This window comes from Myxocyprinus asiaticus, chromosome 43 (genome assembly GCF_019703515.2).
Source record: "Myxocyprinus asiaticus isolate MX2 ecotype Aquarium Trade chromosome 43, UBuf_Myxa_2, whole genome shotgun sequence".
Lineage (NCBI taxonomy): Eukaryota > Metazoa > Chordata > Actinopteri > Cypriniformes > Catostomidae > Myxocyprinus > Myxocyprinus asiaticus.
Genome location: NC_059386.1, coordinates 12,112,377 through 12,184,439, shown reverse-complemented (window position 1 = coordinate 12,184,439; position 72,063 = coordinate 12,112,377). Strand labels below are relative to the sequence as shown.

The following is a 72,063-nucleotide window of genomic DNA, read 5'->3' as shown; positions in this document are numbered from 1 at the left end:
ACTGGCGCTGACACCCTGACGCAAATCATGAACCCAGCTTCACGACCAAGGAGTTGTCTACCAGCCACAGTCTACCAGCAGATTAATATTGTGTAGGATGAGAGTTTAAGAGATTTTATGCCCATTGCAATGAAATTGCAACCTATAAGGAGACAAATTCTTTCAATTAGTCAAACTCCCACTTAGACTTTGGGAAACGTTTAATGTTACTTGAATTGGTGCTATTTTATTGCATTTCTATCTTTATACTGTGGAAGGCTTTGTTTGGAAAATGTTAATAAGCATTAGATTGTTACATATTGTTTTGTTTCTTTCCTAAGAAGGAAATACATGAATTTTGACAAGAAAAGAAGTATATTTAGAGTCAAATTTCAGCACTTTCAAAATCTGCTATTAATCACGATTAACTACGGAAAAGTATGCGATTAATTGCGATTACAAATTTTAATCGACTGACAGCTACTCTTGAGGAACTTTTGTTGACTTTTGTTTGACAAATTGCTTGTTATGTTCCTCATTTGTAAGTCGCTTTGGATAAAAGTGTCTGCTAAATGACTAAATATAAATGTATGTGGATTGCTCCACTATTCTATCTTGCTCAGCTTCTGGAACGTACGGGGAGGCAGGATGTTGTCTCGTTCCAGCATATGGGCAGATGCCAGGTCATTGATGATGTACTGCAGATGGATGTGTCTGAAAACAGGGATGAAGGGCACCCCATCATCTGTGTTTGGAAATGGTTCCTCCTCTCCAGACTCTGCAGTAAGTGGATGAGCGTAAGACATAGGGTAGGGTTTTGTATACATGTATTTTTGTGTATGCGTGTAACTTACCACTTCTTCTTTTACAAAGCCAGGCCAGGATGGATTAAGCTGCAGGAACATCCACTAAAAGAGAGAGAAAGATGCAGCTGTGATTTTGCAGTCTACGGCCTACACAGGCAGCTACCTTCTAAGGCACAATTGATTTCAATCAAGTTTGAATTTAGCATGTTACTTTAATAACCCCAAAAATACACAGCATACATAAATAATGGATAAAAAGTGTATATACTTTTCAGTATTGAAAGAAGTTTTTCTTTTTCAGTGCAGTGTAAAAGTCCATCTCCACTTGCATTACAAAGAGATCAGAGGACTGATTGAGCAGTTCCATCATTTCCACCTTAATCACACATTATGATATTAGACTAAACATACACGTCAACACTCAACACTTCATATAAAGCAATAGATAGATGTATATTAGATAGGTACCAGAGCTCCTTCATTAGGTCCACGTTCTGATGAGTCATGAGGTTATTACTCTAAACACCTGAAACACACACAGAACATGTAACACATTTATTACAACACAAAAGAGTATTACAGAATCTGTAATTCACTGGACGAGCTATACAACCAAACTACTGACTTCTTCATGACGGAGTCCAAGCCGTACGTGGTGGCAGCATTATAATATCTGCATACGGTCTTCACATTCACTTTATCCTTCATTGTCTCTCCACACTGATGGATCAGTCCATCCTGACAAAGACAAAGAGTTATATAAATAATCTTATTCAATTCAGCTAATGAAAATCTGCTTTACCTGTGCTAGACATGGCTCAGGTCTCTCCCTCAATGTAAATCTATAAGAGTTTTCACCAGTTTATCGTCTAAAAAACACACTTCACCTCAACAACCTGCACAACTTGAGGTTTTATTCATATCAATAGCAAAGACTTACATGAGTTTGCCCCGAAGATTAAATAACAAGCTCACTCAAAAATGAACATTTTCTCATCATTTACTCACCCTCATGCCATCCCAGATGTGTGACTTTCTTTCTTCTGCTGAACACAAAGATACAGTGTATTTTTATTGTATACAGTCTTATTCTGTGTATACTGTATACTGTATATTATTAGGTGTATATTGTGTTGTGTAACAGATGTGTAAACTGTGTTATGTGTAAATCAGATGTAGTAATTGTCATACTGCTATGTGGCTTGGAACCGCACCCAAGACTTTCACCCACTGTTGCACTTGTGTATATGGTTGAGTGACAATAAAGGGATTTGATTTGATTTTGATTTGAAAAGAAGAACTCTTAAGAGAGAAGAGTGCTTAGGAGGGCTTAGGAAAGTGGAGATTTATAGTAAAAAAAAAAAGGTCTTAAATATTGATCTGTGTCTTACCCACACCCATCATATCACTTCTGATGACATGGATTTAAGCACAGGAGTCATTTGGATTACTTTTATGCTGCCTTTATGTGCTTTTTTGAGCTTCAAAGTTTTGAACCCTGTTGACTTGCATTGTATGGACCTACAGAGCTGAAATATTCTTCTAAAAATCAGTTCATCAGCATTAATTCATTCAGTGTTCAGCAGAAGAAAATCATACACATCTGGGATGGTATGAGAGTGAGTAAATAATAGGCTTGGGATCGATGCCTTTTTTACGCATCGATAATCGGAAGATTTTTCCAATGATTATCGATTTAAATCAGGATTTTTTTCAGATATTAATAAGGCTGCTCGTTGCACAATAGCCTTTGTCTCTTAAGACATATTTCTCAACACAACTTTGGTAATGTGTGAGCGGCAGGGTTAATTAAAGGGGGTCGCACACCGGATTTGTCTGGCGATGACATGGCGTGTTCTAAAATTCAAAATAATTATTTATTTTATACAAAGGTACGAACACACCACCAATGCTCAGCGTCAACATTCTGAAGTATCAAAGCTTTTCCATGTTAATCTTTTAGTTTTTGTCCAAACCAGCCCCAACTGCAACAATCAATTACACATTTTGTCATTTACTTTTTTGTATTTATGTCGCATCTTGGTGCCCGCAGTGAAATTTCATTGGTTTTACATTCTTGCTCCACTTACTGTAGCTGTATATCGATGAAAACATTGGACATACTAACTAGCTGAAGCATACAAGCCGCAGCGAGAATGTTAACGACTTGGCTTGGTTTGATCAATACATCATCCCTGTAGAGTGACCCAAAAACCACCTGCAGAGCTAACAAATCAAAAGGAAAAGAAGGTCAGGACATGAATGTTTGGTGTCCACTAATACAAAAACAAGAACGTATTAGTTACTTAAAACAAAAAGGCTTGTATATTTAAATATATAGGGCAAAAGCATTTAAATGACAAAAATAATTTTTCTTTCTAAGCAATCTGTTATTAACATATCACTAAAGAACTGACCAGCTGCACCAACCTGACACAGGTCAATTTTGTGCAGGTTCCACTCTTGCCCCAGTGCGTGGATCTGGATGTCACTGTTTTCTCCATTCAGGAAAAGCATCTGGTAGATGTACTTAGAGGTACTTTTCAACTTCTTCCTGTTTGAGACCCAGAGAGAAGGATGCATGCAACAGAAAAACAAAACATTAGATGCAAATATATAAAATCAAATCAAACAACACTAATTAATGCTTAAAATTAGTAGTAGAGGTCGACCAATAGTGGATTTTGCCGATACGATAACTAAGGCTGATAACCGGTTAATTTGCCAATAGTTTTTAAAATCGATTAATAGAATATTTAAAAAATATATATATTCTTCCCTTACTGTAAATGGCAGATATACTGTAGAGGCTACAAGAGTCCAAAATGAATAAAATCCCAGATTTAGTTTATTGTTCAACCAAAATCCCAATAATTACCAGAAAAACAAAATCAGCTTTGGTTCATATTGTGGGACTTTTAATTATAAACACGGCCAAAACAAACAAACAAAAACATTTTGTTGGCTTTTTTTATAGCCTATATATTCACCAGATGATGGGTTGTGAGTATATATATATATATATATATATATATATATATATATATATATATATATATATATATATATATAAGAAATGAGGAAAAAGTTTATTATTATACAAAAGACGTGAAGTTGGAGACACGATGTATGTGCTGATGGGGTACGTATCCATATACTTACATTTTCCTTTGCATGCCCTTGCTTAAATTTAGAATACTTGATTTTCTAATCAAAATAACAAAATATGCATTGAAGTGAAGATAAAAATATGGATGAATATTGACAATAATTAAAGATTTAGATACAACAAATCCCCACAAGGTGTCAGTCCTTAATTTTATTTCACCTCTGCTGCTGTTACACGTAGAATCCTCCAGCGTCAGTCAAAGAGAAACAAAAAATTAAAAAAGTTAAAAAAAAAAAAAAAAAAAAACTATAACTGTCGGTAACTGTCGGCATAGATTTTTGCAGACAACCGATAGTTCCAAAAAGCAACTATCGGCACCGATTAATCAGTAAAACCGATATATCGGTCTACCTCTAATTAGTGGTGCATTCCAAAGCAAGAATCATTATCAATATCGCAAATACATAGGGTTAGGCATTTAAACAATGTCCAAATGGGCCATTTGGGATGATTTAAAAAAAATCACCCAATATTAGTTATTAAAGAAAAACAACATTGATTCTGGACTTTATTAACTCCAGAAGAGCATGTGTCACCAAGTGGCAAATGAAAAATCGTGCAACAACAAAAATCAATGTATGAGGGCATAAAATAAGTTTGAGAATCCAAATAAAGTCTTGCTTGTGGCGTGCAACCATCCAGAACACCGTAGCAACCATATAACACCCTAAAAAAAACAACACCTTAGCAACCATATAACACCCTAAAAAACAACACCTTAGCAACCATGTAACACCCTAAAAACAACACCGTAGCAACCATATAACACCCTAAAAAAAACAACACCTTAGCAACCATATAACACCCTAAAAAACAACACCTTAGCAACCATGTAACACCCTAAAAACAACACCTTAGCAACCATATAACACCCTAAAAAACAACACATTAGCAACCATATAACACCCTAAAAACAACACCTTAGCAACCATATAACACCCTAAAAACAACACCATAGCAACCATATAACACCCTAAAAAACAACACCTTAGCAACCATATAACACCCTAAAAACAACACCCTAAAAAAACAACACCTTAGCAACAATATAACACCCTAAAAAACAACAACTTAGCAACCATATAACACCCTAAAAACAACAACTTAGCAACCATATAACACCCTAAAAACAACAATATAACACCCTAAAAAACAACAACTTAGCAACCATATAACACCCTAAAAAACAACACATTAGCAACCATATAACACCCTAAAAACAACACCCTAAAAAAACAACACCTTAGCAACAATATAACACCCTAAAAAACAACACCTTAGCAACCATATAACACCCTAAAAAACAACACATTAGCAACCATATAACACCCTAAAAAACAACATCATAGCAACCATATAACACCCTAAAAAACAACACCATAGCAACCATATAACACCCTAAAAAACAACACATTAGCAACCATATAACACCCTAAAAAACAACACCATAGCAACCATATAACACCCTAAAAAACAACACATTAGCAACCATTTAACACCCTAAAAAAACAACACCTTAGCAACCATATAACACCCTAAAAAACAACACATTAGCAACCATATAACACCCTAAAAAACAACATCATAGCAACCATATAACACCCTAAAAAACAACACCTTAGCAACCATATAACACCCTAAAAAACAACACATTAGCAACCATATAACACCCTAAAAAACAACATCATAGCAACCATATAACACCCTAAAAAACAACACCATAGCAACCATATAACACCCTAAAAAACAACACCTTAGCAACCATATAACACCCTAAAAACAACACCTTATCATCGTGAAGGTGAGTTTTGCCCGTGCAAGCACCATTCTTAAGGTAAAAATCCAGTTATTATTTTCATCAATGCACGTGTCACTTTTCACATTTATATTCAGATACATGTTTTGTCGCCTGCGTGGTGTGTCCAGCTGACTGTCCTCTTCCTCTGGCTCGCTTTCACACTCATAATGAGAGTTGCGTTTCCTCTTCCTGCACTTACAGCCGTGTCTGTTTCCAGCACACTGCCTCTGCACAGCTTCCTCCGGACCCCAAGTTGATGACTGGAACTGGCTCCCAAGTGAAACCATGATTATTGCTACCTAAAAAAAATAATAATAATAATAATAATAATAATAATAAAAAATAAATAAAAATTTTTTTTTTTTTTTAAACATACACAAAAGCTTTAGTCATGTTACTAAACTAGTAAACCCCCAATAAAAACACTGACATGGCATGACCAATATATTTGTAATCAAAATGTGGGTGCCACCTGCAGAAAATCTAAAAATACAACAACCTGTGCTTTTAAACAATGTATACTGTATATCAGAGAGTGCAGTAGGGTGACAGGTGCAGTGATAGAGACCCACTACCACTGCTCATGGGAACAACTTGAACTCACTTTGTTCATTTTCATTAAATGATGTTAATAGACATGTTATGGCTGTAAATCAGGTCATGCGTCTTCTACACAGTAATTACTGTAAGCTTCAGTTTTAAGGTGTAGTAATGAAACAGAAGGTATGTTTGTTCTTCACGTCATGGCTCTGTGATGTTTCCCGGATGCTGCTGCCACCTATTCACTAACATCCAGCGAACTTAAAACAGCTAAATGTGTTGGGCTTCGTTATTTTTTCTTGAAAAATAAAAGTATGGCACTCTCTGTTGAAGTTCAGTTTCAAAGGTCTTCTTGACAAATGTACAACACAGCAGTGTAGTAGGCTACTTGTTTACAATTTTCTCAATCTGAAAGTTTATGCCTTAAACTAAGACAAATATAAGTTATATAAAAAGTATTATATGCATAAAATATGATATATTATTACATAAAGTAATATAAGGAAATAGTAGTACTAGGGTTATTCTTGCAATATCTTTTAAACTCTTGCTGTTTCCGAATATCCATACTTTTGTACTATAAAGTATGCCAAAAACAGTATGCAAATGAAAAAGTATGTCCGCAGTATAGGGTACCTTAAGGAAAATTAGCTTTTTTTCTGATCACAAAGTGTCTCAAGATTTAAGAAATCCATTTATTTTTATCGAAAATTGAGCAACATCATTTGAGTGACAAGAAATAATAACAGAAATTTTTTTGAATACAATTCAGTTTTTTTTTAAAGGTGGCGAAGGAGGCCTTTACCCCACATCTGGGGTAAAAGGCCCTAGGGGAGGTTATAGTGAATAGTGTACATACCGGGGCAAAAGATATGGTGCACAATTTGCCAACTTATGCAAATACTTTTGAGATAACAAGACGCTATTTTTTGTAACAAATTAGGATAATGCTTACTCAAAATAACCACTTTGGAAAAGGGTGCATCATTTCTTTCTTTTTTAATTTTTTTTAATTTTCCCCCCTTTTTCTTCCCAATTTTGAAAGCCCAATTCCCAATGCATTCTAAATCCTCATGGTGGCATAGTGACTCGCCTCAAGCCGGGTGGCGGAGGCCTCTGCGTCTGAGACCGTCAATCCGTGCATCTTATCACGTGGCTTGTTGAGCGCATTACCGTGGGGACATAGCACGTGTGGAGGCTTCACACTATTCTCATCAACGCACAACTCACCACACCCCCCACCGAGAGCGAACCACATTATAGCAACCATGAGGAGGTTACCCCATGTGACACTACCCTCCCTAGCAACTGGGCCAATTTGGTTGCTTAGGAGACCTGGCTGGAGTCACTCAGCATGCCCTGGGATTCGAACTTGTGACTCCAGGGGTGGTTGTCAGCGTTAATTCTCGCTGAGCTACCCAGGCCCCTCCTTCCTCATTACTAATCACACTTTAAGGCATGTATTGATGGGTAGTCAGCGTCTTTACTCTTGTTCATTTCAATCAAATTTGAAATTACATTACAATTTAAGTATTCTGTAAACAAATTAATCTCTATTGTGATTGGATCAGTCAATGTGAGCCCACATTGAACATTTTTCAAATCAAATCTATTCCCCCCACTTAAGAAAATCAGTGTGTTTACTAGGGCCTTTAGCCCCTGCAACACGGGGGCTTTTTACCCTAAATGCTATCCTTTCACTTGTTGGACAGTTATTGAAATTGTTTTGATATAATCACCTTGGACGCCATGCGAAGGGCAGACATGTGAGAGACAGCTCTGCACACTTTGCTAATTTTCTAAAATATTTTCATGATATAATCCGGTGAAATTCGATACACCCAGTTACACATTTGCTGTTTGAGGTAAACATGGCAAAGAAGTCAAAATCCTCGGGCTCTGGAGACATTAAAAGACACTTACGGGTTCAAGATGAAAGCCCAGACAGGCCTGTGGACCAGGGACTCGTTTTGGATGGCGCGGCAGGAGAAGGAATCCAGCATCAACTGTCCAACATGTTGGTGATGTTGACGAAGGTACTTGTGGACTTGGAGGATCTCGCTGTAATACGTCGATCGATTACAGCGATGGAAAAAAATTCTCTGAGTTAGTCACAAGAGTGACAGATGTTGAAAAACGAATCGATTATTTGGAGTCATCAGAGAGGGAATTAGCCGCTAATCCGCCTGCGACCAAAGTTGATTTGGAACGTGTTCTCAAAAAGCTTGAAGATCTTGAGAATAGAAGCCGCAGGAATAACATTTGAATTGTTGGAATTCCTGAGCAGGGATGTGGTGAAATTCCTAGACGAGCTTTTCCCGAGTCTGCTGGACATAACAGGCCACAAGCTGGAAATGACATCTCTTATACATATAGATCAGGTGGGGTTTATTCGGGGCCGTAGCTCTTCTGATAACATCAGGCGTCTCATCAATATCATGTGGTCAGTAGCGAATGATCAATCTTCGGTCACTGCTATCTCACTTTAAAAGGCATTTGATATGGTAGAATGGGATTATCTTTTTACAATTTTGGAAATGTATGGGTAGAGTACATTTATTGGTTGGATTAAGTTACTTTATAGATACCCTGTAGCGGCGATACCAACAAATGGATTAATTTCAGATTATTTTACTCTGGATATGGGCACTCAGCAGGGTTGCCCTCTTTCCCCATTATTGTTCTGTCTTGCCCTGGAACCATTAGCAGCCGCGATAAGAAAGGAGGATGATTTTCCAGGGGTGAATACGGGAGGTGTGGCGCATAAGCTTCTGTTTTATGCAGATGATATTTTATTATTCATCTCTGACCCCACTAGATCTATGCCTTGCCTCCACAGAATTATTAATTCCTTTTTCAAGTTCTCAGGATACAAAGTCAATTGGTCTAAATCTGAAGCTTTGGCTCTGACAGCACACTGTCCAGTAACGGCTTTCCAGCCGGGCGCCTTCCAGTGGCCCAAATAGGGCATTAAGTATTTGGGGATTTTATTCCCAGCAAATTTGTCTGATTAAGTTAGTGTTAATTTTGACCCTTTAATAAAAAGGTTTTCGAGCGATGTGAGTAGATGGGCTTCATTACATTTATCGATGATTGGGAAGGTTAATGTTATTAAAATGAATTGTATCCCAAAATGTTATTACCTGCTACAATCTCTCCCTGTAGATGTCCCCCTCTCTTACTTCAAGCAATTTGACAGCATAGCGAAGTCCTTCATTTGGAATGGTAAACGTCCCAGATTGCATTTTAATAAGTTACATAGGCCGATAGACAAAGGTGGGCTAGGCCTACCCAAGATTTTGTTTTATTACTATGCGTTCAGTCTCAGACATTTGGCTCATTGGACACTTCCACCCCTCCCTGGTTTGCTATTGAACAGGCAGTTCTTGCCCCTATTTCGCCATTACAAAGCATCTCTATCAAACTAATCGGAAAAGTTAAGTTACACCCCGTTATTTCGCATTTACACTCGGTATGGACTAAAGTGTCCAGATTGTTTAAATTTGACACTTATTTAAATGTTGCCTCGAGCATATGGCAGAACCCAAGATTGTGTATTGGCAAGTCCCCTTTCTGCTGGCCAGAGTGGATTGTGAGGGGGTTGCTACACTCGGTTACCTATATGAAAGTGGAGTGTTGAGATCGTTTGAAAACTTGGTCCAACATTTTTGGATCCCCAGACCTCAGTTTTATAGGTATTTACAACTGTGTCACCTGCTTTGTTATATTTCTGGGAGTAGCACACACCCCCCTAAGGAGGCAGATGCTTTGGGAGAGGTGATTGCGGCTTTTGGAAAAGGTCATGAGGCATCAGTGTACTACTCCCAGTTAATTCAGAGTCTGGGGGACGGAGCCTTAACTTCTCTCAAGAGAGAATGGGAGAAAGATTTCAACTTGGCATTGGAGGAAGGAGTGTGGGCTAAGATTCTTGAAAATGTTAAGTCTGCATCTAGAGATGCAAGGGTGTGTCTTATATAATTCAAAATTTTGCATAGATTTTATTGGACCCCCTCTAGACTGTATAGGCTTGGTCTTAAAGACACACCCACCTGCTGGAGATGTCAATCGGAGGATGGAGACATGGCCCATGTTTTTTGGTGGTGTGTCGAGATCCAGAAATTCTGGTCGAAGGTTCAGAATTTTGTGTGCGACATGGTGGGCACTCGGGTTTCGCTTTGCACCAGACTTTGTATTCTGGGCGATGGGGCGGTCATCGATGTGGTGGATGACCATATAGAGAACTGGGTTCTGACCTGTGTGATGATCGCCAGGCTGGTTATTTTGAGGGGTTGGAGGTCAGCTGGTGCGCCCCTATATCCGGAGTGGTGCACGGAGGTAGGGAGGGTTGCAGCTTATGAGGAGATGTCATCGGGAAGACGGGGTGGCTTGGATATGTTTATATGGAAATGGGGCAGGTATTTGGAGTTTTTGGAGGGTTCTCGGGTGGGGTGTGGAGAGAATAGTGTAATATAGTTAGTATGATTATTATGTGTGTGTATGCATGTACATATATGTATATATATATATATATATATATATATATATATATATATATATATATATATATATATATATATATATATGTATTTTTTATATATATATGTGTCTGTTTGATTTTTATTTCTATATATTTATTTATGTTTGACCACAGAGTTGTTTTTTTGGGGGGGGGGGGGGGTTAAATGTTGATTTGATATATATATATATATGTTTTGCATTTCATTGTTATTGTATTATTTAATAAAAAAATGTTAATTAAAAAAAACAATATGTGTATATATATATATATATATATATATATATATATATATATATATATATAAAATTTATATATATATAAAATCACCTTGAACAAAATTGAAAATGACAAATAAGTATTTTGTCTCAAAATAAATGTGATAATTTCCAGGATATTCATTAGCTACATAAATTTAAAACATTTAAAAAATATATTAAATATTAGATGATCAAATTGCCTCAAAATCACCCTTCAGACATGACACACAGTGATCTCATGGAAGAGTACAAATGTGCAGTTCATAGTAACAAACAGGTGTTTAGGAAAGTACAGTGGTAGTTTTTAATGCTATTTAGAGTTTTGGGAGAAAATCAAATCAAAGGAGCCTTTTATCCCGTTGTACCCTAAACATAAAACAGTTCCTTATTCATGATTGAAAGTGTCCAATAACAGGGCAGTAACTGAGATTAAGTGAGTAGTATTCAACTGGTCATGTGATCCAAACATGGCCGCCCCCATCAGGAGACCCTCTCTATGTAGAATAAAAGAGCTTTTATAAGGTTACTGATATGTCTGGAGTCTTCATCTCTCGATAATGGTCATGATTTTATACACATGTTTCAAAATTACTGTTCATTTCTTTAGGAGTACAACTTCTTAAGTGAGGAAAAAATTACTGAGTGCACCTTTAAGGAAGTATTTTTATAAAAGGGTATGTCAGACTTTCATAAATGTGCTCTGGTCAAGCTCAAGTACTTTATTAACATTATATTAAACAATATTAATTAGGCCTATATCTTGTTTATTTACACAATAACAATAAAACAGGATGACTAACAAGATGGGGGGAAAAGCTCAGTGAGGGATTGAAAGTTAGCTTTCACAAGGGTGTGAACTTAAATAATAATAATAATAACTCCTTACATTTATATAGCGCTTTTCTAGGCACTCAAAGCACTTTACATAGTATAGGGGGACACTCCTCAACCACCACCAGTGTGCAGCATCCACCTGGATGATGCAACAGCTGCCATAGTGCACCAGTACACTCACCGCACACCAGCTATTGGTGGAGAGGAGAGAGTAGAGTGATACAGCCAATTCATGGATGGGGATTATTAGGAGGCCATGCTTGAGAAGGGCCTACAGGGGAAATTTGGCCAGGACACCAGGGTCACACCCCTACTCTTTACGAGAAGTGTCCTGGGATTTTTTTTTTTAATGACCACAGACAGTCAGGACCTAAGTTTAACATCTCATCCGAAAGACGATGCCTTTTTACAGTACAGGGTCCCCATCACCATACTGGGGCATTAGGACCCACACAGACCACAGGGTGAGCGCCCCCTGCTGGCCTCCCTAATACCTCTTCCAGCAGCAACCTTCGTTTTCCCCAGGAGGTGTCCCATCCAGGTACTGACAAGGCTCAACCCTGCTTAGCTATAGTGGACAACCAGGCAAGAGCTGCAGGGTGATATGGCTGCTGAATCACTGAATTAAAGTTAATTTAGATATTTTTAACCATCTTTTGAAGTATAATAATGATTTCTATTACTTATTGCTGTGATAAAAGAAAGCTAACTAGTGATTTTCTTCTATAAAAATTCAGTTTAATATGACTACTTTATCCAATAGGCTACATTAAGACATATACAATGTGTACATTAAAATGTACTGCACAGTAAGAATGACCCTGGTATTCTTCTGTCTGGTTTTGAGATATTTTTATTCACTCTAAAATGGGAAAGAAAAATGTCCAAACTGTGGCTTGTGAAATGTGACCACTAGAGGCGCTGCTCGTCTCCAGTTCGCCTCAGATGGGCGGGGTTTTAGACGGAGCCAGCCAATGAGCGTCCAGAAATCTGTCAAGTCCTCTAGCTCTCCGCGCATCTGCGGTGATTCAACCTTTCAGGGTGCTGCTTATTTGTTTGGCACGTACCCCAGTCTGATGAGCGTTTAAGTCAACCTATGTATCGGACGTGAAACGATCTGTTTAGGACTGACAAATCTTTTTTAACGTTTACTGACTGGTTTCATAACCTGGAATCATGGAGCCAGGGGCGAGTGACGCGGCAGCAGGTAAATAGTGTAATAATACTGTAGGAGTTGACAAGAGGGTTGTGTACTAGCTGTAAAGTACTATAAAGTTAACATTATTGTAGATAAACAGTGATTTAAGTGCATTTATAGTGAAAATGTAGAGTTGATTTCTTTAGTTTAAACTGAAAAACAAGGGAAGTAGATAAAGTTGCCTAATGAAATTGAACATTTTGCAGTATACTATATATTATACACGTATACTTTTAAGAGGTTGGCCAAGACAAATGCGTAAAAAGTGAGCTCAGTTCATTCCTAGGGAGAAATTATATTGCTCAGAGGTTGCTCTTTTATAGTTCTATTCAGAATGTCAACTTTGTCTCAGATGTTTTTTCCTGAAAACAGAAGCAAATAAGGCAATTGTTAACTTTCATTAAGAATATAGAGCTCTGAAATGAATAGCTTTATATTGAAATCTTTTGAGTGTAGACTTGGTATATCTGAGCACAATGTTGAGATCTCTTCTGAAACTTTTTTCCCTGTAGAAAAATCTGAGAAGCAGGAGACTTCAGCAAAAATCTCTATACAGTGGCAAGAAAAAGTATGTGAACCCTTTGGAACTAACTGCATTAATTGCTTATAAAATGTGATCTCATCTTCATTAAAGTCACAAGTAAAGACATAGCACAATGTGCTTAAGCTAACAATACACAAACAATTATAATCTTTTATGTCTTTATTGAACACATCCCATTAAACATAAACAGTGCTGTGGAAAAAGTAAGTGAATTCCTAGACTAAAGGCGACAAAACAAAAAAACCTGTTTGAAAACCTGGCATCCATTAATGCCGTTAATAAAACAAGATTGAAGGTGTGGGTTAGAGCTACTTTGACTTATAAAAAGCACTCAAACATTTTGAGTTTGCTATTCACAAGAAGCATCTGCTGATGTGACCCATGCCGTGCAAAAAAGAGATCTCAGAAGACCTACAATCAAGAATTGTTGCTTTATATAAAGCTGGAGAGGGTTACAAAGTTATCTTGAAGAACTTAGATATTCTTCTGTCCACAGTTAGACAAATTTTCTATAAATGGAGACTATTTAGTACTGTGGCTACTCTCCCTAGAAGTGGCCGTCCAGCCAAGGTGACTCAAAGGACACACAGCAGAATGGGGGCCTGGGTAGCTCAGTGGTAAAGATGTTGGCTACCACCCCTGGAGTTCGCTAGTTCGAATCCCAGGGCGTGCTGAGTGACTCCAGCCAGGTCTCCTAAGCAACCAAATTGGCCCGTTTGCAAGGGAGGGTAGAGTCACATGGGGTAACCTCCTCGTGATCGCTATAATGTGGTTTGTTCTTGGTGGGGCGCGTGGTGAGTTGAGCGTGGATGCCGCAGTGGGTGGCGTGAAGCCTCCACACGCGCTATGTCTCCGTGGCAACGCGTTCAACAAGCCACGTGATAAGATGTGCAGGTTGACAATCTCAGACGCGGAGGCAACTTGGATTCGTCCTCCGCCACCCGGACTGAGGCGAATCACAACATGACCACGAGGACTTAAAAGCACATTGGGAATTGGCCATTCCAAATTGGGAGAAAAAAATAAATAAAAAAGGACACAGAGCAGAATGCATAATGAGGTAAAAAAATAACCCTAGAGTGACAGATAATTACTTGAAGGAATCATTGAAACTGTTTGACATCTCTGTTCATGAGTCTATATGGAAAAAAGGCATGTGTCCATGTCAGGACACCATGAAGGAAGCTGCTGCTTTCCAACAAAAACGTTGCTGCATGCCTGAAATTTGCCAAAGACCACCTTGACACTCCACAACTCTACTGGGAAAATGTTTTGTGGACTGATGAAATTAAGGTTGAATTGTTTGGGAAGAACAAGCAGCACTACGTTTGGTGTAAATAGGGCACTGCATACCAACATGAAAACATCATCCCAACAGATGGTGGAGGGAGCATCATCATTTTGGGCTGCTTTGCTGCTTCGGGGCCTGGACCGGTTGCCATCATTGAGGGAAAAATGAATTCCCAAGTTAATCAAGATATCCTAAAGGATAATGTCAAGGTGGCTGTGCACCAGCTGAAGCTCATTAGAAGTTGAGTGATGCAGAAGGACAATGACCCAAAACATCAAAATAAATCCACTACAGAATGGCAAAAATAAAAAAAAACATCCACTTTTTTGAGTGGCCCAGTCAGAGCCCAGACCTTAACCCAATAGAGATGCTGTGGAATGACCTCGAGAGCCGTTCACAGCAGACATCCTAAGAATATGGCTGAGCTGAAGCAGTTCTGTAAGGAAGAATGGTCCAAAATTTCTTGTGAATGTTGTGCAGGTCAAATATGCAGCTACCGGAAACGCTTGGTTGAGGTTATTGCTGCCAAAAGAGGATCGGCCAGTAATGAAATCCAAGAGTTCACTTTCTTTTTGCACAACACTGTGAATGTTTAATGGGATACGTTCGGTAAAGACATGAAATATTATAATTGTTTGTGTGTTGTTAGCTTAAGCGCACTGTGTTCGTCTATACTTGTGACTTGGATGAGGATGAGGTCACATTTTTTGACCAATTAATGCAGAAAACCAGCTAATTCCAAAAGGTTCACATCCTTTTTTCTCGCCACTGTATATGCTCTCCATTTGATCTCCTTGCTGTCTAACAGATGTTAAAGTGATCTCATTTGTGAATTTTCTTTCTACTGCTTTGTTTTTCCCTTAATTCCACAGGTGCTTCATATGTTGAACCATCCAAAGAGAAGGCAAAGACCAGTAATCAGGCATCCCCGGCCCCACTGGAGCAAACCAGCACAATGATGTGTCTTTTTGGCTTTGAGAAGGAAGACATCTCCTCATGGCATCGGCTGGTGTGTCTCCTGAATCGCCCCACTGACCCGGCCTCACTGGGCATTTTCCGTTTCTTATTTGGTTAGTTCTTATTTATGCATAAGTGCCATAATTCCTCTGTAATTCCTCTGATTATGTTTTATCACCGTTTACAGTTATTAACATATGTTTTGGGAGATCCGATCACAAGTAGTTAGTACATAATACAAGTGTAAACAGGATCCAAAATGTTATGGTCTGATCACTTAAACCACATGTAGAGGTTGTTGAAAATGCATAATGCAGTAAAAATGCTTATCCGTACTCATGCTTCACAGGCAACCAAGTAGTTATAGCTGCAGCCCGGAGATCCCCAAATGGGGGCAGAATCTCCCAAAAGAGGGTGGGGTAACTCCAGAATGGGGTTGGGCCAAATCCAAAACTGTTAGTGTTAGGAAAAGGGTTAGGTTAGGAGCTCTGTATATCTTTGCTGACAGTTTGGAGCTCCTGCCCCTTTTTGGAGCTTGGCCTGCAGTTAATCCCTCTCCAGGCAGCAGCGAAGCACCTTCCACTAACCTGTTAATCAGCCTTTGCGCTAAAGCAGGGGTTTAAACCTTTGCTGGTTATGTGGGGCTTAAATAGAAAATATCCATCCGATCTAAAAAAAAATCAGAAAAGCTCATAAATATACATGTTATATACTTCTAGACTTAGAATATCTTCTTTATGCCATAAACAGGGCATTTGATTGTGCTTTGCATGTTCATGTGCACTGTGTTTTTACAGGTATGTTGATGGCACTTGATATCACCCAGAAACGGGGCCTCAGTCATCTGGACTTCAAGTATTTAGATGGGGCACCCGTGTGCCGATTTCCACTTTTCAACTTCCTCAAGCCACTTCCCATGGACTGGATGTACTTAGTTTACTTTGTGATGTTCCTTGGTGAGTCAGTTACATTTACATTTATGCATTTGGCAGACACTTTTATCCAAAGCGACTTACAGGGCACTTATTACAGAGGCAACCTGGAGTTTAGTGGACACAATGGTGGTGGCTGTTGGGATCGAACCGGCAACCTTCTGCTTACCAGTTCTGTGCTTTAGACCTCTGACATCTTATCTGCATAAGACTAATCACCCAGTTTTGTGTGTGTTTTGCAGGCGCTGTTGGTATCATGCTCGGCTGTTTTTATTGCCTTGCCTGTCTGATGTTTATATCCACCTACTGGTACGTTTTCTTCCTGGACAAAACTCTTATCTGTATGGACTCGTTGGCTTCCAGCTCACACTCATGGATGCCAACAGATACTGGTAAGATACAGTATATGTAAGCATCGTGTAAACATGATAACGTGATTGTTCTTACCCAATTTAGCCAATATTTCTGTTTGAAGTCAGCTGGCATATTTCTGTATTAATCAGAATTTTGGCTCCTGTAAATGCTTTATTCAGAATATCCAGTGTAACTGAATATTCTTTTATAGCTTGACATAGGTGTTACGGATATGGATGCCTTAGTTTATTCTGAATATGGTCATGCAAACATCTGAAAATCTGTTTTTGTTTTCTAAATAAAAGCTTAACCAGAATATATAAGTAGATAATCGAAAAATTATCTCCTATATAAAGAAACATATTTCGATATGTTCTTAAATGTGTTTCAATTTAGGTCATTAGATGGACTCCGAAACCCCAAGAAGAGGAACGTTCATGTACCTCTGTGGAACTACACTGTGCTCAGAGCTCACGTTAGCTCATTTAAACTTATTTGACCTGAAATATCAAGTCTACATAGAATTAATGTCAATATGTTGCATATAATGAGTCGCACTGATTGTATATTTTCTCTGACAGATTTTCATAGTGTACTTCATCGCTGGGGTGAAGAAACTTGATGCTGATTGGGTGGAGGGCTACTCGATGAAATACCTGGCGCACCATTGGTTATTTGACCCTTTCAAGTGAGCATATTTGTCTCATATAAAATATGTCCTATTCCTAGCATAGTACATTTTTATTCTAACATTGCTGTTATATGTCCAATAATTTATATTATGGATCTCTTTTCTCTTCTTGACTGTTTCAGACTAATCTTGCCTGTTGAATTGATCAGTCTGATGGTGATCCATGGTGGGGGTCTGATCTTGGACCTCACAGCTGGTTATCTGCTGTTCTTTGATGCCACTCGCCCTGTCGCCATTTTCTTCATCAGCTACTTCCACTGCATGAATTCCCAACTCTTTAGCATAGGTAAAAAAATTGCTGTAAAGGGATAGTTTGACCCGACATGACAATTCTGTCATCATTTACTCATCCTCATGTCATTCCAAAATCATATGATTTTTTTTCTTCTGTGGGCTACGAAAAGAGAAATTTTGAAGAATATTCATGCTGCACTTAAAAAAAAAAAACATCTCCATTGTGTTCCGTGGAAGAAAGAAAGTCTGATAGGTTTGGAACAACATGAGGAAATAACAACTGAATTTTTATTTTTAGGAGAACTAGCCTGCCGAGAAAAAAATAATTAGCAAACTATTAGTAACTGCAGTATTGACCAACACAATGCATGTTGGCATTTTGACTAAAACTGAACAAGTGCTTTGAAATTTGCAGACAAATTAGAAGTGTTCTGTTTTGATAATTTATGACAAATTTTACACTGCACATATTATTGTAATTGGTAAAAACTCATCAAATAGCCATGTGTCTTATGTTGTTGGAAAGCTCTCAAAGAGTAAAATACAACCAGTCTTTTTGTTTTACTCACAGCAAGGCTCGAAATTAAGCACTGTCATGTGCTTGTCCTTTGGACAAGAAAATTGGCCATTCACTTTCTATAAAAAAAAAAGGACATTTAAGTAATATTTATACTATGCTTTAGCATTAACACTATGCATAATATATACATTGTCACAATACCAAAATTTCAGTAGTCAGTAGTGAAATTTGATGAAACCAGCTTCCATACCAGAACAAATTATAACAGTAACTGATATGTTAATTATTTAAGAATTGTTTCAAGTTCTCAAGTAATTATTCAAGACTATTAAACAGTCAGTAATAAAATAACAATAAAAAACAGCAATGAATAGAAATAAGTTCAACATAAAATTAAGAAAACAGTGCTTTAACAGCTTTAAAAGTTTTTAACAGCTGTATCAATTATTCAAGTAAACATTCAGAATATAAATGCGACATAAAACTACCACGACTCTATACTGTATGATTATAATACATTAATACTTTTTAAAGCTACTAAAGTTATCCAGCCAAGAGCAGTGAGTGGTTTTCTCGTTTTCTTGTTATGGTTGATTGATTAAATTACGGACACACTAGACAGCAGCAGGTCTATTACGTAGGTTACATTTACACTTACAAGTCCAACATTTTGATACAAATATGATTTTTCTCCACTGTTTATGTTCACTTTAGACATAACTTACTGTGTTTACACGAGCTTTCTCGGAGCGCACGCGCATGTTCAGTGCACACACACAGACACCTGTCAGTCAAACAGCGCACAGCTATTGCTAGATCTGTAGCGAATTATAAAAATATGCGCTCTGGATTATTATAACAGAAAATTAACTTAAAGTGAACTTGAAGTGAAGAAAATGAAGTGCCACAGGCCTAGGCTATATTACAAATATAGCCGGTTAATTTTTCATTATTGATGTTTTAATCAGTCTACTCGTCCAGTCGGACAAGTAAAATTCTCTTTCACTTGCCCCTTCAAAAATCCACTTTACCTGGACAATCGGACAGGCGTTAATGTTGAGCCCTGCACAGACAAAAATAAAGCGAATAATAGCTAAGTATATGTCTATGACATACATGTTTCATGTGGACAGGTGTTACTTATATACCGCATTTTTGCTTATAACTTCACGAAAAATAAACAGAACATAAAATATCACATACCATTACTGAAAGGAGGGGATTTCCATTAAAACGAGCCCACACACGTAATCGGATGCATCGATCATTTGATATTCCACGCAAAGCACAATGTGCACACAGCACATTGTGCTATCTGGCTAAAAACACGTTAGCTTTCCAGGACAAGATGACATCATCGGAAATGATGTAGTACGTTGTCCAGCGTCATGGAACGCTAAACCAATCGTATTAGGATTCCGATCGCTGCAACCAGAGGAGGAAGTCATCCAAATATGGGTAGAGAGGAACATTCACTCTAATTACATACATACCAAGAGATGAAGCCAAGTACATGACACACATTCGATGGCTCAAATGACACAGAATGGAACTGAATGAGATCTCGTTACTCATGCCTGCATGCTTTAGAGTATTATACCTAGAGAGATTTAGAGCGCATACCTTTAGTCATTGTTGTATTTGCATGTGTAGTAGTTCTTCTGTTCAATTATTATGTTTTATTTGTTTGGAGAGGCTTTTGGACACTTGGAGACGTTTTTAGAAAATTGGATAAATTCTGTTTGTAATGCTATAACTTTTGATTGCTTTGTCGTATCAACACAAAATTTTACAAATGACAGTTTTCGGAGCAACCTTATTTATACCCAGAGATATATAATGTAAAATCAGAAAAATAATTAAAAAAAAAAAAGGTAAATTTTTGGATTGATTTTGTATTTTTTTTTTTTTTTTTTTTTTTTTTTTTCAGCAGTTTCTTAGGCAGAGAGTCTCAGCATTTATCATATCTATATCATTAAAACATTTGAAAAGTTTACTTTAAAATGATACCAAACACTTCACACCTTTTGTCAAGTAATTTTGGGTATGCCACTGAAACAGGAAATCTTTAAAATACCCTCATCGCTTAAAGGGTTAACTTGATTTAAATAACATCAGAGCAATAATATTTGATTTAAAGACGAAGCTTTTATTGCTCATTTTTATCCTTAGGAATGTTTTCTTACACCATGTTGGCCACAAGCCCTCTCTTCTGCTACCCTGACTGGCCTAGGCGCTTTTTTGGACGTTTCCCAGAGTTCCTCCAGCCCATACTGCCCCTCATCTCTCCTTGCTTGAGCCCCAGCTCCTCGTGTGGTCTGGAGAACAAGATGAGGGCCACTCTGCTCCCAAAACCTCCACACCAGGCTTCAAACACAAGCTTGGAGCCATCTTCACCATTCTGTACATTGCAGAGCAGCTCTTCTTGCCTTACTCTCACTTCATCACACAGGTGATTTTAAACTGTTGTTAAAGAGAGTTTGTATTTCTTTAAGTTCCCTTTATAATGCCTTGTTTAAGTGCAGTTTGATGCAGAACATTCTCTCGTTCTGAGAATACAGTGCTTTCACAATCAATGTAAACAAAGCAATCAATTATTAAGTATTAAGTATTAGCACATACCTTTGGAAGAGGAATTATAAGTCACATCTGTTTTATTGCATCGCTATGATTATTATTGATCATATTTAACATTAGGAAGTTGTACAAACCACTAATTTGAAGTAATTAACTTGTGTATAACTCATCCCGCAACATTTATGCTACAAACATGAAGCTGGTTGAGGAGAGGTGTGGTATTGCTTTTCTAAGAGATCTGACTTGCAATTTTGCCTAGTAGACAATGAAACTGGTAAAAAAAAAAAATAATACAAATCTTATACATTTACATTGAAGCAGGGACCCAAGCCAAATCTAGAAACCAAATTATCAAACTTGGACGTGAGCGCTTTTGACATGGGCCAGTAAACAACCACCTATTAACCATACAGAACACCCTAGCAACCGCATTCATCACCTTAGCAAAGTGGCTGCAAGTTTGCTCACAAAAAAAAAAAAAAAAAAATGTATATATATATACACATACACAGTATATATATCAGTTGAAGTCAGCAGTTTACATACACAGCCAAATACATTTAAACTCAGTTTTTCACAATTCCTGACATTTAATCGTAGAAAACATTCCCTGTCTTAGGTCAGTTAGGATCACTACTTTATTTTAAGAATGTGAAATGTCAGAATAATAGTAGAGAGAATGATTTATTTCAGCTTTTATTTCTTTCATCACATTCCCAGTGGGTCAGAAGTTTACATACACTTTGTTAGTATTTGGTAGCATTGCCTTTAAATTGTTTAACTTGGGTCAAACATTTTGGGTAGCCTTCCACAAGCTTCTCACAATAAGTTGCTGGAATGTTGGCCCATTCCTCCAGACAGAACTGGTGTAACTGTAGGCCTCCTTGCTCGCACACACTTTTTTTAGTTCTGCCCACAAATTTTCTATCGGATTGAAGTCAGAGCTTTGTGATGGCCACTCCAATACCTTGACTTTGTTGTCCTTAAGCCATTTTGCCACAACTTTGGAGGTATGCTTGGGGTCATTGTCCATTTGGAAGACCCATTTGTGACCGAGCTTTAACTTCCTGGCTGATGTCTTGAGATTTTGCTTCAATATATCCACATAATTTTCCTTCCTCATGATGCCATCTATTTTGTGAAGTGCACCAGTCCCTCCTGCAGCAAAGCACCCCCACAACATGATACTGCCACCCCCAAGCTTCACGGTTGGGATGGTGTTCTTCGGCTTGTAAGCCTCACCCTTTTTCCTCCAAACATGGTCATTATGGCCAAACAGTTCAATTGTTGTTTCATTAGACCAGAGGACATTTCTCCAAAAAGTAAGATCTTTGTCACCATGTGCACTTGCAAACTGTAGTCTGGCTTTTTTATGGCGGTTTTGGAGCAGTGGCTTCTTCGTTGCTGAGCAGCCTTTCAGGTTATGTCAATATAGGACTCGTTTTACTGTGGATATAGATACTTGTCTACCTGTTTCCTCCAGCATCTTCACGAGGTCCTTTGCTGTTGTTCTGGGATTGATTTGCACTTTTCACACCAAACTACATTCATCTTTAGGAGACAGAATGCGTCTCCTTCCTGAGCGGTATGATGGTTGCGTGGTCCTGTGGTGTTTATACTTGTGTACTATTTTTTGTACAGATGAACGTGATGCCCCATTTCGTTTCATCAGACCAGAGAATTTTGTTTCTCATGGTCTGAGAGTCCTTCAGGTACCTTTTGGCAAATTCCAGGCGGGGCTGTCATGTGCCTTTTACTGAGGAGTGGCTTCCGACTGGCCACTCTACCATACAGGCCTGATTGGTGGAGTGCTGCAGAGATGGTTGTTCTTCTGGAAGGTTCTCCTCTCTCCACAGAGAAATGCCGGAGCTCTATCAAGAGTGACCATCGGGTTCTTGGTCACCTCCCTGACTAAGGCCCTTCTCCCCCGATCGCTCAGTTTGGCCGGGCGGCCAGCTCTAGGAAGAGTCCTGGTGGTTCCAAACTTCTTCCCTTTACGGATGATGGAGGCCACTGTGCTCATTGGGACCTTCAATGCTGCAGACATTTTTCTGTACCCTTCCCCAGATCTGTGCCTCGATACAATCCTGTTTCGGAGGTCTACAGACAATTCCGTGGACTTCAAGGCTTGGTTTGTGCTCTGACATGCACTGTTAACTGTGGGACCTTATATAGACAGGTGTGTGCCTTTCCAAATCATGTCCAATCAACTGAATTTACCACAGGTGGACTCCAAGTTGTAGAAACATCTCAAGGATGATCAGTGGAAACAGGATGCACCTGAGCTCAATTTTGAGTGTCATGGCAAAGGCTGTGAATACTTATGTACATGTGATTTTTATTTTATTTATTTATTTTATTTTTTTTTATACATTTGCAAAGATTTCAAACAAACTTTTCACGTTGTCATTATGGGGTATTGTTTGTAGAATTTTGAGGAAAATAATGAATTTAATCCATTTTGGAATAAGGCTGTAACATAACAAAATGTGGAAAAAGTGAAGCGCTGTGAATACTTTCCGGATGCACTGTATACACACACACACAGTATATATATAATATATAAGTCTATTTGTCTTTAGTGTACGAAGCAGCTTTTTGGACAGATTTTAAAAATAAAAGTGAATAGTTAACATTTTAATCATATTTCTCTTTGAAATTCAGGGCTATAATAACTGGACAAATGGACTGTATGGCTACTCATGGGACATGATGGTTCACTCTCGCTCACATCAGCATGTGAAAATCACCTACAGAGACACTGTAACTGGAGAGGTTGGATACCTGAACCCTGGAGTGAGTCCAGGTTAATCAACAGCATTCGTGGAATATTGTTGTTTACCACAGAAAATACTTTTCATTCTGTAAAACAAACAAAAAACGTTAAAATTAATTTTTCAGTTTTTTTTTTCAATAAATTACATTTGAAGTCTGAAAGCGTCTTCATACAGTCAAATTAAACCTGCTCTATGCCTGCTCAAAATTAGTGTAAAGACGCAATGCTGCATAAAAGCCAGACTAAAATATGCCTGCTTTGACCCCATCGTTCCATGTTTATCATTTATTACAATAGCAGTATTTGGGGCATTTGTTCCTGTATATCATTACATTTCAATAGAAATCTATGAGCCAATAGCTCTGTGTTTATCATCAAATTACAATAGAAGTCTATGGGGCATTTGTTCCATGTTTATTATTAAATTTCAATAGAAGTCTATGTGGCATTTGTTCCATGTTTATCATTACATTTCAATAGAAGTCTATGGGGCAATAGTTCCATGTTTATCATTAAATTACAATAGAAGTATATGGGGCATTTGTTCCCTGTATATCATTAAATTTCAATAGAAATCTATGGGGCATCCGTTCCATGTTTATTGCTAAATTACTATAGAAGTCTATGGGACAATTGTTCCGTGTTTATCATTCAATTACGATGAAAGTCTCTGTGGCAACCGCTCCATGTTTATCATTAAATTTCAATAGAAGCCTATGGGGCAATTGTTCCATGTTTATCATTAAAATTCAATAGAAGCCTATGGGACAATTGTTTCATGTTTATCAACTTTCGGGCATCCATTCCATGTTTATTGTTAAATTACTATAGAAGTCTATGGGGCATTTGTTCCATGTTTATCATTTAATTACAATAGAAGTCTATGGGGCAATTTTTCCATGTTTATCATTAAATTACAATAGAAGTCTATGGGGCAATTTTTCCATGTTTATCATTCAGTTACAGTAGAAGTCTATGGGGCATTTTTTCCCTGTGTATCATTACATTTCAATAGAAATCTATGGGGGCAACCATTCCATGTTCATAATTTAATTAAACGAAAGTCTATAGGGCAATTGTTCCATGTTTATTATTAAATAAATGGAGCAACCGTTCCATGTTTTCCATTAAAATTATAATGAAATGATAATACAATAAAACAAATCAAAATAGGCATGTACTGTTTTACTATATATCTGAGTATTTGAGATCCCAAACCTCAGTAATATAACATTAGTTACAGAGCACAGTGTGTTATCAGGTTGAAATTTTGTTAAAAATCTGTTCTGATAAGATAAGGAAACGCCATGAAGTATTAACCTTATATTTCAATGTTAAGTATGTTTAGTGAGGGGATAAAAGGACCTTGGGGTTTCTCAAACCCTAAACAGAATACGATTGTTAATCTGCATTTAACCTGGAATAATATTGCTAACAAAATTTAACATTATACCAGTTGGAAGTAATGAATGTATTTGACTACATTGATTGTGATCTTTTATGTATGTTATCTCTTATATCGTCTGTTGTTTCATGGTTGTGCAGGTTTTTACTCGGAGCCGGAGATGGAAAGACCATGGAGACATGTTGAAACAGTACACTACATGCCTTAGCCGAAGTCTGCCCCACTTCAATATCTCAGACCCAGAGATCTACTTTGACATTTGGGTGTCAATCAATGACCGATTTCAACAAAGGTCAGTATACAGTAGTTTACTGTGTATTCAGTTCACACTGGCATACATCTATGCCATTCAGATATGCCATGTACTTCCGATGTATGATTTCTGATCAAATGTTTTTGCCCTATAGGATATTTGACCCACGTGTTGACATCGTGAAAGCCGATTGGTCACCATTCTGCCCTAATTCATGGCTCATGCCGCTGCTGGTCGACCTCTCGCAGTGGAGGAGTAAATTGGAGGAGATCGAGGGGTCTTTAGACAACCAGACTGAGGTGGTCTTCATTGCTGACTTCCCAGGTATGTGTCTGCATTTTTATTTTTATTTTTTTTAACTTATTCACTGGAATATGTTTGCTTAATCTAACCAAGCTGATGCTACACATTATTATTATTATTATTATTGCGGTATATGTATACGTACAATGTAGATGTTGTGTTGATATTCACAGGCCTTCATCTTCAAAATTATGTGAGTGAGGATCTGGGGAACACCAGCATTCAGGTACTAGAAGGTTTAGTGAAGGTTGAGTTAGTGAATGAGAAAGAACTACAGTTTACAACCAAGAGAAAAGATGCAGGTACATTTCTTCCCTCCTCTGTTATCAGAATCTGACGTTTCATTCTACTTTGAAATAATGTAATTGTTACAGTTATTAATATCTATGCAGTTGACTCTCTAATTATCATTTATGTATTAAGCTTCCAGCTGGTGCATACCATAAGGTGTACACAGTGTCTGAAGGCCCATCGTGTTACATGTACATCTATGTAAATACTACTGAGGCTGAACTTCAGAAGAACTTCACCAAGCTTTTTGAACTTCAGGAGAAAGTACGGAATGGAACAGGTAGGCCGGTTTAGCATGGAGAGCTTTGATTTCGCAACTAATATAAATTCCTACAGATTAAAAAAAATATTTTATGGGGCTTTGAAATAATTTTTGTTAACTGATTTTCAGAAAATAGGATACAATATGATAAATCAGATTTTAATATATATGTCCCTTTATGTATAGTAATAAATTCAAAATACTAAGTCACTTTTCTTTTTCTCTTAATTGATCTTCTAATCACTTTTTTGATTACAGATTCTGATCAGTAATGTTCACTACGATGGATAGCATGTGTAAAAAGAGTTTTGAGCACTCCCTACAAATTGGAATCTCACTTAAGATGGTAGAATACTCTGTAAAGTCCACTTCATAAAGGAGTTCCTTTTACTCGTATTGATGTTACAAACATTTGTTTTTCTAGAGACAGAGCCTCCTGAGCTGCAGCCGCTCATCATTGGCCTGGATGACCAGTACTTAAATGACAGCGTGATCGACCCTGTAGTGCGACTCTTCCTAAAACGACAGAAGCGAATGCAGGAAGTGAAGAAGCGGCGAGAAGCTTCTGTGGTCGAGAGGTTTGAGAGATTTGCTTCGAAGAAATACTACTCAATTAGACGAGGGTAAGTTGATTTGAAGCAGCCCTCTAAAATAATGTCAATATTTCACCTCAAGTCAAAGGGTCTAATTCACTAATAAAAGTGTTGTTACCTATGTGCACTGAAAAGGTTCTCACAGAAAATACATTTGCACATAAATTAGTTCTTACCCTCACTCTTATAAATGAGTTAGTAATCAGCATAATACACGCCCAAACCATCTCCATATAACAGGGTAACCACGGGTCCTTAAAATGTCTTAAAAAGTCTTAAATAAATGACAAGAAGTCTTACATTTCATTTGCTGAGGTCTTAAATTTTGGGGCGTGAATAGAGGACACACAGCAGAATCTGCTCTAGTCATAATCATCTCTCTCTCTCTCTCGTGCATTTAGCAGCTGACGCTTGAGTTTAGTGTGAGCGCGCACAGGGAAGCGCATTTTTACTGAATAATGTATAAACCTTCAGAAATCCGTTAGTCAGAAATGCAAATGCCGTTATTATGCATCTCTGTTAGCTAGCGATACGCTAACACTGTCACTCCTGCTTATAATCGACAAAGCTGTCAACATTGCAATTTGCAAGCGCTCAAGGTTGGAGCGTCTTTTGACGCCTTTCAAATTATGGCGCTTCCTTATTTCACATTACCTTTGACAAGAATTGTAAAGCTAACAGAACGACTCAGCTGTTATATCTCTCTAGATCTGACATATAGAGGTATTTTCTCTGCCATCTTAATCAGTCAATTTAAAAAAAATTGTAATAATATACAAAACAATAATAATATAATTATATAAATATTATAATATTAATAATATACATAATATGAAAATATATTAATTTAATATTTAGTATATAATCTGTTTTCAGTATACATCATAACTAATTATGCAGCACAATTCTCTTTCATAATTGAATCTGTTAACATTTTCAATACATCGTCAACTTTAAACAGCCATTTTTAAGGTAACTGATGAGCTTTGACTTTTACTTGATATTTCACACAAAAATGAAAATTGTCATCACTTACCTTCATGCTGTTGCAAACCTGTATGACTTTCTTATTTCAGTGGATATCAAAAGGAGATATTAGGGAGTTTCAATCACCATTCACTTTCATTGAATGAAAGTGACAGTGACAGTGAATGAGACTAAACGTTTTGCTTAACATCTCCTTTTTTGTTCCACGGCAGAGAAAAAGTCATACAGACTTAAGGGTGAGCAGTGATGACAGATTTTTAAATGAACTGCACTTTAACTACCTGTTAAAATATTTGTTGAAGGTATCTGCCAAGAAAGAAATATATAAATGTTCTTCAGCACATGCTAAGCCTTATTCACAACAGCACCATATTTAATTTTTGAAGAGAAAGACAACGAGGCTGTGAGGGACAGACGTACAGTCTCTTCAATGGGCTGTACTGTGTTTTTGGATCGTTCTGCTGACAAAACTTCAGATAAATATCTTTTCAAGGACACTCAGTAGACAAAAAACTCCAGACAACATGAGTTGTGGAAAATTAGATGGGATCTATGAGCTTTTTACAACTTTATACCGTTCGTGCCATTCAGCTTCATTTCCATTCCCGTTAAAAATCGAACATGGCGCTGCTGTGAATAAGGTCTATAGACCAATCCTCTTGTTTACAAAAATGTAATCGCGTGCGCAGTAAGTGGTGGCAGAAAGCCCACTGACTGTTGCGTTAGGTTTGATAGATTAGATGATTAAACGAAAGTATGACACAAAACCATCATAAATACAAACATATTCTTAGCGATAAAAGTACTATAATGAAATTAGTTAATAACAAACATGTAATCATGTTCGCTATACATTTTTGCTGCAAAGTTGTGAGTTGAAATGATCTCCTCAGTCCAGTCAGCTCTGTTGATGATCTTGAAGCCACAGCAGTCAACAAGAGCCCTTGGAATCATTTTTCAACAACGTAATCCGATGAAAGTTTACTTTTTACGCATGGTTTTTGCCACCACTTCTGTGTTTTACATAAGCGGTGACATTGCCAAAGCATTGGTCTATTGCGTCACGTCTTGCTGGAAAGCATGTTACTAAAGAGAATGGGGTCACAATATAGGCAACATACTTTAGGTTACATGCATTCTTAATGATTTCATTGAGTTTGAATGTTGTATTTACTTATTTTAAAAAAGAAAACACAAATGCACAATAAAATATAAAAAACATGTCCAGAGTCATCCAAGTAGCATCAGTGGTTTTGTATTTACCAGCTAATGAATGAATGTTTTTTTTTTTTTTATTATTGCGAAAGTGGTCTAAAATTTTGTTTATTTGGTCTTAAAAAGTCTTAAATTTCATGCCTTCGAACCTGCAGAAACCCTGATATAAGGGCTTTCCACACACGTTCCATGTACAACCATTTGTCATCTTCTGCAAACTTGCGTTATTTTTGCATACATGTGGTTTAAATTCTAAATTTGATCCTAAATGCAGAGAAAATGTAATATGATTTCCGTGTTTTACACACAAATACGCACGTAAATGTGGTTAGTATGGCGCCGTTTTAGTGCCTTGTTACAAAGAAAAATTACGATTCCAAGAATAATGTTTTGCTAAAAGTCTTAACATGACAAGATTAAAGTAGTAATATTTTGAAAAGTCACAATTACAAGAATAAAGTCATAGCATTACGAGAATTTTACGAGAATAAAATTGTAAGGAAAGTTACATCAAAGTGACTTAAATCCTCCATATCCATTTCTTGCATTGATGAAGCTTCTGCTTCAGCATCCTATTCTTATTGTAATAATCATGCATTTTCTCTTAATACTGTGATTTTCTTTCTCAACTTAAAGTAAATAAAGGGATAGTTCACCCAAAAATAAAAAAATAAACTCATAATTTACTCACCCTGATGCCATCCCAGATGTGTATGACTTTCTTTCTTCAGTAGAACACAAATAAAGATAGAGCTCTGTGAGGTCCTTATAATAGGTAGAAGCACATGGGTGCCAGCACTTTGATGGTCCAAAATTCATATTTAGGCAGCAATGAAGTTAATAACGTTTTAATTATCGATTTATTTTTTACACAAACTTATCGATTTGCTTCAGAAGACATTCATTGATCGACTGGAGTCACATGGATTACTTTAATGCTGCCTAAATGTGACTTGGACCATCAAAGTGCTGGCACCCGTGTACATCCATTATAAGAACCTGACAGAGCTCTGTCTTCTTCTAAAAATCTTCATTTGTGTTCTGCTGAAGAATGACGGTCATACACATCTGGGAGGGCATCAGGGTAAGTGAATAATGAGATCATTTTCATTTTTGGGTGAACTATTCCTTTACATAGAATAATAAGTAAATCAAAAATAAAATATGTATACTCTATTTGTGCAAAATGTTACTCCTTTAAACTGTTAATTTTACAACCTTATTCGAAACAATTACAACTGTTTTCTTATAATGTTGCCACTTTATTTTTTTTATCTCTTATTTTTTTTACATAACACTTAAACAACCCAAAGTTATCAGAATTACAGTTTGAAATATTAAATGTTTACAATGGTCATGCCAGGATGTGAATTTTGTTATTGTGGTTCATCGCCTCAGGTTCATGATGACAGCCATCGCTTTGCGTAATCTGGCGGTGGGTTTGCCACTGCTAGAGCAACTGACACGAGAAGTGGCCTACGCCAACATGAAGGAGCTAGAGGCCGAGGCCAATCAGGACGAGCATCTGAAAGATGAGGTCGGTCATGGAGAGCTGTGAGAGAATATCACAGGGAGGGATGGACAGTTACTGAGCTACAGGGCGATCCCACCCATATCACAGCAAATTAACAAATGCTTTATTAGGTCGGTACATTTTGAAGCATTCCATAAATGTCTGTGAATAAGGTCAGTTTATATTGTTTACAGTATGCTCAGAGTTTTTTCTCTTTTGGAGAATAATCATTCCACGTCTCAGTATCGTACACTTAATGGAATAGTTCACACAAAAATGAAAATTCTGTAATTTACTCACCCTCATGTAGAAAGTGTCTAAAATATTACAGAATTTAAATATTTGGGCTAACTATTCCTTTAACTCTTACATTTTATTTCCTAAAACTGCTTTTACTGGTTACTGAAAATTAAGTAAAAACACTATGATTTACTTGTTCTTGTCAAATGTTAAACAAGAGTTTTATTTTATCGTCTTGAGAGTTAAAAGGCCATACTGTTTTTAGTATTAAATCAAAATCTGTGAAAGACGCTAAATGAAACCTGGGCTTTTAAGGCTTTTGAAAAGGTGGTCAGTTGAATCTTTAAACCAAATTTGCACCTTATTGTGCTTGAGGTGCCATGCCATGAATCGTGTCATCATAAGATTTTATACATTACATCAAATGCAGACAAAAACAACTTTCAAATTAATTAGATAAATCTTGCTGGAAAATTGTGCCAAACTTGGACTGGATCGGTAATGAATTGTCATTAATGCATAAGTTTCATTATGCAAAATACAGTGTTCTTATTAAATGCCTGGGAGGCATAAAATATTTTATGCAACATATGAAGAAACACAACTTGTTACAGCTTTTACATGCAAATAATGATTGCAGGAGTAAGAATGCAAGTCTGCTGTTCAAAATAGAATTTGTCAATAAACAAAATGCATAATTGGCCCCATGTGTTATTTAAAAATGCATCATAACAGAGAGATAGTGAGAGAATATTCAGCTAATGAATAAATGTGTTGTTTTATTGCTGTCAGTTTTCAAAATGATATTCAGTTAGAACTGATCTTTTCACACAATTTAAAGTGCATGAGACAACAATTCAAAGTGTCAATAACATTAAATGGAATGGCACATAGTCCAAACACACATTTAAGACGTACTTGAAAACAAACACTTTAAAAAGAACTGCTTGGTATGTATCTGGATATATAACCTAATAAATTCTGTGTCAGTTTTACTGTCAGCATATTAATTAGCTAAACAACAGACAGCCTTAACAAAAGTTGTAAATCATATTACCTCTCAAATTACGTTAACTCATCCATTACTTTTCCCATCAGTAGTGCTTAAGGGAAAGTTCACCCAAAAATGAAAATTCTCTCTTCATACACCCTCATGCCATCCCAGATGTTGACTTTTTCTTCTGCTGAACACAAACGAAGATTTTTAGAAGAATATTTCAGCTCTGTAGGTTCATACAATGCAAATGAATGGTGACCAAAACTTTGAAGCTCCAAAAAGTACATAAAGTCAGCATAAAAGTAATCCATATGACTCCGGTGGTTAAATCCGTATCTTCAGAAGCAATCCAGCTGGTTTTGGGTGAGTACAAACTCCTTTTTGACTATACATCTTGCCATTGCAGTCTCTAGAAGGCACGATCATGATTTCAAGCTCAATTACACTTCCTAGCACCTGACGCATGTATAGAGCGCTAGATGGCACTATAGGAAGTGTAATTGAACTTCAAATGATCGTGCCTAGAGACTGCTATGGCAAGATGTACAGTGATACAGAAGTTATATTTTGGTCTGTTCTCACCCAAAACCAACTGGATCGCTTCAGAAGTCATTGAGTAAGCCACTGGAGTCTTATGGATTATGTTTATGCTGAATTTATCTCCTTTTTGGAGGTTCAAAGTTTTGGTCAACATTCACTTGCATTGTATGAACCAACAGAGCTGAAATATTCTTCTAAAAATCTTCATTTGCGTTCAGCAGAAGAAAGAAAGTCATACACATCTGGGATGGCACGAGGGTGAGTAAATGATGAGAGAATTTTCATTTTTGGGTGAACTAACCACATAAAAGCTTTTAAGCTAGCGTTTACATGCTCACACATATATTAAACTAAACAATTAGTTCCCTTTTTTGCTCATGGTAAGACAAGGCTGGCAATCAATAACTGTCAAATCAACAGAGTAATTCAGTAACATAATGGAAAGGTGCAAGGCTCTTCAATAATTTCTTTCAAGCACTCATGATTCCTAAAAATTCACCCCATTTGGAGTAATATAAGGTCAATGAAAAAGACATCCTTCTGTACTGACCTCATATGACATGTAAACTTGGTTCAAATTGCGACATGTCATTTTGTTCTTTCTTACAGATGTGCAAATATATGCTGAGGTCACACTTTCAGTCTTGAGATGAAATGAGACACATCATGTGAACTAATAAATCTCAATCCATGCATATAAAGGAAACCAAAAAACTAGGCAAAAACGTCACAGAGTGTAGACACAAAAATATAAAATTAAAACTGTGATGAGTGAGTCTGATAAACTGGTACTGTGTGATTTAGTGTTTCTTATATAAATCCCTTTAGATCCATGAAGCGGACATGATGTTGTCTGTAGTGCTGAGATCTACCTCAGCTGGAAGTCTGGATAGAATATTCCACGTAGCACACCTTCAATTACCATGTTGGAAAATGTATCTGCAAACAATTTAAGGAAAAAAAATATTTTGAGTGAATTCCTTACATGATATGCTGATTAATTAATCACATATTAATATTTGGTAAGAAAGATCCCCAATAAAGAATTCAATATCCACTCACTGAGCACTTTATTAGGAACACCTGTACACCTACTTATCTAATCAGCCAATTGTGTTGCAGCAGTGCAATGCATAAAATAATTCAGATACGGGTCAGGAGCTACAGTTAATGTTCACATCAGGGTATGTGAGCAGAGTGGTGATAATTCCACCTGAGAGGAGAGCGCCTTTTTGAAGATTCCGCTCCGCTCTCTCAGGCCACTTAGTGCCGCTCTCTCAACCCAGAATGCGCTTCGTGATATGCTGATTTGGGAATCTGCGAAATAAGCAATATGCCTGAGGTTATGGAGCTCAAACATTGTTTTAGTGAAGTTGCAAACCTTATAACCTAAATAAATGCAAAGTATAAATCAAAATTAAGAACGAGGAAATCGAAAGGGAGTGTGGAGAGACCGTGAGAATTAGCAAATATTCCTTTTGGAATGCGTCACATTGCCAGAGAACACTAGGATGTGCTACGTGAACATGGTAGTGCATCCAAAGGTGAGCTAGTAGGCTACACTACTATTCGATAATAAATTAATAGATAAGTAATGTATCTTGTTGTTTTGCCATCATGTCAGTGCAGCTGCCAGCTAGATGCAGGCCCGGTTCTGTGGGGTTGCGAACGTTTGAGCACCCTCAATTGAGTTTAATAATACTGTATATTGGCAAAGCATTTTTCCTTGAATCCCGGTGAACACACACAAAAAAACCCTGCATCAAAACCAATAAACATGTATGATCTTGCAGATCAGTGTGTCCTAATTTGCAGGCACAGCATTCTGCTTTCATGCCACAATTGTACAACTGAGCATTTGATTAGTAAAGATTTCTGCTCTCGCATAGAGAATTTCATAGCGGAATTATCTCACTTAATCGACCGCCTGTTGCTTTCGATTTCTGTTTCGGGATAAAGTGCACATAACTGCTGGTCTGTTTCCCAAAGCCAAATCCACATCTTTACGATAAGTGAAACATAAACAAATGACTCTAGATTAGTGGTTGCGGATAACATCTTACGACATAGCTTGCTGCATTCATGTGCAGAGAAAAAATCCATTAATGATTGTACATTAGAAGGAAAAAAACTTCTCTTAAATGAAGGCAGAGTAATTTGTGAATTAAATCATTTGTATTTGATTTGGGATCATTAAACATGATTTCATCTAATATATATTGGACAAAATCTCATTTTATGCAGGACAAATATTTTTTATTTGTTAAATCCATTGTTAAACCTCGCTGTACATATAAAAAGTGCATGCACAAGAAATGATCGTTTGACGCATATAAAGTCCAGATTGACTTTATGCTGCTTTAAAAATATCAAGGAAAAACAAAGGGGGCACATGGTATTTACTTATAGAATAATTATTATATAAATAACCACAGTCCTTTAGACTGCATTTGATTCGTACATATAAAATTGTAGGGAATATTAATAAAGCAACAACACTGAAAAAGAGAAAAAACATTCACTGCTCTTTTCTGGATAACTTAATACACCCTTTAAATCTGAACACAAAATTAGGATGAGAAATTGCTCATTTTAATTTACAGACCCAAAGTCTGATAGCATTAAATCAGAAACCTATTAATGTATCAAATCTACAGTATAATCATTCCGTGGAGACAACTGAAAAACAATTATGAATTTCACTTTTACCTGCAATATTTTTCCTGGTACCAGTCCATGTTTTCATTATTGCCATAAACGACTCGAACAAACTTTAAAGTTGAAAAGATTGTGGTTTTCTGGGTTGGTTGAATCACTTGAGTCCAGTTTAAACTGAAAAGCGCAAATTAGCGCATATGCGAGTTTCCGTGCCAACGCACATATGTTTTATCACTTGTAGAGGCATGTTTGATGACTTGTTTAAAGTAAATAAAGGTAATTAGAACTGAAAACAAATGTTATGGCATTATTTGAAGATGTTCAGTGACATATGTGCTAACAAAGAAATATCTGACTGATTATAAATAAGGAAGGTCTGGTAGACCCGATTATCTAACAGCCGTTGTAAACCAATCCAAAATAAACAGCAAGATTTTATATACAATACAATCAATACAATCACATTACTGATCATTTGATAATTTAATAAATGTTGGCCTATAGTCTATATTTCACCCAGAGGGGCACCTCAGCCCATGTGGGCAAAGGGGCAGTTGCTTGGGCCACTGTAGCGACCCCCTGTGTATGTGCTTGGAACCAAGTATACTACAGAGAAATTTAATGTCGGAGTGTGATTTGAGCGATCACTTTTTTACCGGTAAGTGTAAGTGCTACTTGAGGGGAGCGTCTGCTTGGGCCGTGAGCAGTTGAGTAGAGCGCACACGCATGGAGCGGGTTATTGAGCGGAGTGTCACACTGCCAAAAACAATCTTTAACTGTCCAGTTTTGGTGAGCCAAGCTTTCTGTTCTTGGCTGACAGAAGTGGAACAAAAAACCACGTGGACTTCTGCTGTTGTAGCCCATTCGCCTCAAGGTTCGACATATTGTGCATTCTGAGATGCTATTCTGCTCACTACAATTGTACAGAGTGGTTATCTGAGTTACCGTAGCCTTTCTGTCAGCTCGAACCATTTTGGCCATTCTCCTTTGACCTCTCTCATCAACAAGGTGTTTCCATCCGCAGAACTGCCACTCACTGGATGTTTTTTGTTTTTGGCACCATTCTGAGTAAACTCTAGAGACTGTTGTGAGTGAAAATCCCAGAAGATCAGCAGTTACAGAAACACTCAAAGCAGCCCGTCTGGCACCAACAATCATGCCACAGTCGAAATCAATGAGATAAAAAAATGTCCCCATTCTGATGGTTGATGTGAACATTAACTGAAGCGCCTGACCTGTATCTGCATGATTTTATGCTTGCACTGCTGCCACAAGATTGGATGATTAGATAATCGCATGAATAAGTAGGTGTACAGGTGTTCCTAATAAAGTGGTCGGTGAGTGTATAATAAACAGAATAATTATAAATTGAATTTATATAATGATTCAAATGCATAACATTATTGTGAATTGATTAGACAATACAAAAAGTGACTTAAAAAAAAGTCCCCTTTGAGTGTCCCGCAGCTAAAATACAGGACAATAGGCATTCCGTACAGGATTTTGTCATTTCGGCCGAAATATGGGACAGTTGACAACCCTACCTTCAAGGGATGTTTTGGTTCAATACAAGTAAAGCTCTGTCAACAGCATCTGTGGCGTGCTCTCGATTACATCAGAAAGCATTTTTGACTTGTCCCTCAGTTTGTAAAAACAAACAAAAATCATATATACAGTAAGCCACTTACAACGAGAGTCTATGGGGCATGCGTACTGGAGGTTTTTTAAAGCACTTATGGATGTTAAAATGTGTGTTGTTTGAGCTGTAAAGTTGTCTAAATGATCCTTTTAGAAGCAAGACTACTATTCTGAGCTGATTAACATCTTGTGCATTACCAGCTTAATTCCTGTGAGTGGATTTATCATTATGTCATGACAGGAGTTGAAATATACAATATGACTTGGCAGAAATGTGGTTCACACACATTACTGTAAACTTGATTTAAATCATTTTCGGTGATCATCTGCTAGAGGTAGACCGCTACAGTTGAAGTCAGAAGTTTACATACACCTTAGCCAAATACTTTTAAACTCAGTTTTTCACAATTCCTGACATTTAATCGTAGAAAACATTCCCTGTCTTAGGTCTGTTAGGATCAAAACTTTATTTTAAGAATGTGAAACATCAGGATAATAGTAGAGAGAATGATTTATTTCAGCTTTTATTTCTTTCATCACATTCCCAGTGGGTCAGAAGTTTACATACAATTTGTTAGTATTTGGTAGCATTGCCTTTAAATTGTTTAACTTGGGTCAATTGTTTTGGGTAGCCTTCCACAAGCTTCTCACATGCTTTTTCAGTTCTGCCCACAAATGTTCTATCTGATTAAGGTCAGGGCGTTGTGATGGTCACTCCAATTCCTTGATTTTGTTGTCCTTAAGCCATTTTGCCACAACTTTGGAGGTATGCTTGGGGTCATTGTCCATTTGGAAGACCCATTTGCGGCCAAGCTTTAAATTCATGGCTGATGTCTTGAGATGTTGCTTCAATATATCCACATAATTTTCCTTCCTCATGATGCCATCTATTTTGTGAAGTGCACCAGTCCCTCCTGCAGCAAAGCACCCCCACAACATGATGCTGCCACCCCCATGCTTCACGGTTGGGATGGAGTTTTTCGGCTTGCAAGCCTAACCCTTTTTCCTCAAAACATAACGATGGTCATTATGTACAAAATGTTAAATTTTTGTTTCATCAGACCAGAGGAAATTTCTCCAAAAAGTAAGATCTTTGTCTGGCTTTTTTATGGCAATTTTGGAGCAGTGGTTTCTTCCTTGCTGAGCAGACTTTCAGGTTATGTTGATATAGGACTCGTTTTACTGTGGATATAGATACTTGTCTACCTGTTTCCTCCAGCATCTTCACAAGGTCATTTGCTGTTGTTCTGGGATTGGTTTGCACTTTTATCACCAAACTACGTTCATCTCTAGGAGACAGAATGCATTTCCTTCCCAAGCGGTATGATGGCTGTGTGGTCCCATGGTGTTTATACTAGCGTATTATTGTTTGTACAGATGAACGTGGTACCTTAAGGCATTTGGAAATTGCTCCCAAGGACTTGTGTAGGTCCACAATGTTTTTTCTGAGGTCTTGGCTGATTTCTTTTGATTTCCCATGATGTCAAGCAAAGAGGCACTGAGTTTGAAGGTAGGCCTTAAAATGCATCCACAGATACACCTCCAACTGACGCCAATTAGCCATCAGAAGCTAATTGCCTAAAGGCATGACATAATTCCAGAAAATTTTCCAAGCTGCTTAAAGTCACAGTTAACTTAGTGAATGTAAACCCACTGGAATTGTGATATAGTCAATTAAAAGTGAAACAATCTATCTGTAAACAATTGTTGGAAAACTTACTTGTGTCATGCACAAAGTAGATGTCCTAAACGACTTGCCAAAACTATAGTTTGTAAAAGTTTATAAAGTTTGTAACTATAATATTAAATCTGTGGAGTGGTTAAAAAATTATTTTTAATGACTTCAACCTAAGTGTATGTAAACTTCTGACTTCAACTGTATATCGGATTTACCAATTAATTGTGCCGATAGTTGCTGTTTGGAACTAACGGTTATATGCAAAAATCTATGCCGATAGTTGCCAGTAGTTTTTATTATTATTATTCCTCCGTGTTCTCTGTGGCCGGTGTTGGAGGATTCTACAATTACGACTTGGTCCTACAGTATAAAAGTGGCCTCTAGAGGTGAAATTAAAATAATCATTGACACCTCATAGGGATTTGTTGTATCTAAATCTTTCATTATTGACAATATTCATCCATATTTCTATCCTCGCGTCAATGCATATTTTATTTTGATTAGATAAATTAAGTGTTCTAAATTGAAGCGAGGGCATGCAAAGAAAAATGTGACTATACAGTAACGTGCCCAGCAGCACATACTCCTTTCTTGTGAATAATTATTTAAAAAACACTCATCTGGTGATTGTATAAAATCCATAATCTGGTGAATATAGCCTACAAAAGCTAAATTTGGTTAATAAAATATAGAGCATTGTAACGGATCCAAGTCTCTGGCATTTCAAAATAAGAGTCCCGAAATAAGTATGTATTCCGGGCTTGTTTACAGTTAAAAGTCAGGCATTATACAGCAAATCTTCATTTATTCTGGTTATTACAGGGATTCTGAACCTAAAACGTTCACTTCAAATAATGGAGGACAGGGATTACGCCATAGAGTTTTACCATTTGTGGTGGGTAGCAGATATGGATCCCTCTGGAAGAGCAGTGCTGGCTGGTGTGTCAGTTTACTGCAATGTTTGGAGAGGAAAGGTCAGAGAACAGAATGACTCAAACTAGTTCTCTCTTTTTGATGAAAGCTTCAAAACAAAAACGCTGACTATTAAATGTATCACATGGGTGGAGGTGTCATTTCCCAGGGCCAGCGAAATTACTTCTCTAATGCAGTTTTGCAAAAGAGCTCTTAGCAGCTCAATATGCTACTCTCAATAGATTGTATATTACACATTTATACAGAAAACTGTCAATGATCTAAATTTTAAAACCAGTTTAAAACAATGTTCTGTGCTTCCTTCAGGTTAATATTTTAATAACATAACCCACATACCTTGATTCCTCTGATTCAGTTTCAAATGATCTAAACATGAAAAACACCACAACTTTAACACAATGTATATGCAATGCATAGATTTTTTTAAGTTGACTAGATTGAAAAGCCTTTGTTTGTACAGAAGTCTGCTTTCTAAGGCTCCTTCGTGAAGACAAAATTGCACACTATAAAAACTTACCCGCAACTCTCAGTTTTTGGCAGTGATGGGAAATGCCGGATATTGAGGAAATCCAAGAATATCTTTGGAAGAACCTCATTTTCCATGATTATAGTCTATACCTCACAAAAAAATCAAATGGTTATTTCAGAGTTTTGGAAAGGGGCTGTTTTCTACACTGCGTGCACAATTATTAGGCAAGTGAGTATTCTGATCTTATCAGTATTTCCATGCACATTTTCCAACTCCAAACCATATAAACTTGAATGCTTATTGGATTCAATCATTTTCAGGTGGTATGTATTTGTGTAATGAGGGAGGGCGTGGCGAAAGTGACTAACACCTTTTATCAAGGTGTGCATAATTATTAGGCAGCTTCATTACCTCAGGTCAAATGGGCCAAAAAAAGAGATTTAACTGACACTGAAAATGGCTTTCAGACGGATGCAACACTCTTGAAATAGTTAAACTATTGAGGCATGACCACCGGACAATCAAATGTTTTGTTGCGAATAGTCAATTGGGGTGCAAAAAAACGCATGGAGAAGAAAAGGCGCAAATGAACTGCAGAAGATGTGAGAAGAATTAAATGTGAAGCTACCAGGAACACTTTATGCTCCAGTGCCACCATATTCCAGAACTGCAACCTACCTGGAGTGTCCGGAAATACAAGGTGTCAAGTGCTCAGAGACATGGCCAAGGTCAAGAAGGCTGAAACACGACCACCACTGAATAAGATTCACAAGTTGAAGCGTCAAGATTGGGCAAAGAAATCTCTGAAAACAGATTTATTTTTTAAAGTATTATGGACAGATGAAATGTGAGCTTGATGGACCAGATGGATGGCCCATGGCTCGATCACTAATGGACACAGGGCACCACTTCGAGTCAAATGCCAGCAAGGTGGAGGAGGGGTACTGGTATGGGCTGCTATCATTAAGGATGAGGTAGTTGGATCATTTCGAGTTGAAGAAGGACTGAAACTCAACTCCCAAACCTACTGCCAGTTTCTGGAAAGTACTTTCTTCAACCAGTGGTACTGGAAGTAGTCCTCAACATTCAAGAAGGCTGTGATCTTTATGCAGGACAATGCTCCATCACATGCATCCAAGTACTCCACTGCTTGGCTAGCCAGCAAGGGCCTCAAAGATGCCCAAATAATGACTTGGGCCCCCTTCCTCACCTGACTTAAATCCTATTGAGAACTTGTGGGCCCTTCTCAAATGTGAGATTTACAGTGAGGGAAGACAATACATCTCTTTGAACAGCATTTGGGAGGCTGTGGTTGCTGTGGTTGCTGCTTCAGCGAAAGTTGATCATGAACAGATCAGGAAACTGACAGACTCCATGGATGGAAGGCTCATGGCAGTTATTGAAAAGAAGGGTGGCTATATTGGTCACTGAATATTTTTGAAAGGCCAAAAATGTTATTTGTCATTTTGTGTTACTTATTTGTTGCACTTACTCTGTTTATTCTTCATTTTTAATTAAGTTGGGAGAATTTTTTTTTGTAATTTAGCTGCCTAATAATTGTGCACACATATATATTCCCCTGAGAAAGACAAAACTCACTTTTCCTTTAAACATTCAGGTTTGAGGTTCAATAACATTTTGGATTGACTGAGAGCATTGTGTTTGTTCAACAATAAAATGAATCCCGAGGAATACAATTTGCCTAACAATTGTGCACGCACTGTATTGTGTAATTTCAACTGTTCAGCATATAGGTGGGTAAAATGATCAATACCTGAAGATAGAGTTCTAGTCCTTGTCTTCTCTGCTCAAGAACCTTAGGCACCCAGTTCCTCACATGTTTTGAAGGGATTTCAAGAGGTTTAATAATCTTTTTTAGCTGTAAAAAAAACAAACATGTTTTAACATGTTACTGGCCAGAAGGTGTCTCAAGAGGTGGTCTGTCTGTTTGGAGTGTTAAAGGAATAGTTCACCCAAAAATGAAAATTCTTTCATCGTTTACAGTGGAATTTCTTTATTTTGCCAAAATTGTGAAATTGCGAAAACTTCCACTGCATTTTATGACGTTTAACAACAGAAAAACATTCTCTCGTCAATGTGCATAGACTGTAAACCCTAATGTTGTCATTACTGGAAAAATCAAGTTGTCGGCTTATAACTCTATTATTTAACTAAAAATCCATAGACTTAAGATTTTAAGTATTAATAACTCAAACTATTGAGTACAAAATTTTGGCTATGGGGAATACCCATAATGCCTTGCGCTTTAATTATGTTTCCATAGTCAAAGAAAACTTATGGGGGCATTTAAATAGTTATTAAAAGTGCAAAGGTGTAATATTCGCCTTTTTATTTGCCAATGTGTGAACTTGTAACGCAACTTAAAAAATGAGTCCTTCCTGGACTTCCTAGGTCGCCTATTAAAGCCTGTAGACTGATTTTCATATGAAGGGAGCGGGTCGCTTTTGCTGGGAAAATCCAAAGTATGTGACCTTTATGCGTGCTCCCGAGAGCCTTGCCTCAGTGCTTCTCTTCCACTATTCAACAGCGACATCAAACTGCAACACTAGGTAACGTTATCTTAGAGATGGAATCCAGCAAACAGCCGGCTCCCAGCACAACACCGACTCCTACACAAACTCAGAGTAAGCCAAAAAAAATAAAATAAAAAAAAACATTTATCTACTGAATCCCGTCTGGCTAAGCGGGAACGTGATCGTGGTCGAGCGGAAACTAGAGTGAACATCGGCAGGGCATTTGATTCCTGGAGGGACCTTTGTTCGGTTTTGGGGATCAAAACCGACCCTGAATTGGCGTTCTTCTTATTGGACAGGTAAGCTTACATAACTGCAAAGCATGTGAAATATAGTGCCATAAGGATTGATCTGAGTAATTTTACCTAAACTACAATAACACATGAAATGAATGCTAGACAATGTTCAAGATGATGCAAAAATACCCATTCATTAGTGTAACAACTTGGTTATACAGAAAATATATACAATCTATTATTATAAAACAATAGCGCATCGATATATCAAAATGACAGGTGTGATGAAATCACATCAATACTGAATTGTGTCAACATATTTATAATGTACAGTCTATTTTATAAACAGCTACTGTCATCATCCACCAAATTTAGCTAACAGCTATTGATAAAGCTGGCTAGCTAGCTAATGCCGACATAGGTTATCGTATAAATGCAGTCAATGTATCATGCAAAGAAAAGTGATTACTTCAAACTACAGTCTTGCATAGTCAGACCTATATCCACACTTTGTTTTAGCCGTGTTCCAGCACTGGAGAGTCAAATATAATATGCATTCTCAAAGTTTGTAGTAAAACAATCATAACTGTGTAATTTTAATTATGCTACCTCATCTGTCAGCATGATGTCAGTGAATCATGCTGTCTCTTTGTACGTTACGTCATTGTTTTGGCCGATGCGCGCGTCCCTATGGAGTGTGAGCACGAGCAACAGGTAGCTGGCTGCAGTTCACTTAACGGCCACAGGTGTCATTAATAACAAGGGTTTCTGAATCTTACATACTGCACCTTTATGAGTTCATAGAGGTTTTAGCTCTTTTGTAGTATTACTTATGTTTGTTTTTTTTGTGCAAATAGTTGTTTCTTTTGATGCCACCATTCGAGTGATCTTTGTCCCCTTTGGTCAAGTTGGACCCTGTTAACATGATTTCAGTTCTCCTTGTGCATGTGCAACTGAAGTACAGGCAGAGGCGCAAAAACCATATATGCAATATCTGCAATGCATAGGGGCGCCATATTAAAGTCCCTGTGAAGTGGCTTGAAAAGCACAGCTTACTTTACACTTGACGTTTTTCCTACTGAAACATGAAGTTGGGACGGGACTTGTTGAACAGCTTGTGCCATTTTTTTAAATAGCCAATAAGCGCAGTCATACAGACACACACACACACACTGTCCACCGTGCTACTGTTAGAGCGTGAAAATTTACAGAAGCTGATCTCAACCTAGTTCAGCCGCTTTTCCACTGACTTCAGATCTGAACAGTGAACAACCTGACTCCGTTACAAACAAAAACAGTGCATTGCGGACTTCACTAATGATGAGGCAGGAGCTGTTGGGCGAGTCATGATGATGAATCAGAAACAAGCGAATAAAACACTACAACATATCAATGACTTCAGGGGGCTGAAAGCTGATAACGGTCAGTCACAACTCATTCTACAATGATTATTATTGGAAAATCTGTTTGGAAAGACCTCACAACATGGATTGTGCTCACTTTGCTCCCTTTTTAAAAATCTTATATATGGATTTATGCCTTTGCAGTTTGCACTTTTTGATGTTATTAAATACTGCTTCTAAGCTGTCAGACATCATGGTTTTTCCATTTAAGTGATAATCGCCTCTGACTTTGACTTTCGACTATTAACTTTACATCTTAGTGATAGTTCACCTAAAAATGAAAATTCTCTCATCATTTACTCACCCTCATGCCATCCCCGATGTGTATGGTTTTCTTCCTTCTGCTGAACACAAAATTTTTTAGAAGAATATTTCAGCTCTGTAGGTCCATACAGTGCAAGTGAATGGGTACCAAAATTTTGAAGCACTAAAAAGCACAAAGGCAGCTTAAAAGTAATCCATAAAACTCCAGTGGTTAAATCCATAACTTCATAAGCGATGTGTTAGGTGTGGTTGAGAAACAGAACAATATTCGAGTCATTTTTTACTACAAATTCTCCACCCTTCCCAGTATGTGGCGATATGCAGGAAGAATGCTTATCGCCAAAAACAAAATTAATTACTTTTATGCTGCCTTTATATGCTTTTGGAGCTTCAAAGTTCTGGTCACCATTCCTTGCATTGAAAGGACCTACAGAGCTAAGATTTTCTTCTAAAAATCTTTGTATGTTTTCAGCAGAAGAATGAAAGTCATACACATCTGGGATGGCATGAGGGTGAGTAAATGAGGAGAGAATTTTCATTTTTGGGTGAACTATTCCTTTAATTCTACAGCTAGTATTCTAAATCTGTGGTCCAAGTTTTTATTATCTGTCAGGTATTTTATTTCAGTGTGATAAAGGAGGCTTAAAGCAAGCTCACCATTTTATGTAGCGCATGAAATTCACTGTATCGTTTCTCAACAGTATGCTGTCTACCACACATCAGCACCTCGATCTTGAAAACCTGGTGGAAAAAATGTGTTTACATTTAAAGGTTCTGGTGTAAACAAAAATATAATATTGATATACAGTACATAGTGTGCTGAAAAAGATACAGACTATGTCAGTAACAATGAACTGACAACAGCTCAAATATCAATATAAGTTCACCATAAATACAAGCTGTCTAAAAACCTAATGTGCCGCCTACCTAGACAATGTCTTGTTTCTTCAACTTTGGCCAATTTCATGTCCCAGGGGTTGATTTTTATCAGAACTAACTTTTTAGTTTTTTCTTCTTTTTATTATATAAAGGTCACATTAAAACTGAATTGGAAACTTTTAACCAGGCATTTATTATTTATTTTTGGTACTTTTAGTATAGTAAATCTATACTAAAAGAGGCCTTTTAGTATAGATTTTATTGTTTTAGCCTGGTCCCAAACACAGACTTTCAATATTAAACTATGAAAATCCATTCTAAAAATATTCATTATTACATGTTTAAAACTATCATAAAGAGTCAAATAAATATAAGATATTTTAATATAAATTGTGTGAATATGATTAAAGAAATTCCCCCAAAATTACGACTGTCCCACAGTTGTGCTATCATTTCCACCACACCAACAAACAATCTGTATGACAAAAACTTGTGAATATTTTTATTGGGCGTCTTTGCCAAATTATGTAAAAAGTTTATAGAATGTGCTGAAGACAAAGAAGTTTATTAAATAAATAAATCTTAATTTAATTTTCACCACGGAATTATATTAACACGATACATTATTTAAGATGTGGTGGAAATGTTCATGACTTTTAGAAAAAAATGACATAAATGTCCTGTGATACATGTACATATATACACTGTTGGACATTGTTAGTAGACAAATTAAACCCACTAGTGTGTGTGGAAAATGTAAACAGCTAAAGGAGCCCATAGATGAAGAAACCCCCTTGAATACCTAAACATGCTAAGTAGGCATTTCACTAGGTTTTGAGACTCGTCTTAAATCGACAATGATCGATATGGATACAGCAAGTCAAGTTCAATGTTTGTAGTCTTGAGCTTTATTAAAAGCGTGTTTACGACCTTTAAAACTGATCATTGTAACTCACCGTGTAGCCTTTCTCCACTTTACTGCCCTCCGATCGAAAAGACGGGATTGACACTTCTATAGGATGCATGATCTGTCACGACCAAGTCAAATAACTGTAAATAATGTTGAGGATGCCCTTTAATGATGTTACTGATTGTCAAGCTGACTGGGCGTCTGACATGAGAAAAATATTCAGTTCGCTTGTTCTCCATAGCCAGCAGGAGGTTCGTTTGTCTGAAAATGTAATGCTTCCACCTATCGGTGGTTGCAGCATAATGCATAATTTAGGAAATCTGTCCCTTCAAATAACTGACACGACCATTCTTATTCAACTGCTGGTGTTTTGTAAGCCTGTATGCACGCGTTGCTAATAAACACAAAAGGTCGTTTTCAGGTTATAGCTCAACCATTTAACCTTGTTATTAAAGTTACTCTAAGAAAAAAATTGCTTACACATATTTTCATTATTTTATGGGAAATATAGGTTTATCTATTACTAAAAACCAATATCTGCAACCCTGTTACTTGCAACCATTATCCATTCACACATTATATAGGCCTACAGTACTGCATGTTCACGAATAGTGTAAATTGTCCCTCCATTTACATTTGTGTCTTCAGCATATTTTGTCAAATAATTATGAATCGTTCCAAATAATCAAATCGATTCATGACCGGAGTTCAGATTTTATAATGATATTTTAAGCCTAATATTTAGTTACATTAAAGGGATAGTTCACCCAAAAGTGAAAATTCTCTCATCATTTACTCACCCTCATGCCATCCCAGATGTGTATGATTTTCTTTCTTCTGCAGAACTCAAATGAATATTTTTAGAAGAATATTTCAGCTCCATAAGTCCATACAATGCAAGTGAATGGTCCAAAAAGCACATAAATGCAGTGTAAAAGTAATCCATATGACTGCAGTGATTAAATCCATGTCTTCTGAATCTATGTGATAAGTGTGGGTGAGAAGCAGATCAATATTTAATTAATTTTTTACTATAAATCTCCACTTTCACATTCTTCTTCTTTTGTCTTTGGCAATTTGCATTCTTCATGTATATCGCCACCTACTGGGCAGGGAGGAGAATTTATAGCAGAAAAGGACTTGCTTCTGAAGACATGGATGTAACGACTCTAGTTGTATGGATTACTTTTATGCTGACTTTATGTGCATTTTTTGAGCTTCAAAGTTTTGGACCATGTTGACTTACACTGTATGGACCAACAGAGCTGAAATAATCTTCTAAAAATCTTTGTTTGTTTTCAGCAGAAGAAAGAAAGTTATACACATCTGGGATGGCATGAGGGTGAGTAAATAATGAGATAATTTACATTTTTAGGTGAACTATACCTTTAACAGGCCTACCCAATCCACTGATAAAATTGGAATTAATTTTTTAAGTCATTATAATGTTTAACATATGGCTAAAAACGAATTTAGAGTTAAAAGGTAATTAATGCAATGGTTGACAAAAGTACATGTTCGTTTGGCACACCTAGAGCCTCGTTTCTGGATACGCCACTAATTGACATATTTTTCATTAGAACTTTTAACCTATCATTTTAATAATATGTTTATTTAATATTTATGTTTATTTAATGTTTATTGCTAGAAAATTGAAGAATACCATTTTAAATTGTCCCAGACTTTCATAACAGGGTTGCAAAAATTCAAACCTCTTACAAAATAGATGTAAATATAAAAGCTTCCTAAGATGGACAAACAACATTTTCTAAAGGTTAAGCACTATTTATGGTGTCAATGATCTCTTACATTATAAGAGTGCAAAATTCAAGTTAGACTACAAATTAAAAAAGAAATCCTTCAGTGAGTGTGAAGTTATTTATTCAAGTAATTTTCACTTCATATATAAAAAGTGTTGCAGTAATATGAGCATCTATATATAAATATCTACTTTGAATACACAACTAAAGCATCGCTCTAGCACACTAAAGCATGTTTTAGGTAAAAACCTCAGTGTGGGTTGCCTAGCCAACACCTGAAGGCTTAATTTTTTCTCTTTTTTTATCAGTCTGAGAGAATGGTGGTGAAAGATTTGGACAATGTTCAATCCTCACAATGTGTGGTATCTCTGCAAACTTTCCACCAGCATCATGACTATTTAATCCTATTTTCTATACAAAGAATCCAGCACAATATGACTCTGGACTCTTAAAAAAACATTGTTTTTCTTTTTTTCACTTTCGCTTAGTAATTTCATAATTAACATAGCAAAAAAAGAGCAAAACATGAATAATGCAATTCACTGTAGGTCTGAACTTATGCCTCAGCATTTTATATTGTGTTCCACAGTCAACACTAGAATGCCCTGCTGATTATTGGCTCTAAGAGAAAAGTGACCATGATCGTCATCCATTCTTCTGTTCACGATGTTGCAGGTTCTTTATCACCAAACTGATGATCTTTCCCTAATCTTTGGGATTCTTTAGATTTTTAATACCTGTAATATAGCAAAGACATAGATATATCAGCTTTAGCTAGATGTACTGTATTAAAATTAATCATTCAAAGTATTAAAGATGCACTCAGTAAAAGTTTAACCCTTACAGAAATAAATAGTAGCCTACTTTTGAAAAATATGTTTTAAATCACATGAAATTAAGTAGCCTGGTAAAACTTGTTATTTTTTACATGTAGCTGGGTTGTCCCAACTTGTTGAGATCACATGACCAGCCATATACTACTCATTGTATCTCAGTAACCCCCTTGTTTACAGAATACATTTAAAAGTGAATTTCTTCAATGGCATCAGTAACCAAATACTATTGCGTTTGTGTGATGTTGCATCCACACCAATAGATGTCAGTATAAGTCAAAGAAGCTTGACATATCTGCAAGTGCAACATACTGTAAACAAAACAATTACTGTGTGCAACTATTATTAATGGAGAAAGTCATACTCACTGTGAAATGTGACATCCTGACACATAAGCGTAGTTTCCGGTGTAACGCACATCACAGCGCACTATATTGTTACTGTAATCAGACTCTGGTACCTGGTAACTAGGATTTACACTAACCTAAATCAGAAATAGAAAAAGAAGCTGGAATTATGTAGGCTATGGAACATGCCACTTCAAATGACTGAACCAAAAATCGTAATTTGACTTAGTCCATAAACCTTGAGGACGTAGTTCCCGGGTTTCACATCAGTAATATCTATCCACTGGCAGTCAATATCGGCATTGTAGGTGTCGTAACATCCCGGACTTAGGCCCTGGAACAACAACCACAATAATGACTTTCAGCACATGCATTACAAGGAGTAGGAGACAGTTTAAGTCTAAACTGGGTTTAAGTCTTAGTCTCATACTATGCTTAAAAAAATAGTACCACAATATTACCATGCTTATTGGACATGTATTATGGTAATACCATGATGCTTTTTTATGTATCTTGGAGTACCATGTAAATACCACGGTATATGAATATATGCATATTAGAGAATCATGTTGTTAGCATAGCGACATTCAAATGCCAAACTATTGAAATGTGAATCAAGTCTCAGAAGCAAACTCTTTTAAAAATTATGCAAAGAGTTTCTGCATATGTAGAGTGTTCCAGATCAGTCATTTATGAGATTCCATTTCAGTCAGCATGCTGCCTTAGAAGGCAGCTGCCTATGTAGGCAGTAGATAGCAAAGCAGCACACTAAGTTTTGGAACAGAGCCACAGAAACACACCCTTCCCAGGGTATGACTTTCTTTCTTCTGCAGAACACAAATGAAGATTTTAAGAAGAACATTTCAGCTCTGTAGGTCCTTTCAATTCAATTGAATAATGACCAGAACTTTGAATCTCCGGTAAAGCACATAAAGACAACATAAAAGTAATCCATACGACTCCAGTGCTTTAATCCAAATCTTCAAAAGCGATATGATAGGTGTGGGTGAGAAACAGAGCAATATTTAAGTCCTCTTTTTTCTTTTTTTTTTTTTATACCATAAATCTCCACTTCCACTTTCTTCTTCTTTTTTTGTTTTTTTGTTTGTGGAAATTCCAATCTTCATGCATATCGCCACCTACTGGTCGGGCTGGTCAAAGGTGGAGATTTATAGAAAAAAGGACTTAAATATTGATCTGTTTCTCACCCACACCTATCACATCACTTCTGAAGATATGGATTTAACCACTGGATTCTTATGGATTACTTTATCCTGCCTTTATGTGACTTTTGGAGCTTCAAATTCTGGTCACCATTCACTTGCATTGTAAGGACCAACAGAACTGAGATATTCTTAAAAAAATCTTAATTTGTCTTCCGCAGAAGAAAGAAAGTCATACAAATCTGGGGACGGCATGAGAGTGAGTAAATGATGAGAGAATTTTCATTTTTGGGTGAACTATCTCTTTAATAATATAGTTCATTAGTCCAATGCTGTATGCTTTTTACTTATTGCAATATAGAGGTTGCGTCCGAATATGCATACTTCCCTAAAATGAAGTATGCCAGTGGAGTAGGGTTTCCAAATCCTAGTATTCATAAAAGAGTAGGTGAGAAATACCCAGATGACCAGTGCGCTACCACTGGACACTGTACTAGCCCATAATGCCACTAGGAGCTGAGGAGATGTCACATTCAAAACGTTGAAATAAAAAAATCAGTGGAGAACCGCGAGTCATGCGACTCTGTAAGTGCCTTTATATGCCTAGAAAGTTGATCCTTGTTTTACCAGAGTACGGTTGTTGTTATTACGTCATATATTCGGGTCACAGGACAATGCTCATGTTCCCGGATGTCTGGGAATGTATTCATACTACTCACCTGCATACGTAATGAACATATTTTTTTACCAGCCAAGAAATGCATTCTTCATCAAATGCAGTACGTGATTTCAGAAGCAGCCAGAATGACCAGTCACTGGTACGCATTTATCGGCATTTAATGTCTGTGGACACGGCTCATCCAATCAGAATTTTTATTCAGTACTATCCATTTTATACAAATACTGAAATAAGGCCATGTTCATAATAATATGCTTTTGGTTGAAAACACATTGATTTTGCTTTGTTTACGTCTCTCATCCACACTAGAACGGCATTTTTCCTCCTCAGAAAATGACTTTTGAAAACACTTTCTAGTAGAGCATATTTTGGAAAACAATGACGTTAGGAAACAGAAAGTAGAATTTTATATATATAAAAAAACTTACATTAAAAGTTTAATACACTAACCTAAATCCTGTTAGTGTGGATGTGGCCTGTATAAAACCCAGACATTTCTTAAACCGTAACATCTAACCTGAGTGTGGGAGGTGCATGCAAATCGTCGGTAGTAACCATAGTCACAGGACGTGTCCTCCAGACAAAAGCTAGCCTTGTGTCCTTCAGCAACTCTCCTCTGAGAACTGGCATCCAGCAGGTCATAGTGACTGAACTCATCCATGCTGTGGTAATGTCTAGGGATAGCAAAATTAACATCAATCAGGATAACATCATGAATCACTTTCAACTAGAGCATCTCAAATTTTGGCCGCCTCTGGGAACTGCATTGCTAAGTGGGCTAGTTAATCAGATTTAGAATGCCTGCCATTCATTTTCAACAGTTTAAACTGAATAATGATTTACTTAAAATTTGGATGTATATCAGCTCTTCAGGCAGAGAAGAATGCAGAGTGTGTCTGAGCATGACTGATGCACAGCAGAGCTTTTCCAAATGAACTCCATGTCCAATATGTGTGCAGGAATTTACATCACACAAACCTCTGCTTATTTCGCCTTAAATAGTTTCAATGGAGCCAGTGAAATGTTTTAACCAAGTGGTAAAATTGCATAATAGCCAAAAAATACTTAAGTCATACTGCACGGTTCAGTAGCCACAGCTTAAAGCACATTTGTCCAGTGTTGTTTTTAGTAACAAGCTTAAGAAAACCAGAAAATGGTCATATTCTGACATGCTGAACAGATGTCGCCAGCGCTTAGGCCTCACGCACCATTTAATGCACAATTTCAGTTTGCTTAACAACAGACCTAAAGTCATTGTATGCACTGGAGCTTGTCCAAATGTACACCATAGTTGGTGGTGAGACACAGCTTACTTCAGAACAAAAGTATGCTGTGAGCTATTACTGAGTCGACCAGAGTATAAGAAGTCAGAGTGGGCCTCTTTTAAGTGTTTTCATTTAGACAAGAACACATACCTTTATCCTTCTAAAAACAGCACCACCAGCTCTAGATTTAGATATCACACAGTACCAACAGCAGAAATCATAAAGCCACTAGTTTTGCAAACTTGTTTTACCTAAAGAATTCACTTCGAGCTCATTGCATCACATCTGTTTCATTAGAGTTCTTAAAGGAATAGTTCACCCAGAAATGAAAATTATGTCATCATACTCACCCTCATGTCATTCCACGAAAATGTTGTGTATTGTTCTGGTCGTTCTTTACATGCAGTTACAATGAATGGAGAGCGGAGCTTTCAATCTTTAAAAAGATGCAAAAGTACCATTAAAATATCATAAAAGTAGTCTATATGGCTTTTGGATATATTTCGTACACTACATTCCAAGACTTCTGGAGCCATATGACATCTTTGTGTGACAAACAGACCAAAATGTACATAGTTTTTTTTTACTGAAAAAAGTTATTTCTCCTCCACTGTAATTTTCAAATCAAACATGGCACTACTGATGTCAATGACGTTTGATCTCAAGATAGACAAAAACAAACAGAGTGCACCAGTGCCTGGCCACTTTTTCAGCCATCTTGGTTCTGGAAGTAGTTTCCCATACATTTTTTTAATTCGTACTTCAGAATCAGAATCAGAATGAGCTTTATTGCCAAGTATGTTTACACATACTGTATAAGAAATTTGTCATTGTGACAGAAGCTTCCAGTGCACAAACAATACAACAACAAGACAGAGATAATAAAAAAAATAGAATAAAAATAAAAAGGGAATAGAAAATGTAAGTAAATATAGAAATACACAATAAGACAAAAATATAGATATGTATATATACGTATGTACAAATACAAATCTGTTATATACAGATAATGCAAGGGAATGTAATGGCAGAAGAGGTAGGATATGTTTGGATAAATATAAATAGACTAAGCTGTGTATTGCACATAATTATAACTCAGTGGGGCAGTTTTAACTGTTAATGAGCTGGATAGCCTGAGGGAAAAAACTGTTCTTGTGCCTGACGGTTCTGGTACTCAGTGCTCTGTAGCGCAGGCCAGAAGGCAACAGTTCAAAAAGGTAGTGGGCTGGGTGAGTGGGGTCCAGAGTGATTTTTCCAGCCCTTTTCCTCACTCTGGAAGTGTACAGTTCTTAAAGGGAGGGCAGGGGGCAACCAATAATCCTCTCAGCAGTCCGAACTGTCATTTGTAGTCTTCTGATGTCCGATTTCATAGCTGAACCAAACCAGACAGTTATTGAAGTGCAGAGGACAGACTCAATGACTGCTGATTAGAACTGTATCAGCAGTGCCTGTGGCAGATTGAACTTCCTCAACTGGCGAAGGAAGTACAACCTCTGCTAGGCCTTTTTCAAAATGGAGTCAATACGGGTCTCCCACTTCAGGTCCTGTGAGGTGGTAGAGCCCAGGAACCTGAATGAAGCCACTGCTGCCACAGTGCTGTTCAGAATGGTGAACGGGGTCAATGTTGGGGTGTTCCTCCTAAAGTCCACTGTCATCTCCACTGTTTTGAGTGTGTTCAGCTCCAGGTTGTTTTGACTGCACCAGACAGCCAGCTTTTCTTTAGGTTTCTTTGGAACAGGGATGATGGTGAAGCATTTGAAGCAGCAGGGAACTTCACACTGCTCCAGTGATCTGTTGAAGATCTGTGTGAAGATGGGGGCCATCTGGTCACCATAAGATTTTAGACAAGTGGGTGAAACACCATCTGGGCCCTGTGCTTTCCTTGTCTTTTGTTTCCGGAAGACCCTGCACGCATCTTCTTCACATATCTTAAGTGTAGGTTGAGTAGCAAGAGGGGGGAGGAGGGTGATTGCAGGAGGTGTTGATTTTGTGTGAAGTGAAGGTCAGAGCGAATGTGGGGTGTGAGACTGGGCTTTTAAAATCTACATTAAAACACATTCAGGTTGTCAGCCAGTTGTTGATTCCCTACAGTGTTGGGGGATGGATCTTGTAGTTGGTAATGTCTTTCAGGCCTCTCCACACTGATGCAGGGTCGTTAGCTGAAAACTCGTTTTTCAGTTTCTCTGAGTAGCTTCTTTTAGCCACTCTTATCCCTTTTGTCAGTGTGTTTCTGGCCTGGTTGTACAAGATTTTATCCCCACTTCTGTAAGTGTCCTCTTTGGCCTGATGAAGCTGCCTGAGTTTTGCTGTAAACCATGGTTTGTCATTGTTGAACATTAAACAAGTCCTAGTAGGCATGCACATGTCCTCACAGAAACTGATATATGATGTCACAGTATCTGTGAGTTCATCCAGATTGGTGTCTGCAGCTTCAAAAACACTCCAATCAGTGCAGCCAAAGCAGGCTTGTAGTTCCAGCTCTGCTTCATTGGTCCATCTTTTTACAGTCTTTACAACAGGTTTAGCTGATTTAAGTTTCTGCCTGTAGGTCGGAAGAAGATGACGCAGACAGTGATCAAAGAGTCCCAAATATGCTCTAGGGACAGAGCAATATGCATCCTTTAATGTTGTGTAGCAGTGATCCAGGATATATCTGTCTCTGGTGGGGCATGTAATGTGCTGTCTGTATTTTGGCAGTTCACGGGTGAGATTGGCTCTGCTAAAAACAGCGAGAATAACCTAATAAGGGGGCCTCGGTAGCTCAGCAAGTAAAGATGCTGACTACCACACCTGGAGTCACAGGGCATCCTGAGTGACTCCAGTCAGGCTTCCTAAGCAACCAATCGGCCCGGTTGCTAGGGTGGGTAGAGTCCCGTTGGGTTAACCTCCTCGTGGTCGCTATAATGTGGTTCTCGCTCTCGGTGGGGCACGTGGTGAGTTGTGCATGGATGCCACGGAGAATAGCGTGAAGCCTCCACACGTGCTAGGTCACCGCGGTAATACGCTCAACAAGCCACGTGATAAGATGCGCAGATTGAATGTCTCAGATGTGGAGGCAACTGAGATTTGTCCTCCGCCACCCGGATTGGAGGAGTCACTACACCACCATGAGGACCTAGAGTGCATTGGGAATTGGGCATGCCAAATTGGGGAGAAAAGTGGAGAAAATAATAATAATTAAAAAAAAAAAACGGCAAGAACAATAATAAGTGAGTCTGGGTGTTGCTCTTCCGTGTCCGTGATCTGATCAGCCAGCTGTTGCAGCGTTGCGCTCACACATGCTTGTGGAGGAATATAAACACTCACCAGAATAAATTTCATAATGTTCTAAAAGATGAACCAAAGCAACCAGTCCTGAGGTGAATCTCAACATTACAAACTTTGATTTGAAGCATTTTCGTATTTGAAAATCGGACAAAAAGAGAAACGTATAAGACTATGTACATAATGTCTTTCATGAGGGAATGAACTACAATCCCATGAAGCTTTGTGAATGATGTAATAAAATTAAAAATGATGGAAAAATGTAAAACTATTGATTTAAGGTTGTTGATAAGTATAGAATTAATATGTTTTAGTATATTGCAAAATATTGAGATATATACAAATATATAAGCAATTTGAGAGTGGGAGTGGGTGGTCCCTACAGAGTTCTTTCGCTGTGGTTTGTTTGCACTGATTCATGGTTTTCCTCTCAGGATCATGGGTAGTATAGTTCTAAGGAATATTCTTCAATTCAAGTTAAGCTCAATCGGCAGCATTTGAGGTATAATGTTGATTACCATAAAAATTCATTTCGACTTCTCCCTCTGTTTCTTTAAAAATCAAAAAAGCAAAAATCAAGGTTATACTGAGGGACTTACAATGGAAGTGAATGGGGCCAATCCATAAATGTTAAAATACACATAGTTTCAAAAGTATAACCACAAGTCGTAACCAATATGTTTGTTAACATGATTTTAGTGTGATAAAATCGCTAACTAACCTTTTCTGTGTAAAGTTATAACCAAATTCACAACTTTGTTGCCATGATGATGTAATGTCAACAAACTCTAAAACCCTAAACGACTGTAAAAATTACAATTTAAACTACTTTACAGCTCAAATAATACACGGGTTTTAACATAAAAATTAATGTAAGTGTTTTTATACAATTATAAGCTTCATATTTCAGCCTTTAAACCCTCCAAAAACTGGCCCCATTCACTTCCACTGTAAGTGCCTCACTGTAACCTCGAGTTTTGCTTTTTTTTTAAGACACGGAAGGACAGGTAAAAATAAATGTTTGTGGTAATTAACATTATGCCACAAATGCGTACATTGAGCTTAACTTGTATTGAACTCGGAATATTCTTTTAAACACAACTTTTAAAAAATGAAGTAGAAATAACGTAGACGGATCGCTTTAACAGAAGCTTATACCATCGATTAATAACTTGGGAGCACATGATAGGTCTGTCTTCAAAGGTTTATTGTTAATAATCAACTCCGCCAAGGGAAAAAAATTAATGGAATTTTTACTTCCAGAACCAGACTCTTGCACTTTATGGCATTTAACGTCAGTGTGGAATTTCTGTAGTCCACATGATTTTTCTAGTCCGTTTTAGAGCTTCAGCAAAAGAGAAGATTTTCATTGAAAATGACTACAATTTCATGCTGTTTATCAAAACAAAGCTATCGAATTGCTTCAGAAGACTTGGATTATAGTGCATGAGTCATATGGACTACTTTTATGATGCCTTTTTGTCATTTTGGACCTTGAAAGACCTAGTCCCTGTTTAATTTCATTATATGGAAAAAAGCCACCTACATTTTCTTCAAAAATTACCCTTTTGTGTTCCACGGAGGACAGAAAGTCTTGCAGGTTTGAAACAACATGAGGGTGAGTAAATTATGACAAAATTCTTCATTTTAGGTTGAACTATTCCTTTAATAGTAGGCTACTTGAATGGGTTTAAAATAAATGACTAAAGATGCAAGTGAAAAAATTCAGACTGAATGGACCTTTCAGAATTGGACTTACTGATGGCAGCTGTGCCATTCCCAGCTGTAGCGCGGTCTGCTGGGAAGGAAGTCGGAAGTGCCTTGGTTTTTGACTCGTTGTGGGAACCTCAACAACATACGCGTGTCATAGTCTCTTACACTGGACCTGTATGCAGAGCTGCTCAACAAAAACAGCCCAATGGTTACAGAATATCAGACATTCTTTGAGATTCTCATATTGTCCTAACAGCCTTCAGAATGTGTTTCTTGGCCTCGTGATCACATTTCAAGCTTGCATGGAACAACTATGGTTGCACACTGCCAAAAAAACTTACTCCCCTCGGACGAGACTATTTTTTGTGTGCCCTGGTAATGTGTTTTGCAGTCTAGTGTGTGAAGATTTTTCCATGTAAACAGCTTTATGTGAAACGTGTTTACGGAGTGCTCTCACTTTGCACAGTGGCAGGACTTTCGTTTGATTTGTTCCCCTCTCACAGTGCTGGTTTGAGTTATAGGATGTTCCTACCACATGAGTTTTAAAAAGGTTCTCATGACTCATCTGTTATACTCTGAGGAATGCAAGTGTGCTAACTCTTCTTCTCTGGTTGCAACCACCCACCAGAAATCTTGGTTACATTATTCTGTTTCATATCAATAAAAATAATAATACCTTGCCAAGCAGTTTTCCTCAGCGGCGCATCTGAGATTGTACATTGGAACTCTTTGCACATAGGTGGATGCTTGGATGTAGTATGGGTCTCCCACGAGATCTGGCAAACCTAAGAAACATTAACATGTTTTATTAAAAAATACAAGAAAATGCACAGAACTATTCCTGGTTAAATCAGCCTAAGGTGACTTGCTTGTCTTAAATGGTTTAAACTGGTTTAGCTGGTCTCCCAACCTGGCCAAGTTTGCCTAGCTCATCGGCCAGGTGGTCTCCAAGCCCAAAACCTCTCAAAAACCATCAAACCATACCAGCCTAACCAGTGGAATCCAGCTTGATGACCACCACACTACCACCTTGGGCTGGTTTAAGCTGGGGTTTTTTTCTCTCTCTCTCTCTGCATAAATGTCATTATTTCTTTAAACAAACAGTTTTTTTTTTATTGAAATAGCGATTATTATGCAATTAAAATATAAGACATGAGTCAACAAAAATGTATAAAGTATAACATAAAGGAGATCACAGATAACATCTCAGCTGAAAATAACCAGGTTAACCAGCCTAAAGTAATTTTTTGGTCATTCCTGGACACCAAGCCGGTTAAGCTGGTCTAGTTTGCTGTTTTTTGAGGGGTTTTGGGCTCTTGTCAGCAGGTCAGCCTGAGAGACCAGCTGGCCAACTAACAAAACCAGCTAAACACCAGTTTGACCAGGCTGAGAGACAAGCCAAAAACCACCTAATGCTTATGGTAAGCTTTTATCTCTGCTAAAACTAACAGCTTGAATGCATTTAAAGTTACTATGCAAAAAATTTATGAGATGGATCAACAAATAATTCTCCACAGATCAAATTCATGCTGAAAAATAAAACACTGTAAATCAGCCAAGTAGTTTGTTGCTCTTACTTGGACACCAAACTGGTTAGGCCAGTCTAGTTTGCTGGTTTTCAAGGGGTTTTGGGCAATTGTCAGGCTGGGAGACCATATAAACCATCTAAGACCAGCAAAACACCTTGAGCTGGTTTTAGCTATTTTCTTTATCTGCAAGGATGTCTTTTGTAACTAACAGTTTTAATGCACTTAAACAATTATGGTGCAGCTGGATCAACAAAAATTGCAAACGTAAAACAAACAGAAGAACACAGATAACATCTACTGGGGAAAAAAATAAAAAATAAAATAGCTTTAACCAGCCTTAAGTGGTGTCGTCTTACCTGGACACGAAGCTGATTAGTCTGGTCTAGTTTGCTGGTTTAAAGGCGTTTTGGGGACTAGTAGAAAAATTATAACATACAAGACCACAAATAACAGTCCTTACCATACTGGAAGTACCCAGTGCCATATCCCGGGCGCTGTCTGGGTCGAGGTCTCTCGTACGTGTCATAATAATTATAAGACGGGTTATCCGGATCTGTAGACTTGTAAGGGTTGTAAGGATCATCTCCAACCATCACATCACCGTCCCGCCGGCCATTGTCGGTGTCATTGACCGAAATTCCCAGCTGGTTCGTGTGATTCCTGCGCTCCAGTGACGCGCTAGCGCGCGCTCCATCTCCACCTGGTGACCAGCGCAAGCCGCCACCGCGCGCACCAATACCTGACCGCGAGCGCTCGGACCCGCGGCTTTGGGAGGGTCGTAAAGAGGGAGATGAGCCATCGGTTCTCGGAGCCGCATCATCATTGCGAACAATAGCTATCGGTCTGGCTTGCGTCTGCTCTTTGTTTCCGTCACGTTTTAACGGTGGCTGATATTCCGAGCCTTGACTAAATATACTAAAGAGTTTGCCATTGTGCTGCCATTGTATGGTCTGTCTAAGAGCTGCCGCTCCAGTGTTGGCTTGGCGCTGAGACTGGCCAGTTTGTACAATGCAACTGAATAAACATACATGCGCACACGCGTAAATTAAGGAGTCAATTAAACTCGCGCTCATTTTCATTTGTTAAATTTGGCTCCTCCGATTGTTCTGCTCGAAGACGTTCCAGTAACTATGAATTGGTAAAACAAAGGAATGGCCTGAGTTGTGCTGTTTCGTAAAGTTTGTTTAAAGATAAATAAATACAATTAAAATAAAGTGAGACTTACATTACGCAAGAATTACACGACCTCCTATTGCTCTGCACTTGGACTTACTGTTGCGCAAAGTGTGCGAGGGAGGAGGAGTTGATTTTTTAAAGTTTCTGATTTCGTTGTTATACAAGCTCCGGTAACGGAAGAGCTCTGGTCTTATGGAGCTGTAAAACGTGAGCTGCTTGAGCTTCAAAAATATGTTACAAACAGTTAAATCATCAAAGAGAAATGCTGCTTTCTTGAGCAGATACAATTCCAATTAGAATACTGTATGTACAAGTAAAACACTTAAAAATACTGCACTACACCAGTGAAAAATCTGTTGTGAAAGTCGGTGAGTGATTCTTACAAAATATTTAAGAAAAATCTCCTGCATCTCTTCTACACCAGAATCAAAAGAAACAAATAAGAAATTAAAGTTTGCACATATAGAAAAGCTTGTGTTTAGGACCATTAAGATTTTTTACAATATGACATTATTTTTATGACAGTTATGCACATTTTACCCTTCAATTCTCATTACCGCAATGCAAAAAAGATGGTGATTTTTTTTTCATTATGACATTATATTCATGACAGTTTTGCACATTTTACCCTTTGATTCTCATTACTGCAATGCAAAAAAAGCTTTTAATTGTTTACATTGTTACATTATTTTAATGACAGTTATGTACATTTTACCCTCTGATTTTTATTACTGCAATGCAAAAAAAGCTTTTAATTGCTTACATTGTGACATTATTTTCATGACAGTTATGCACATTTTACCCTCCAATTCTCATTACCGCAATGCAAAAAAGATGGTGTTTTTTTACATTGTGACATTATTTTCATGACAGTTATGCACATCATCATTTTCATGACAGTTATGTACATTTTACCCTCTGATTTTTATTACTGCAATACAAAAAAGATGGTGATTTTTTTCATTGTGACTTTATTTTTATGACAGTTATGCACATCGTTATTTTCATGACAGTTACACACATTTTACCCTCTGATTCTCATTACCACAATGCAAAAGATATGGTGATTTTTTTTTTACATTGTGACATTATTTTTTATGACAGTTACGCACATTTAACCCTTAAATTCTCACTACCACAATGCAAAAAAAGATAGTTACAGTGATATTCTCATAACCGCAATGTGTAAACTATTTATACATTATAGTAGTACTTATTTTCACTGATTTTAATTTAAAAAGCAGCATTTTTTTTTTACTGTAACTGGCTACAGTAAAAATTACTTTAGTGTTATGGTCAGGGCGCTGGTGTTGGTGGAACTGCTTTGTATTGAACATGCTCATCTCAGTGTCAACAATTCTGTTTCCCGCTGAAAGCGTTAGCATTTAGATGTGCTCCTCCCGTGAACATGGATAGGGGAACATGGGGTGGCGGACACCATGAGCTGGGCCCCTGGGCTTCAGCCCATGCATTAATGCGCCCCTGGTTACAGTAATGAAAATAATCATTGAAACAATAGAAATAATACCTTTTCATCATCCCCTTTCGGGTTTGCTATTGTGGGCTCCCCTTCCACCCCGGGAATCAGTGCGGATGTACATCTTGTAGTTACACCACTGGGCATCCTGTTGAGTACTGGTCCACTTCAAACAATGATGACAATAGAATTTTTATTTTTGGGTTACCTAAACCTTTTACTAATGCTTATCTTATTTAACTCGAAAACAATATGTTGGCATTTGAAAGAGAATTTCTTTGAAACATTTATGGATACCCCAAAGATGTACTGTACAGCATTACATTTTCTTCAGAGAATCAACTAAATATATGTTGATTTCGCAAAAATATGATAAATAGAAAGGGATTTTGGATCAGCATTTCTCAGGTTGTCTTGCATGAGTCATCTTATGTTATGACAAATCACTCTTAGTCTGACTTTTGGATGAACCTGTAAGAGGCACTCCAAAAAACACTTGCCAAAATCTCTCTACATATTAATGTTCTCATAAGATGAAGCTTGCAAAATAAGCTAAATAGATTTAATGTTGCCTGTGCGGGAAGTTGTTGCCCATAAATCAAATCAATTTCTCATTTTCCTCCCATAATTGTGACCTCTTCTATTCCTTTTTGGCTTTTTTCTGAAAAAATGGAAATCAAAATCATATGTGGAGTTCTCACATGTTTAAACATCACATGCGTTTGTTACATTGGGAGCTCCATGTCTTGTTGGAAACCACTCTACATTCATCACATGATGCATTATTTATAACATTCAATCATAAACGCACCTGGGCCACCCAGACATTAATGTAGATGTCTTCTTCCATTCTTTCCATTGTCTGTTACATTTTCTCATCTGCTCCACCAATACCATATACTGTGTATTTTCTCGTAAGCAATGCATCCCATGGTTTGCAATGGAAGTGTAATTGCTGGGTACAATAACTTAATGAGTGGTCTCCAAATTCTGTGTCTAGCATCTTAAACCACTCTTGCCCAGTGACAGACCACAAGGACCAACATTGGAGGACTAGATAGAGAGCTTGCTAAAGCCCTTTTTTTCCCTCTCGCTTTCTCTCAGAGATAATGTGCTTTAAATTTAAGGGTTTAATGTAAGAGCATCATAAATTACATGTGACCTGCACTCTGAACCAGCATACTGCATAAAAGGAATCTCTTAGATGAACTATGATGGATTCATCAGTGCAATGGGCTGCCACAGGACAAACGTGCACTTTAACATGTTTGAAACAGTATCTATTGCGGACACTAGAGGGCATATTTTAACAAAACAGAGGTTTGGTTTTCTTCTGTGTTCTTGAGGCAGAAAATGTGGATTGTATAATATTTTGTATCCTGAGCTCTGTGAGGTTTTCATAGAAACTAATAACAACTTCAGCTGTCAAATTTAATATAATTTAAATGAATAACAATTACAGTGGGGTCCGAAACTTCTGTTTGGCATGTGTCTAATTTAATAAAAAAAAATTATTACAAATTATATTATTGGCATATTTTTTTATTTATACAATTGGTATTGTACCCTTTTGATTTATGAAAGCAGTGGTGGTGTAGTGGATTAACGCACTGAACTCCTAAGCAAAAGATTGTTGGTTCAATCCCCACAGCCACCACCATTGTGTCCTTGAGCAAGGCATGTTGCTCCAGGGGGATTGTCCCTGTAATAAGGGCACTGTAAGTTGCTTTGGATAAAAGCATCTGCCAAATGTGTAAATGAAAGCATGCACTTGAGCAGGCTGCATGGACTTCACAGTGCAAAACCTGATGATCCTGTTATCCAGCATTATTTGAGGATGTTTTAAAGAACATCTTGTGTTCTTCAGTTGAAGCAAGGAATCATGGTATCACAAATTTGCTAACATTTGATTAGTGGCCTAGAAATGCAGAAGTACACACATCTTCCTAAAAGTGCAGAATTTTCAATATTTCTACCACATTTTACATCATAACTTTTTCAAAATCCTAAAACTTTGTTTATTTTTTGTCCAGGTAAAAAAAAAAAAAAAAAACAGATTGTTGTCTCCCCATATAATTTTTTTATACTCCATATATAACAGCATACTACATTCTTCAAAACATAAAGTGCTGCCATGCAATGTGAAATTTTCTATTGTTCTCATCCAATCAATCAAACTATGACGTGTTAAGAACTGTATCAGTTAAGTATGATCTGATTTATATTATGATTTATGACATTGGTCTGCAACGTGACTTTAAAACTCAAAATATATGGGTGTTTCTTCAACTTTGCGCACTTTCATGTCTAAGGGGTTCATTTTTATTAAAACGAACAGACTTCAACCTTTTTCTTATTGTTATTATCAGAGAGCAAGATAGAGACAAAGAGACCCAAGAGCAGAGGAACAGTTCAAAGGATTTATTAACAATAAATATTCACTTCAACTATGCTGGCGAAGACTGAGGATCCCGGCTGCAGTAGCGGGGAGAAGTTTGTGGATGTGTGCACACCATGGCAGCGCATTGGGCAAATCCATGAATAGTGTGTTCGTAGGCGAGTGTGTGCGCTGTGGAAGTCAGGAGCAGATTTGTAGGAATCCACCGTTGAAGCATAGTGAGGTGCAGAGAACAGCGCCCAGCAGACTGAAAGGCAATCACTCTCCAGACACGCGGGCAGAGACGAGGAATCCTCCGTCGAAGACTCGTAAGCACAGAGAACAAGCATACAGCAAACTGGAAGGCACCACACACCCAACACGCAGGCAGAGACGGGCAACCAGACAGATACACGAGACAGGACCAACTAGGCAGAGAGAGTGAGGTAAGTACTTCACATCAAAGAACAATCTAGCAAAGATACCGAGAACATGAAGGGCTTATGTAGGGAGTGAATCAGTGGAGAACCAGGTGCTGCTTGCATGCTAATTAGTAGCATGATCAGTGTTCCCCTGGGAACAATCAATGTTCCCATGGAAACACTGATAATGCATGCCGGCAGCGCCTGCAAGACATGAGGGAATAACAAAACACACAGAGCAAACCGACAAACTCACCGGAGCCGTGACAGTACCCCCTCCCCCCCAGCAGAATTACCTTGCTGAAGGTGGAACAGGTCTATGAGGGAGAGGTCTAGGATGTCCCAAGCCGGGACCCAACATCTCTCCTCAGGTCCATAACCCTCCCAGTCAACCAGGTACTGGAACCCTCTGACCCTCCACCTAATGTTGATCAGTCTTCTGACTGTGTACGCCAGAGAGCCCTCAACATGATGAGGAGGAGGTGGGATGGGTGTGGTGGGGTGTAAATTAGAGCGTAAAATGGGATTAATTTTGGAGACGTGAATAAAAGGGGGAATGCGTTTGAGGTGAAAAGGTAGTTTAAGACGGACCGCCACCGGACTAATGACCTTGGTGATGGGAAACGGCCCGATAAACTTGGGACCCAGCTTACGTGAGGGGAGTCGGAGCAGAATGTCCTTAGAGGACAACAAAATCTTGTTTGCAAACATGTGCCTGCACATGTAAGCTGGGGGCTTAGACTGGTGCCGGTCTGCCAACCTCTTAACAGGAGCGCCAGTCTATATGAGGGCTTCTCTGGTGGCTTTCCATGTGAGCCAGCACCTCTGAATAAAAGCGTGGGTGGGCGGGACCTGAACGGCTGGTTCTTGTGTGGGGACCTGAACGTCGGATTCTTGTGCAGGGAACAGAGGGGGCTGATAACCTAGGTTGCACTGGAAGGGTGATAACCCCATAGATGACGACTGCAAGGAGTTGTTGGTGTACTCGACCCAGACCAAATGATCGCTCCAAGAAGATGAATTATGGGAGGCCACACAGCACAGGGTTTTTTCCAGTTCCTGATTCACCTGATCCACTTGCCTATTTGTCTGGGAGTGGAACCCAGAGGACAAACTCACCGTAGCCCCCAGCTGTCGACAGATTTCTGCCCAGAAACGTGACACAAATTGTGTCTCTGTCAGAAACCACATTGACCGGGAGGCCATGAATGCGTAAGACGTTTTGGGTAATTTGGGGAGGGGAGGTGTCAGTTACAAAATCCATGGCTATGTGCAACCAGGGTCTTGAAGGGACAGAAAACAATTGAAGGAGCCTGGCCGGGGGGTTACAGGAGGTCTTATTAGTCGTGAAAATGGGGAATACGGCTACGAACTGCTGTACGTCCCACACAAGTGATGGCCACCAGAATCGTTGTCTGATGAGCATCTGGGTGTGAGTCGCCCCTGGATGACAAGCGACGTTGGATGAGTGACCCCATTGTAAGACGTGTGCCCGAACTGATCGCGGAACAAATAACCGTCCCGCGGGGCCGGTAGTGGGGGGCGCGGTGTTTCATAGTGCAGCACGGACTTTAGCCTCCACCTCCCAGGATACCATGCCTCCCGCTCAAGTGGCAGGTAGAATGTATCCGGTGGGACGATTGAGGTCTCGACCTCGAAACATTGAGACAAAGAGTTGAGCTTGACATTCTTAGAGCCCGGGCAATACGAGAGGACAAAATTAAAATGTGTGAAAAATAGTGCCCAGTGAGCCTGTCTAGAGTTGAGGCGTTTGGCGCTATGGATGTACTCTAGGTTCTTATGATCAGTCCAGACCATGAAAAGTACCCCTGAACCCTCTAACCAATGATACCACTTACCCAAAGCAAACCTGATAGCCAGCAATTCTTGGTTACCGACATCATAGTTCCGTTCTGTTGGTGTTAAGCGGTGTGAAAAAAAAGCACACGGATGCATCTTTCTGTCCGAGGAAGAGCGCTGTGACAGGACCACTCCAACACCAACCTTAGACACCTCCACCATGAACTGACATGCAAGGTCGGGAGTAACAAGGATGGGTGCATTAGAAAACCGCTCCTTTAATTGAGAATGTGGCCTCAGCCCACGGGGACCAACAAAAGTCAGTGCGGGTGGAGGTGAGTTCCATCAGAGGCATGGATCCTTAATCATAATAAATCTCAGATAGAAATGAGCAAACCCTAGAAACCTCCGCAATGCCTTGCGAGAATCTGGGGTTGGCCAGTCGGAGATGGGTCTGATTTTAGCAGGGTCCATGCGTACTCCCTCGGACAAAATGATGAACCCCAGGAACGGAACTGACTGCGCATGAAAAGCACACTTCTCCACCTTGACGAACAGCCGATTCTGTAGCAGTCGCTGAAGCACCTGCGTGACATGCTGAACATGGTCCTGGATATTCTGGGAGAAGTTCAGAATATCATCTAGACAGACAAAAACAAAACAATCAATCATGTCTCTAAGCACGTCATTTACAAGCCCCTGGAAGACAGTGGGGGTGTTGACCAATCCAAAAGGCATGACCAAATATTAAAAGTGCCCCCTATGGGTGTTATAAACCATCTTCCATTCACCTTCCTAAGCCAGACAAGATGATAAGTGTTGCGTAAATCCAACTTCGTAAAGACGGATGCTCCCTGCAAGAGTTTGAAAGCTGAGGACATCAACGACAAAGGATAGCGATTCTTCACCGTGATGTCATTCAGCCCCCGATAATCTATACAGGGTCTAAGCGAGCCATCCTTCTTCTCCATGAAGAAGAACCCCCCCCCTCCTTGCCGGCATCGAGGAAGGGCGGATGAGACCGACTGCCAGATAATCATTGATATACCTGTTCATTGCCTCCCTCTCGGGAGCCGAGAGCGAATACAGCGATCCCTGAGGAGGCGAGGTGCCAGGAAGCAATTCAATCGCACAGTCATACGGGCGATGAGGAGGAAGGGTCGCAGCACGGGACCTGCTAAATACCACCCTCAAGTCATGGTATGTCAACGGTACTCCGGATAAATCCGCCGGTTCATCCTGCAATGAAATACAAGACTGGACAGGGGAGACAGCAGAGTTAAGACAGTGCAACAAGCAGTAAGGACTTCAAGCAAGAACATTGTTGATTGACCAGTCTATGTGTGGGTTGTGTGTTACCAACCAAGGATGCCCCAATACTACTGCCGATGGAGATTGGATCAGGTAAAAGGACAACTTCTCCATATGATTTCCAGAGACAAAGGTGTCTGGCTTGGTGGACTGGGTGATGACGGACTGGGGCATGCCACTGAGGGTGTGGGCGGTGATAGGTTCGTCCAATTGGACCATAGGAAGCCGCCCTTTTGGAAGCCAAGTCGATGTCCATAAAGTTCCCTTCAGCTCCAGAATCCACCAGAGCTGAGACCGTGTGACAGGTAGATCCATACTGCAGCCGGGTTGGGAGTAGTGTACGAAGTCCAGGGGATTTGTCCAAAGGTGTTGCACTCACCAGTAACCCCCTTCCTACTGACGAGCGGTGTCTTTTATTGGACAGGAAGCAGAGAAATGACCAGACTGGGCACAATGAAAGTCCTTGAACGAGGCGTCGCAGCTTCTCTTATGTGAAATCTGAGTTCTACCAACTTGCATGGGCTCTGTGTCGGGCTGTGATTCTGGTGACCTGGCCGAAGTAGTGGACCAGGTAGGATGGCCAGCTGCCCGGGAAGGTGGAGAGCAGCATCGACGGCATCGATGACATAGGGCCAGGCATTGATTGATTCGGACAGCCAGATCCACCAAATTGTCGAAGCGTGGAGGCAGATCCAAAGGATAGATTTCGTCCTGGATGTCATTGGAAAGCCCATGCAGAAACCGGTCCCACATGGCGTGGTTGTTCCACTCACACAAAGCAGCCAGGATGTGAAACTCGATAGCATAATCTGAGACTCGCTGATCTCCTTGAGACAATCCAGATAAGACCCTCGCCGCCTCCCAACCTTGAGCCAAGTGGTCAAAAACTCAGCGGTGCTCCGTGGAGAAGGCGTGAAAAGAGGCGCAACAGGTATGTCTGCTGTCCCACATGGCGGTCCCCCATTCACCGGCCCTTCTGGTGAAGAGTGCGATCACAAAAGCCACCTTCATTGTCTCCAATGGGAAAGCAGAGGGCTGTAACGTGAAGAACAGGGAACATTGTGAAAGGAATGTGCTACAGGATCACGCCTGGAAACAGGGTAGGAGGAGGTATACAAGCCTCTGAGCGCTCAGAACTGTGGGGAATCGCTGGAGCCAGTGAGGGTGCTTCCTGAGTGGGACCAGCATCGGAAGGTAGGTGGAGTTGTTGAATGACAAAGGTGAGCTCAGCAAGCTGAGATGCCATCATCTCCAGAGCCCAGTTAGATGCTGAGATCTGATCCTGCTGACATCCCAGTAAAGCTCCCTGCTGAGAGAGGGCAGAGTGAAGAGTAGGCTCCTCCGATGGTCCATACTTGGCTAGATTGTTCTATCAGAGAGCGAGACAAAGAGACCCAAGAGCAGAGGAACAGTTCAAAGGATTTATTAACAATAAATATTCACTTCAACTGTGCTGGCAACAACTGAGGATCCAGGCACCGGCTGCAGTAGTGGGAAGAAGTCTGTGGATGCATGCGCGTGAATAGTGTGTTCATAGGCGAGTGTGTGCGTTGTGGAAGTCAGGAGCAGATTCGTAGGAATCCTCTGTTGAAGCATAGTGAGGTGCAGAGAACAGCTCCCAGCAGACTGGAAGACAATCACTCTCCTGACACGTGGGCAGAGATGAGGAATCCTCCACTGAAGACTCGTGAGTGCAGAGAACAAGTGTACAGCAAACTGGAAGGGGACCACACTCCTGACACGCGGGCAGAGATGGGCAACCAAACAGATACACGAGACAGGACCAACTAGGCAGAGAGAGTGAGGTAAGTACTTCGCATCAAACAACAATCTAGCAAAGATACTGAGAACCAGTGGAGAACCAGGTGCTGCAGCACGTTAATTAGTGGCATGATCAGCATTCCCCTGGGAACAATCAGTGTTCCAATGGAAACCCTGATCATGCATGCTGGCAGCACCTGCGAGGCATGAGGGAGAGAAAATAACTAAACGCACAGAGCAAACCGACAAACTCACCGGAGCTGTGAAAGTTTTATGAAGATTTCATTAAAACTGAATTGGAAAATGTATACCATGCCTTCATTTATTTCAAAGAGTAAAATAAACTGTTTCAATATTTATTGTGTGAAAATTATTTCAATAAATTTTTCAAAAATTATGACTGTTGAGGCCTCTTATATATATATATATTTTTTTTTTTTTCAAAAGTTAGTATACTTGTTAAACAAATTGACAAATTGTCGGCTAAGAGCATGTTTGAGATTAAATATGAGACAAATTATGTGTGAAAAAACAAAACGAAAGTATTGCTTGTGAGCAGAGTATTTTTTTATTTTTGGCCGTCATTTCCAATCAAGCTGTAGTTTTGTCAAATTCCACAAAGTATGAAAATGTTATTTAATTGTTTGTCAGTATGTAGGATACATAAATTGTTAGCTATGAAATAAGCCTCAACAAGACAAAATAGGGTTGGCATGTCATTGTAAAAATGTTAAAAATGTAATTTCCATCAGCATCATTTCCACCACTGAATTTTATTTAACACAATTCAGAATTTGAGATGTGTTGGAAATGACACTGTAGTGAGAATTCTCATGACTTACAGAAAAAAAAGAAGAAAAAAAAAGACACGAATCTCCTGTGGTGCATGTACATACACTGTCAGACATTAGTAATAAACAAATTTGAAAATTATACTGAGAGTGTGAACATTTTTTAAATGAGACTTAACTTTCAAGAAAGTTGAAGAAACACATGCAGATTCACTGAGCACTTTATTAGGAACACCTGTACACCTACTTATTCATGCGATTATCTAATCAGCCAATAGAGCTGACAGAATGGCTATGGTAACTCAGATAACCACTCTGTAATATTGTAATGAGCAGAATAGCATCTCAGAATGCACAACATGTTGAACCCTGAGAGGTATGGGCTACAACAGCAGAAGACCACGTTGGGCACTTTATTTGGACCATAGTGTTCATAATAAAGTGCTCAGTGAGTGTGTATGTAAACCATATAGACCTAATCAGAACCTCTACCATTCACAGTTAGTATGAGCTGCTATATTAAAGTTTGTTACACTCTTTAAGGTTGAGACTAACATTACATAACCTCTCTGAACTGCTTTCATAAGGCTGAAACTTGCCAACAAGGTTAATTCTGTACAAAAATGGTCTAATACCTGTGTTCTTAGGGGTACGCAAGTCCCAGATAAACTACATGCTTTTGAACCAGTGTGAGACATTTGCCATTGGCTGAAGGGAGGAATGACAAGAATAAACTTAATGTCAGGTACATGGCAACAACACTTTAAGTAACCGTGCTGAAAGAAACTTGGCATACCTCTCTGACATATATACACAGAAAGAAAGGAATCAGCAACTAAAGGGTGAAATATGAAATCAAACCATAAATTCCTTTCCTCCTCCATCTGCTTGAGCATTCAAAGATAAATAAGAGTTTTTCTTCTAAGATGGGGTATTCAGAGAATGAAGTGCAGCTCTGCCATATTTCATAAGGCCAGATTCAAACATTTTAATAAAGTCTTGCATTCCAGTGTAGCATGTCTATCATGTCAACCCTGTAACATCTTTCACCGATCTAAACTTCAGTCTGTCAATATGAAAGAAAAGGGAAAAAAAAGAACTCTTTGTCCCGGAGCCAGATGAGCAAGACCAGCTGTACTGGGTCACTGTTGTTTTTCGTACATCACGCAGTTTGTTCAGCGCCGGGCTTCCCTTCCTTTGGCAAGGGCTGCGCTTGCTTTCCTAAGATGGTAGAACCACATCTGAATGTAATTAACCTAGTTCCTCTGTCCACGTTGCTTGCATTCTCTTCACATGATACAAAGTCTGTCTGGCCTAAAAGTATTTTTTTAAAGGGAAAGTGGCGTAAAGCAAAATCAGTCAGGCCCATAATTAGACGCAGTCAAAAGAGTAGCGTCATTAGTAAACATTACACTTACACTACTAATATTTCTAGCACAACATTATGGTTACCTCAACATTGTTACTAAAGTGGAATATTCTTGAATCTAATCAACAAAAATATTAATTGCTTTCTGAGCTTAGTCGTTCCTGTATTCCAGAAAAGAAGGCTCTTCGTCTTGCATCATCATAATAGTGTTGACAATTTATTTAATTTGCATAGACTAAAAGCAACACATGAATGGACTTCATGAATTTTCATAACAGGGGTACAATCTCAAGATTCCACACAATATGATCTAATTTAAAATGTATACATTAAAATAAAGTATAGTTTACATGACCCTATAAAGTATTTGGAAGGAATTAAAGGGATATTCCTGATTCAGTACAAGTTGAGATCAATCGACAGCATTTGTGGCATATAGTTGATTACCACAAAAATAATTTTGACTTGTCCCTCCTTAAAAAAAAAAAAAAATGCAACAATGTTGGTTACAGTGAGGCACTTACAATGGAAGTTACAATGGGGCCAATTTTTTTAGGCTTTAAAGGCAGAAATGTGATACTTATAATTTGATCAAAGCACTTGCATAATTTTTTTTTAAATGTCATCTTTATTTGAGCTGTATATTATTTAAATCATTTTTAATATTACAGGATTAGGATCATGGCAACAAAGTTGCAAAACTGTATATAACTTTATACAGAAAAGTTTAGTAAGCAATTTTATCTCATTGAAATCATGTTATTTTATTTGTCTTGTGGCTATACTTTTGAAAATTTTTAATGTTTACAAATTGGCCCCATTCCCTTCCATTGTTAGTGCCTCACTGCA

The 72,063-nt window shown here is 38.3% G+C and overlaps 2 protein-coding genes and 1 pseudogene across 2 annotated transcripts; 1 reads left to right on the top strand and 2 right to left on the bottom strand.

The window, feature by feature from the left end:
* The first annotated feature begins 12,977 nt into the window (after nt 1-12,977).
* Nucleotides 12,978-31,675, top strand: LOC127433254 (vitamin K-dependent gamma-carboxylase-like; annotated as a pseudogene).
* Nucleotides 31,676-31,797: 122 nt separating this feature from the next.
* LOC127433258 (sorting nexin-24-like) lies at nt 31,798-46,423 on the bottom strand. Its single transcript, XM_051684971.1, has 7 exons — nt 46,224-46,423; nt 45,046-45,129; nt 41,726-41,830; nt 40,000-40,094; nt 39,819-39,848; nt 39,437-39,501; nt 31,798-33,514 (listed from the first exon to the last, which is right to left on the bottom strand). Exons 1-7 carry the CDS (start codon nt 46,290-46,292, stop codon nt 33,444-33,446), a joined length of 519 nt encoding a protein of 172 aa, XP_051540931.1. The 5' UTR covers nt 46,293-46,423; the 3' UTR covers nt 31,798-33,443.
* A 1,618-nt stretch (nt 46,424-48,041) lies between these two features.
* LOC127433256 (protein-lysine 6-oxidase-like) lies at nt 48,042-60,035 on the bottom strand. The gene is made up of 7 exons (XM_051684969.1): nt 59,191-60,035; nt 57,878-57,986; nt 57,248-57,385; nt 51,477-51,633; nt 49,356-49,451; nt 49,139-49,254; nt 48,042-48,674 (listed from the first exon to the last, which is right to left on the bottom strand). Exons 1-7 carry the CDS (start codon nt 59,807-59,809, stop codon nt 48,668-48,670), a joined length of 1,242 nt encoding a protein of 413 aa, XP_051540929.1. The 5' UTR covers nt 59,810-60,035; the 3' UTR covers nt 48,042-48,667.
* Between the last annotated feature and the right edge of the window lie 12,028 nt (nt 60,036-72,063).

Coding starts and splice junctions, on each gene's coding strand:
- LOC127433258 (XM_051684971.1), bottom strand. CDS start 46,292: ATGCATCCTATAGAAGTGTCAATCCCGTCTTTTCGATCGGAGGGCAGT. Junction 39,502..39,818: donor ACTGAATCAGAGGAATCAAG/GTATGTGGGTTA, acceptor CAAACATTGCAG/TAAACTGACACACCAGCCAG. Junction 33,515..39,436: donor TCTGCTACCCACCACAAATG/GTAAAACTCTAT, acceptor AATTGTTTGCAG/ATACATTTTCCAACATGGTA.
- LOC127433256 (XM_051684969.1), bottom strand. CDS start 59,809: ATGAAAATGAGCGCGAGTTTAATTGACTCCTTAATTTACGCGTGTGCG. Junction 57,987..59,190: donor CACTGGGTACTTCCAGTATG/GTAAGGACTGTT, acceptor AATGTTTCTTAG/GTTTGCCAGATCTCGTGGGA. Junction 57,386..57,877: donor GAGGAAAACTGCTTGGCAAG/GTATTATTATTT, acceptor TTTGTTGAGCAG/CTCTGCATACAGGTCCAGTG.